At 51.8% G+C, this 66,278-nt stretch overlaps 1 protein-coding gene across 2 annotated transcripts; it reads left to right on the forward strand.

The window, feature by feature from the left end:
- Positions 1–33,715: 33,715 nt before the first annotated feature.
- SMAD7 (SMAD family member 7) lies at positions 33,716–60,368 on the forward strand. 2 transcript variants are annotated; one of them, XM_032205269.1, is made up of 4 exons: positions 33,716–34,642; positions 35,458–35,511; positions 40,686–40,760; positions 59,060–60,368. In XM_032205269.1, the coding sequence occupies exons 1-4, from the start codon at positions 34,150–34,152 to the stop codon at positions 59,596–59,598; spliced, it is 1,161 nt and encodes a 386-aa protein (XP_032061160.1). In that variant the 5' UTR covers positions 33,716–34,149; the 3' UTR covers positions 59,599–60,368. The 2 variants fall into 2 exon arrangements, with proteins under 2 accessions (XP_032061160.1, XP_032061159.1); XM_032205268.1 differs by having other exon boundaries at positions 33,874–34,642; positions 40,689–40,760.
- Positions 60,369–66,278: the final 5,910 nt, after the last annotated feature.

The following is a 66,278-nucleotide window of genomic DNA, read 5'->3' on the forward strand; positions in this document are numbered from 1 at the left end:
CTTGAAAGGGCTTTTTATAAAGCAAAGGGTGCATAAAGCAGCACTCTGCTAGAATAGGTCAAACCAGCTGCTCCATCAATGCAGGAGTCGCACAGTAAATTATTTCTTGCTGTCCTCTTGTTCTGATGGCATTGAACTGAAGTGCAGAAGGAGCAGGTTTGTTCCGATTGCATAATTTCCTTGTGCATTTAATTAATATGCAATGCTCCTAGGGCCCAGCTGGTTTGGAACAGCTGGAGTTACAATCCAAAGTCAAAGCAGCAGAGCCAGACCAAGATTTATGCCCAAATCCATGCTAGTCTGATTGGCTCGTCCAAAAGTATAGCATTATATGGGTCTGGCAGTGTCCCGAAGTCTGCAGTCTGGCATGTTCACAAATACTCTGTTTTCCTTCAGATCTGTAAAGTATCACCTTAGGGATCCTTTTCATTACTTTGTGTGAAAGATTTATTATGCGTAATAAAAAAAAAAAAAAATTAAAGCAGCGAGTGCAGGCTCTGGTTGTGTTTGTTTCACCGAGACGCTGCCGTGCGGCGACGTTCAGCCCACAAGCCTGGTGCTGGCGTGCGTGGGGCCCTGTGGCACACTCAGCAGTGTGCAAGGAAGGGAACACGGCCGTGTTTGTCACCTCCAGTGGGCTGCTGAGGCAGGTGGTGTCTCCCTGTTCTGGTTTTGGGGGGTTACACGCTTGATCTGCCAAATTCTTGCTCCGAGATCACCGGTGGTGCCGCCTGCTGAGGCGCCTTGCCTAGCGTCAGCCGCTTCTGGCGCGGGGAGGAGAAGGGAGGTCTTGCTCAGCATCCCTCCCGCGAGTCTCCTTGGGGTTGGAAGCTCTCAGCAGAGCAGGCAGGACGCCAGCTGAGCGTGTGCTGGTGCAGGGGAGGCCGGGCACGCGAGGAAGGGCTGCAGGTAAGAGAGAGAAACTCCGGGCTCCCTGCGGAAAGGGTGGCGGCGTGCAAGCTGCAACTCCTCCCTGCTGCCCTACAAACGTGACAGGAATCATCAGCTTTGAAAAAATTAGCCCCCAAATCCTCCAGATCTGATGGCAAGAAAAAGTAAGACCGCACTGGCCTAAAACTGAGGAGTATTAGGCAAGTTACGGGAAAGAAACAAGCTGTGTCCAGGATGCCTGCTGGGTTGTTGATCTACCAGCTAAACAGGAAAGGGAGACGCAAACATCCCCCTCGCTGCTTGGGAAACTCCAAAGCCTTTCCTACAACCTCTCTTACCGAGCAGATCAGTTTTATTTTATGTTGTGCTATCTGAAGGTGAAATGCCATCCTGTAGGTAGTCCAACCCATGCTTTTCCCCGATCATTTAGGGTCAGGCTGTGAAAACCCTGCCTTCTGTGCCTGAAGGCCAGGAGCTGTCTATACAATAGTGCTCCTGTCGTTGCCCAACCGCTGCAAATCCTGTCCAGGCCTCCCCGTCAGCGAGGCCTTGGCCATTTCATCTGGCTACCCGTGAAAGGTTGTACCACCGGTGCCTGTAATACGTAAAAATCAGGGTCCCAGCTGCTTTTGTGTTTGGTTTCTTGTTGGTGATTTGTTCTCTGGAGGGCTAATTGCTGGAGTAGGCTCTGCTAACGTTTCCAGCGCAGTGTTTAAGCAACAGCTGTGCGACTGATAGCGACACATAACTGCCTCGGCCGAGTTATCAGATTCAGAGAGAGGAAATGTTTACTCAGTCTGTTCCTTTTCATAGCTGCGGGCTCCCCGCCTCCTCCTAAGCCCAGATCAGGGTGCTCAGATCTGGATCAGGGCATTAATCTTGCTCGAACCGTTCGGTTTGGGGAGCTTTCAGCTTTCCTGAAAGTTGCATCAGGGTTGTTACCTTTGAGGTTTCTCCAGCGTTGTGTTAATTTCTGCATCCAGCATACCCACACCTGAGAGGCTCCAGGAAGGATCTCTTCCCTTGGAGGGAACGGAGGCTAATTTCTGCAGGGGATTACGCAGGAAATTTCTGCAGGGGTGATCCCCTCCGGGGAAGGATCCGGCCAGCAGGACATCCCCACGCTGCCCCGGCATCACCACGACGCAGCCCAAGCACCCCAGGGCGCTGCTCCCAGTGCATGAGACCTGGGCTACATCACCGGGGTTGGTGGATGCACTGATAACGGGTCCGTTATCGGAAAATAATGCCTGTCCCAAGACAAAAGGGCAGCCCTTGTGGTCTTGTTGTGCAGAGCCGTGCTGCCTGCTGTGACCCTGGGTGTAATGATTCGTAGGAGCAGGGCAGGGAGGTGCTGCGGGCTGCGGAGGCAATGCTGGAGGTTAACCAGAGGTAATCACGGGCATGCCTGCATGACCGCATCAGCTGAGGTGTGAAAGGCACCAGCATGCGAGCTACCTCCCTCCTCAGCACCTCACTGGAAATTTTGGCATCTCTTTGCTTGCTCCCTGTGGCTGGGGAGACCTGGGACCTCTCCGGAGTGACGGTGTTACGAATACTTTGCTCCTTGAGAGCAGCTACCCCGAACTGCAGGGCTCCAGCTGAGATTACAGCACAAAAGGCTTGTAAGCATTTAATCATGGATGCTGTGTTATTGCTGGATGGATGCTTTTCATGTGCTAGGCCTGCACTGCCTTCTTGCAAATGAATTGCTTCAAGTAGCCATGTTTAATATTGAAGGCGCTGCTACCACCCACGGACTGTGCCAGCACTCGCATGTACTCAGATAAATGAAAATGTCACTATCAGTGAATCCCTCCAAATCACAACTCACAGATACCACTGAGCTGCCAAACTGGGACAATTTGAATGAGAGATTTAAAAAAGAGAGAGATTTTTATTTTTTTTTTAATGCTGCTGAAGCGCACAGCATAATCCTTCATCATCACTTTAAAAACTGTCTTAAAATTAATCCAAAATGAACATGTCTTGGCAGACGTGATGAAATGTTCAGCTGTACGTAAAGTTTTTGCCAGCTGTCTTGGCAAACGGAATGGCAGACTTTGGTCTTCCTTACAGTCACTTTGTGCTGCTGGAAATGCTAAATTGGGTGGCACAGGGAGAAAACGGGGGGGTCTTCGAGGGTCTGGAGAGCAGCCTCGGTGCTGGTGATGTCCCCGCAGCTCCACCCCGGCCCCTCCTCCTATTTACACCGCACCATGCATGCCAAGGCAAATGCTTTTCAGAGAGCAAAACAGCTTATTAAAACCAGGAGATTTAAACCAGAAACAGCTGCCCTCGCCCTGCTGCTGCTATTTTGGTCCCCAAAGCCGTGGTCAGGGCCTGTCCCCCCTCCTGGCGCAGCTCCTGTGTCCCAGCAGGGCAGGGGGCTCTGGTGGTCCCCACGGATCCTGCCCGGCCTCGGGCTTGGCCAGGGGACCTGGGGCTGCAGGTGAAATATCTGCTGGGTGCTGTGCCGTGGATGTGTCCATCGTGCTGAGCACAGAGAGGAGCAGCAGAGACCTTTTTGCCCTGAAACTGAGCTCCCTGTGATGGCTCCGGAGGAAAACCCCAACCTCCCCTTCAAACAAAGAGCAGCTTTGGCATCTGCAGTCCTGCAAGTTTTTCCCAGCTGAAACGCAAAGTGAAAATTCAACTTAAATTATTTTCTTTCTCCTAAATCAAGCCTTGCAAGCACCCTTTAAAAGGTCAACCTTTTAGCCCACAAAATATGTAATCGGTGCATTATTGACCCAAGCAATACCACAAACTCCAGCCTGCCTTCACCTCCTCTCTGCTTCTTCCCCTTCTTGACGGAGGGCGTTTGGGCTGGGAAAGCAGCAGCTCCGAACAAACCTGGCAGGGAGAGACCCTGTGAAACCCCACGTCCACAGCAGCCCTGGAGGATCACAAGTGCCAGGTGGTGCAGGACCAGCTCTTGTCTCCTCAGCTCTCTGTCTGCCTGGCTTTGGCCTCCTGGGGGACAAATTAGTTTCAGAGGCCACCTTCATGTCTTATTGAGCCTTTATTCCAGGACCAAAGGAATGACGTTTAACAAATGGTGGGAGGCTGGAGCAAGGGAGGGGTGGTGACAGGACAGGGAGAGCTGAGGGAAGAGGATGTGGGATAAATTGGTGTTGTCTTCCCCCGTGCTCCTGAGTGTGGATGTTCTTAACCACCTGGGCAGCCCTTCAGGAGAAACTGGGCGACCACGGAAAATACTCTGAATTCCCACTTTTTGAAAAGAACAGCTCTTTTCAAGGCCATGTTAGGTGTCACAAAATCACAGATACCAGAAAAAAAAAAAACAGATACAGACACCCCATGCTGAACTGCACCACTCCAATTCATCCCAGGGCTGCTGTCACTGATTTTTACAGTTACTAAGAGCTGTGAATGAACCAAAGAAAATGGAACTGAGCCCCTCAGTGCTGGGTTCACCCACTGGTTAAAGCCAGAGGCTTGAGAGACCTGAGCCATCTCCAAGCCTCGTTATGGAGCAATTGCAGCTGTGACTGCAGGGTACTGACCTGCTGCTGGTGCTTCCCCACTATTTGGGTAAGAAACAGCCATTTTCATAAAATACTTCACCACTTGCTGTCCCGGACCCTGTGCAGACAAATGAAAGTCCAGTTAGTACATAGGAGAGCGGTGCTGGAGCATAGATCAGAAACCATGGTCCTGACCCAAGAGCTTATAATCAGTGAGAAAATAAATTGATCTGGAGGGGACTGAGACTAGACAGGTGGCTTGGATATGTATACGTATATATGTAAATATATATGTTTGTGTATAGTACATACATATACATGTTGGTCAAAATGCTATACTAATTACTAATATATTAATCATTCTATAAATACAAATTTATATAATTTAAATAAATATAAATAATAATAATAATTGAATAAATATAATTTTATTTTATAAATATTTTAATTATTCCATACAGTGCCTCTCTTTTGTGGTATGACCCTGTCTGTCGAAGGGCTTTGAGTGGAGGCACACCGCTGGTGGGGTTGGGTTGGGTTGGGTTGGGTTGGGTTGGGTTGGGTTGGGTTGGGTTGGGGACCCTCTCTTACAGGGTCCTTCCCTATAAAGAGGCAATGGGTGAGCACAGACCATCAACAGCACAAGCAGGAGGTTTGGGGCAGGGCTCGGGGGGACACCAGGAGCCGAAGGGGGCTGGATTTGTCCCCCGTGGCTGCGGCGCGTGGCTCGGGGAGGGCAGCAGGAGGGTGCCAGGGAGCGGGCGCCGCGGGCGGCACGGCAGCACCCCGTGTAATGAGGCTGCCGATGACGGATTTACCTCATCCATTACCTTGTGCGGCGCGTATGTTTATGTTGTGGCTACGAGCATTAAACGAGGGCAGATTAGTCGTGTTTGTGCAGCTGCCAAGCTCGCTGTTGTGACATTTCCATCTGCCTCGCTGTTGTATAACCCTCTGCTCCCGCTGAAATTAAGAGCAAGGGAGAAACCCCCTCCCTGCCAGCTCCTCGTGCTGGCGGCACTGCTCATCCCCAGCCCGCAGCATCGGGCCCAACGCCCTCCCTCCAGTCCAGGCCTGAAACCCCGTGTCCTGTCCCATGGCCTTGGGTGCTCTGCAGCCAGAGGAGATCAAACAGCTTGTGCCAATGCTGCGGTATTTCAGCCAAATGATTTCAGCTCAGTGGCCATCTCTGGTGAGCTTTGAGGGCTGATGGTCGTCTCCAGGTCAAAACAATTCAGGAACTGGTCCTGGGAAGCTCCTCCTGTGTGTGCTCATCATCAGACATCACCACAAGAAGCCGTTTGTGCCGTGGTAGGCTCCCACCCTACTTCATCCCCACCAAGAAGGGTCGGGAGTACGATGGAGACCCTCTCTGAAACATCCCAAATCACCTCCCACAGAGCCCTGCTGGCAGGGACTGGTGCACCCCCGGCTTTTTGTTTGGTCTGAGGCCATGAAGTGGGGACCCACGGCCGGGCAGTCCTGTCCCTTCTTCCAGGGAGCACCTCCATCCCTCACTGTGGACCGTAAGGGAGTTTCCCAGAGAACAATCCTGATTTAGCAGGATCAGAGGATGATTTGTCACCCTGCCCTCCCAGTGCAAGGCTAGACGGAGTGCGGAGGCGCCAGGCTCTTCCTCAGTGCCTCCGCAGCTCTGCCCTTACAAGTTTTAAGAGTTCCTTCCCCTACAACCACTCTCCTACCTTGCCGGTAACCTTTAGGACAGCACCTTGGTGGGGTGAGCAGGGGAGATGATGAAAGACGGGGAGGTGAAGAAACCTGTGCTGAGCACATTGTTGGCTCTCGGCCTGGGACGCCGGGCCCGCTCCAGGTCTTGCCAAGGTTGTTTTTGCTGGGAGGATGCACCGACGATGACAGCCAGGTATTTCTTTGATGCAAAGCCGTGTGTTAGTTGGGAAAGTACGTGAAGTCCTGCTGCCCTCAATGCCATAGACCCAATGGGCTGCAGAAGCCTTGAGCCCAAGCCCGAGCCTGCCCCGACCCACTGCGGCGTGCCCAGCACCCCTGGGTGCCGTCCCGCTCCCTCTCCTTACGTCACATTTCCCAAGCTCTGGCACATTTCACTGCCCTGGCATTTTGCTGGCTTTCTCTTTGCTTTCTCATCCCTCAGACGTAAAGCACAATGCACACACATCTTTCCTGCAAGCAGCTGCAGCCCAACCATATCCCAGGGAGCAGGAGCAGCCTCCTGTCCTCACAGAAAGTCCCAGGGAAAAGCTCATTCCCTAGCCCAGTTTTGCCGTGGTGGCTTGTGCCCTGTGTGAGAGCTGGTTTTGTTTTAGCTTCCATCAGACAGGAGTGGAAAACCCTTTTTAGCCCCAAGGGGACGTAGAAAATGGGCCTTGGAGTCAGCTGAGCTCACAGCACTTGTGATGACAGAAAAATCCCATCTCGGGTGGGGAGGAAAACCCCGGGAGATGCTTGCAGACACCAGTCAGTCCCGAGGCTGCAGGGTGCTGGGAGGAGTGGGAGCCCACATGGGCTGTGCCCGGGGCATTTCTGCGTGTGGGTGGATGGAGGATATGGGGACAACAATGCCAGCTTGGAGAAAAGGGGATTGTTCGTGGGGGGAGTGGAGGGTGGGTGTTGATTTGGGGCTCTGTGTCTACAAACCCAGTGTGCAGACATTTCCTTCTGCCCGGTGGGTGCTCCTGAAGCCCCTGCAGGGCAGCACATCCCCAGCAGGCAGCACATCTGGATGCACCACGAACAGCAGCAAAGCACCTGGACGTGATGAACAACCAGCAAGAGGTGGGGAGGTCACACCCCTCCGGATAACCCCCTGCTCCAAGTGAAAGCTGGCCGCAGAAATTTGGAAAAGGGTGTGGAGGGGGGGAGCGGGGAAGGATTCTTATTGAGCTTGGAAACTATTTAAATATGTCAATATTAAGGGAGCATAATTACCACTCAAGCAATTCCAGCAAACAGGTCGGTCGCAGCGCCTGCTTTACGGGAAGTGCATTTCCTCTTGGCAATGCTCTGGCCGGGAGTTATCGAATGTGCTCGCTCCTGCTCCCCTCCTGGTCACCAGCTCCACGGGGACGGGGGGTCCTGCAGCCAAACGGGGCCGTGGGGTGGCCCGTGGTGGGTCTCACATCGCTCTGCCCTGCTCGGAGGTGCTGCTGCAGCCCCCAGGAGAGGAGATCGGGCAGCGTCTGGGCTTTTTGCAGCCCTGATTTTGCCACCCTTTTGGCCAGGTTTTGACTTGCACAGGCTCAGTGTTGCCAGGGATATGCTTACAAGCCCCACGTGAAGCTCGTTATTGTCCATAACAGCAATAGGAAACACATGGACCATGCTATAGGCCCTTTTAAATTCATTAAAATAACTTGAATATTTTTAATTGATTTTTTTTTTTTCAATATCCACCCAATTTTAGCCCTAATCCCACCTAACGGCTGCAGAGGAGCTGTAACAAGAGCTTAGCTCATGCTCAATGTCTGGTTAGTGCCTAAAAGGCATCTTGAACATGTAAAATGCCACAGAAATGCTGAATAATCTTATTTTTGTTGCCAACCCCTTGAGCAATGCCCTGAAGCCTGACAAATGCTCCCTGCGGGCGAGACGAGCGGCTTCTTGCTGCATCTGAACAACCACACCGTGTGCCCTGGTGCACAGAAAGCCCGCTGCGATGGTGCCTGGTGAGCTGGGGGCATCCTTTTTGAGCCCTGAGATGCAACGAGGACTGTCCATTTTCCAGTTGCCCCGAGATCTTTTGGTGTGAAGCTCAGATTTTGCTTGGTTTTGGTGCCCGCAGCTGCTCCAGCCTGCGAATCGCCTGGCAGGTGTTCTGCTAAATCCTACACCTTGCTAAAAGCCACCTCAGGGACAGCAAATATTTTGTTAAAGCAGTTTTTCCCATTATATTTGGCCCATTATGGGGGGACATCCCCCTTCCCTGTGCCTGGCAGACACACCACCCACATTCACTGATTTTCTGTGGCATCCCCAGACAACCCCCGTGGCTCCCATAGCTGTGCCCCTGCTTTTCTCCCGAGTGCCCCCAGGATCCGGGGCTGCCCGTGGCCGCACGGTAATTCCTGCAGCGGCGCAGGGCACGCTGCGCATTAATCTGCTCCTGTTAGCTGTAATTTGATAACATTAATGCTTGGAGCCCAGCCTGCAGGAGCATATGGATGGCTTCCCACCCGCGCCGGGCTCCTGCTCTTTCTCACCGCGCGCTGTGACGCAGGGCGTGCGGTTTGGGAGGGGAAGGCTCCTAGTGTGGGTGATGTGCTCAGGAAATATCCTGTGAAAACAAGAACCCAGCGGCACGGGATGGTCCACCATGGTCCTGTGCAGCCCCTTCCAGCCCCGGGGTCCCAGGGAATTACGCTCGCTGCGTCCAGAGGAGCTGTGGCGATGTGGAGAGGGGCGCAGGGAGATGCATGCCCAGGGGGATTAAGTGAGAGCCCACACTGCACGGTGTGCTGCACCCCACTGTGCCAGCCTGAGAGAGGTTGGTCCGTGGTGGTTGCTCCTCCTGCATCGCTCCTGGTGGCTGCAGGGCACATGGACACGGGACATTTGGGTTGCTCGCTGCTTTGGGTGCATGGCAGCCTCCTGCATCTGCTTCCTGACCCTTTCCTGGTGGGTGCAGTAAGAAGAACTGACTTTCTCGGGGTGAAACAGTGATAGCTGGTGGCTGAAATCAAGTAAGTTCCTTTAAATGTAAGGTCTGTTAAGAACAGCCTGGCCAGAACCTAATGCAGCTGGAAATAGAAGAGCTGGAAGCTTGAATCCTTCAAGATCAGTGATAAAAGTGCTTTTGCCTTCAGTAGGGACAGCGCACAGAGGAAATCCCAGCTGTGTTACAGGAGCAGTCACTCTCCTGAGGCGCTGGGTCACGCCAAGGGGGGATTTCTGGCTGCCATCCCCATGGCATTGTGCGTGGAGACATGGCTGGGGCAGGGATACCAAGGAAGCTTGATGCTCTGGGTCTGTTTTATTTGTTTGATGAAAAATTGCCAAGGAACAAATGGGGACAGTGGTTCTTTCCCTAATATGTAAATGCTTTCCCAGTAAATAATTTCTCTCCCCTGCAGTAAGTCTTGGGGAAGAACTTCTTGGACAGGCATCTCACCCTGGCTGTCAGCTGAGGGACAGGCAAGAGAGATCTACGGGAAGAAGCAGAACCAAAATAAAGAGATTTAAAAATCATCCAGATTCCCCTTCCCCATCAGACGTAACTTTAAGTGATCCTAACCATCCCCGTTTCGCTGCCTGCAGACAAAACAAGGTGTAGCACGTATCCCTCCAGAAGCACTTGAGATGATTGAGAGGAAGGGCTTTCTCGGGCACGTCTTTCTTTGAATAAACACCAGCTCTGCCCGGCGCACAGTGGCTGGTTGGGTGAGGAAAGGCTCCAAGGACCCTGCCCCAGTGCTCAGCACCTCGCAGAGCAAAGCCCACGGATGGAAAAACCTGGCTGGGGCTGCAAAATACCCCACAGGAGCAGGACCCGGGCAGGGCAGCCCTGGGCAAGGCGAGATCTGCAGGAAGAGGCAGCAGGCATGGAAATATTTGTAAAAATAAACCTGCCCATGCCCTTCTGCCTCCACCCTGTGCCACTCGTGCCCGTGGCTGGCATGGTTTTGCAGCAAATATTCAATACCCTGCTGCGAGACAGCCCTGGCCCGGGGAGCCCTGCTGGTGCAGAGCATCGTGCCTGTGCCATGCTTTCATATGGATGCAAGCCTGGGTTTTAACCAGAGCGCTCTAATGGAGATTAAACAACTCCACGAGCAGCTGCTCGACGGTGATATTAAGTGGGGACTGGATAAAGTTATCAATTTAGATTGAACCGGGGAAGTTCTGCTAATGCACTCGGACAACAAAGGTGCACAGATGGTTACTGAAATGCTTAGGGAACTTCTTAAGAAAAACCCAGCTGAGCCTTATAAACAAATGTCCTTTGTAAAACTGGCATCTGAGGAGCGAGTGAGGGAGACTCTGTCTGAACTACTTTAATTAAAAATTTCTTCTGCCATCAGGGACCTGCCTGAAGTGTGAGATGTTTAAATTGGCAACATGGCTGCGGGGAGGAAAAAGCGAAGGCAGGATTTGCACGTGACCCAGCAGTGCTTGTTAAGGAGATGGCAGTTCTGCTTTTTGTCTATTTTTTTCCTAAAAGAGAAAAAATATATACGCTTTTGTACCATTCCTTCTGCTCATTTCTGTAGGGCAGGGGCACGGTGCCTTGAGCCCAGCACCTTGCATCCATCCAGAGGTCTTTGAGGCTGCCAAACAGAAACCACCTGGCGCAGGCTGCCCCGCTTGGCACACCAGCACCAGCAGAGCAGGGCTGTGCAGCTTGGCCGATGGCTTTGAACTCGTGCGTGTGCCTTCCCCCTTATTTAAATGGCCTGGCTAGATAAACATCAGCACCATTAATATGCACAAGAACAAATGTTCCCGATTTCAGCCGTAACTTATTCAGACCGGCTGGTTGCAGCGGGGCTGCTGCTCTGCCATCACCTCCCGGGGCAGGGACGTGTCAGGCCTCAGTAATCTGTTGCTGCACTCGTACAGAAGCACTGATAATCGCTGGGGCTGGGCCATGCCGTGTGTGAGAGGGCTGCAAACCTGCCTGGACGTCAGGGATGCTGCTCCTCTGCCAGGAGTGCTGCCTAGGGCAGGGTTTGGGGGCCAGGGGGTACCCAGGGACAGCTGAGTGCTGATCCAGCGGAGCTCAGCTTCTGGTCCGTGGCTCTCCAAGACTTCCACAGGTGGTCTACTCGGTGGGCTGGATTTGCCCAGATAAAATATGTTATAAAATTAATATAATATATAATATAATTATAAAATACATAATTTGCCCAAATGAAGGTATATTTAATGTGTTTTGTATTTCTGTATGTTCTGTAAGGTCTAAGCTCTGGCTCGCCCTGGGCTTCCTGGGGGGTGACACCCCAGTTTCGTGGAGGCTGATGGAGGGAGGGGAAGGTGAAAGGCAGGTTCTGCGGGCAGCCGAGGGACAGTGTGCTGTTCCAGTTACCCATGCCCAGAGTTAAATTGTTCTTTAGGTACTGTTATTACTTACCTTAGAAATCCAACTGGCTGAGGAAAAAAGAAGAACACTGTGACAGGCTCTTTGCACACTGATTTTGCTATAAATTGAAGAAGTATGAGCCAACCGGGATTTTTGACAGCACAACGCCGTTTTCTCACCTGACAACCAGCCACAGGTATGGGCTCGGAGGCCTTATACCAGCCACAGCTCTGGTACCTTGAAACTTCTCAACAAAAGGACTCCAGCAGCCCCCCAGCTTCCCGGCAGCTGTGGAGGTAATGCACCGGCCATTCCTGTAAGCTGCTGTTTGGATTAGATGCATTTTAAAGCATAGGTGGAGGCTCCTTCTCCAAAAAATGAATTAGGTATTGATGTTCAGCTCGTCTGCTGTTCTGTACGTACACACACATACTAATGCATCAAGTGCAGCATAATGGCTGTGTGCTGTGAGGACTGCACGGAGCTCGGAGCTGCTCGTGCCGGGGAGCATCAGCGGGGGCTCAGGCTCTGCGAGCATCGGTGATTAACTCCAACACAAGTGGCTGAGACCAAAACTTTTCAGAAATCCATTAAAGAAAAGGCCAGTGCCAAATCAATAAAAAGACTGCCTGCAAGACCAATTAGCAATCTATGAAACAGAGCAGAGCAAATTGTGTATTCACCTTTCCTGGACTTGCTTCTAGCGCAGCCCGGCAGTGTGCGCGACTGTGCAGGCACCCTGTTCACACACACATACATGTACCTTGTCATATAATACTGTACAGTACTGAACTTTTTAAAAAAAATATTCTTTATATTAGGAATGGGAAGGCTTTCTTGTTGCATCTTGGTTGTGACACCCCTCTATGCTTCATGTCAGGTATTTTCAGAGCAGGTCAGCGTGATGATGCTGGCTTCCCTCACGTGCATTGTGACTGCTGCAGAGTTAGACCCAACACCACTGATGCATCATCTAGCAAAGCCAGGTTAAAGCAGACCGAGTGCATGAGGTCCAACAGGAAAAGCTCTAGGGTAAGGTCAAAGAGTTTTTGACTAAGCACTGCTCCCCAGGCAGGGAAGGCAGGGATGGTTTAGGAGCTGCAGTAGTCCATCCAGCAGATCCTGATGTCCCATCCATTTTCTGGCTGTCTCCAGACCAGTCTGCAAGCAGAGAGCAGAGGCTGCACGGGTCGCTGTAGGCAAAGAGAGCATGGACATCCAGAGTTCATGGACACTTGGCCTTTGGAACACCTAAATTGCCTCAATCTGCAAAAACATTTGTGGACCTGTCCTTGAAGAGCAAGAGATGGGGATCCTCAGCACCACTCGGGGCTGGAATCCCATCCACCCCCCAGGCTAGCATCCAATGCCAGACACCCACTGAGGTGATAAGGTTGGTGTCTGCAAGTACACAACGTGCCACACCAGGGAACTGGGGTCAATGTTTTCAGCACAGGATTTTTTCACCAATTGCATAAAGTCAGCTATAAATTCTTTCTGCTTCTCTGCACACTGGTCTGACCCAGAAGCTAATTCACAGAGTATTTAATGAAAATCAATGCTGATGACAGTAAGCCATTGTTTTTTTGGTTATCCATAATGAACCAAATAGCAAAATCTCTACTCTTAAGTCACAACAGTTTAACTTGGAAAAGTCTGTGCAGGCTCTAGCAATACACATCGCTTGACCTGATCTTACTTGTAAGCCTTTCTTAGAAAAGAAGTTGTGGCTTCTCATTATCAGGTCCATTTTAGTGCTTCGTCTGCTGTTGCTGTGTATTGACACTCATTTTGCAATCTACGTTGAAAAATGCCAGCTCTTCACAATTTAATAAGTGCTATGTGCTGCTCCAGTTGCCCAGCACCTTCAGGGCACCAGTCCCCATTTTCTCTTTATTTGTGGCCCCGCTCTGCAGAGCAGTGCCCCTGCTCACAATGGAGTTTCCTGAAATGCTGAAAAGCCACCCACTTTTTCTCTCAGAGAAAGGGGAGCTGTGAGCACACGGACATGCCTCATGGTTCCCAGATTTTCAGACACCTCGATGTCACAAATGCTGGCAGCTGCTGCTTTTCTGTATTTTTCTCAGAAAGGTGCAAGAGGAGCAATTCCCAGCTGCGCTTTGCCTGCCATCAGCAAAGGGCACTCGAGAGGCTTTGCACGCCTAGGATGGGTTTTGAGGAAGATGATTAGACCTCTGAGATGCAATGCTGGAAATAACATTCCAGTTCTGGATCTGGCAAGCGGACAGACGTGTGTCCGGAGGCAGGGTGGAGGCACGTCGGGCCGATGCCGCCCCGCAGGGAGCCGGGCTGCCATTTCTCCAAGAGGATGGGGTTTGTTTGCTCTGGTTCCTTTCCAAAGCCATTCTGGAGCCACAGAGGTGAAAGGATTTCAAGGAAACTTTCGGGATGCTCATTTGGTCGCATCCAAACCTTTTTTAAAGCTTGCTTCAGCAGGACGACTCGCTGCTTCACACAGAAAGGCTGCGGGGTGCATCAGCAGAGAAATACCACGGATGGAGCTGAGTCCACGGGGCCTCTGGAGCTGTCAAAGGCCAGCGAGATTATTTCCAATGTCCTCTAGCTGGTCCTAGAAGGAAAAATATGGGAAGTCTTTGGGACGCAATAAGAGCCAATTTGAAAAAAAAAAAACAAAAACAAAAACAAAAACCAAGCACTAATTAAATGGGCTATTAAAGGTCCGTCCACTTTGCTGTAGGAAAGAACAGCATCTTCTGGGATGGATGCTTGCTAGTAAATCAGGAGGGCTTTGTTCGTCTGCCAGCTCCCCCACAGGCTGGCTGGGTGGTCTTGCTGCTAGTCAGATCTCTTTGACCTCAGTTTCTCTATCTGCAAGATGGGGAGGAAAACGATGCATTCCCCTGTCCCCTGTAATGAATGCTGAATTCCAATAAAAGAAAAAAAATATATAAAAATAAAAAGGTACCATAGAAATCTGAAGCGTTTCTTTTATTTGTTACACTGCAAAAGTTCCTGGGTGAGGATTACTTTTCTCCATCGTTATCATGGAGATTTTTTTTAGGTAGAGGGGATCCAAGAGGAGATTTGTCCCTAAGGAAGGAGACAGGAGGCAAAAGCTGCAACATCCTGAAGGAGATGTCTTCTGAGCTGGAGGAGCCGGGCAGAAGCTTTCTGTAACAGACTGATAATCTGCTTTGAACAGTGTCTGGCAGGAACTGCCCCAAAATGCCTGATGCCACCTTGATCAGGCAGGGCTGGCGGAGGGGTGTAGCAGGCGTGTGGGGTGAAAGCAACCCAAGGGGCTCAGCTCCTGGCAGGAGCCCCACACCAGGGTGCTCCTCCAGCCAGATCAGGTTTCCCTGTGCTCCCTGAGCCAGGGCTCAGCTGATCTCTTTATCAGTTCATAGCCTTTCTTCATCCAGTCTGTTTTTTAGTTAATTGCTTTTTACCTCGGATTATCTAGACCCAGCTTTTTACGTAACAGCCTTTGCTGAGATAAAGAGCGTGATAGATGGAGCCCGGGTGCTGCAGTTTGGTATGCAGGCTGTTCTGTCAAGAATGTGGTCACAGACGTTGTAAAAAAAGGTAAATCTGAATATCCACAGTGTCTGCCAAGTCAAAGAGCTCCAACTCAAAGACAGAGGGAGCAGTAAAGAAGGAAATGGATTCAGTTTTCAAGGTAGCCAGCCTAGACATAATTTTACCAACCGACCCCTTTATTTTCCCACTCTCTTCTCACAGGTCTTTGGAGGATATTCTGAGATAGAATTTCATGTTTTTTCTACCACCAGCTCTACAATTTGCTAGAGCAAAAACTGCAAGGTGTTAGCAAACAGTGGGAACGCTAAAAATGCTTACTTAGCTGCTGTTGTGAAAGCGGGGGTATGATGTACCTATTTACTGAATTACAGAAAATTGCTTTCCTCCCGCGGATGAGTGTTGGCAAAATTGGTCATTTAATTCTGCGGGGAAGGCAGCAGCAGTGACTTCAGCGTCATGGCAACAGCGTGCCAGTGCTGTGAGGAGCACTGCATCGCCTCGCTCGGAAAAATCCTCTCCTCGGGGGCAGCTTGGGTTTGGTGGGAGCAGTGCTCCTGGTGCTGCTGGCCCTGATGGCTTTGGGGAGCATCCCCAGCTGGCCCCATCACTTCAGGGACTTCAGACACCCTCCAAATACCCTCCCCAAAGTGTGCACGAGCATGGGACCAATGCTCTGTGCCACCTTGTCCTGCCTTTGCAGCCCTGGCACGTGTCAGGGTGCTCCCAGTGCTGGGCACTGAGGGTGTGGGGGCTCAGGCTGTCGGGAGAGTAAATGTAAGCTCTCCAGCTATCCAAGCTAATTGTACGGGAATGAAATCCTTACGGGCTGTAAATTGCACTGAGTCACCAGCAGCGACACCTCTCCCTCCCCAAAATCAGCTCCCTTGCCTTCAGCCAGGGCCCAGCGGGCCGTGAGGGTGGAGTAAGGGTGGGCTCCCAGTGATATCATGGAAGGATATGGGCTGGCCTGCGAATTCCTGTGTCTTCTCCTGGGCTAATTTCACTCTTTGTTTACTCTTATCAGGACTTCTGCAGCCAAGAATTAATTAGCTGCACTGCGTTAGTACATCGGGGTCCCATCAGTTCAGGGCATTGTATGCGCACAAAGCCAAGAAGGGCTGCACAGCTTAAAACAATTTTTTAAAGGAAACCATTACTAAGCACTATTACTACTAAAATATCAGCTAATCATACCAGCAAAAATAAACACTTCGGTGGGCAATGTCTCTGCAGCTTCACAGTACAAAGCAAGCAGTGGCAGAGGTCAGGAAGAAGCTGTTTCTGTGAAGATTTTTGCTTTTTTTTTTTTTCTTTGTTGCTGAAGATATTTTCTAGTGCCTGCACCGTGCCTGGCAGTGCTGGTACCAGGCAGCACGAGCCAGGCCAGGGCCTCAGCTACTGCATCGCCCAGGGCGGTGGATGCTGGCTTTTGTGTGTGTTTTTTCTTTTTTTCTTTTTGTTTTTAAGAAGGATAAAAAGCATCCTAAACAGCGAGATACTGCATCACACAGCATTAACGCAGTTACTTGAAGCGAGACACGCAGAGGTTATTTGCTTCCTCTGTTTGCTAAAATAAATAAATCGTGTGTAGATTAAGTGCTGTGCAATGAAGACAGCACTGTACGCAATATTCCCCGGCAGAGGCTTACATTTCCTAGATAAGATACATGGCAGTGAAGGCTGATGAACTACAGACTTTCACATGAAACTATTACTAACTACTATTACTACTAAAAATATCGCCTTGCTATACTTGCTAAAATAAACATTTATATGCACAGATAATCCCCAAGCTTCGATGTATAAACCAACTGGTGGTGGATAACTGTTGGAAAAGGCTGTGCCAATAAGCTGCAGTTTGCCTGTTGGAGGCTCTTCTTGCTCCGCATCCAAAGGGTTGGAAGTAGTTGGGACACATTGGCAAGTAGAAGTGAATCCAGGCTGCATGTCCCAAAATGAAAAAGGCTGGAGAGCTTGGAGATGCATTTTTTTTTTTTCTTGGTTTCAATTAGAAAATCATTACCAAATATTTTCACGTTGTAATTTTCATGCTGATGAGTCTCATTTCCTCTTAGGAAACTAAATGAGAAACAAGGCTTGGAAAGAAGCTCCCAAAGCCAGCTAACCCACTGCGCAGCTCCAGGAGAGGGTCGCCCATGGCACAAAGGACATCAGGAACCTGTTTGCTTCACAGAAGGTGTGCTGGGATGCTCTGCATGAGCCAGCCCTGGGAGAAAAGCTCCCACCACAGCGTGCTCCCATCTCCTCGCAGCTCCTCTTGAAAGGATATGGGTCCATATAACCCATGTCTGGCGAGTAGACATCCTTGTCCATAAAAAGCTTCTGGCCTGCAGGAAGCTTGTGTTTGTTTTTCTGTTGTACAGGAAGACTAGACAGCAAGTAGCCATTTGCTAGGCAAAATCAGCTCCAGGATTGCAAACTTTCTACAACAGGAGACCAAAAACCAGATGGGAATCTTATCCAATTGCTCTTGTGTAATGCTTCTGTTAAGTGAGACCATGGCTATGCTGTCTACACTGAGGAAAAGTGCACGTCAAAAAATAATGTTACTAGAGTTACCCTTCATAACACTGATCTTGTTATAGTTATTTTTTTTTTCCAGGATGGACTGAGTTTAGCCATTAACGTAATACCGAGTCCTAGGATCATGAAAGATGATCCAGAACACCTTGAAAGCATCACACTTGGAAGTGTCACATCAAACACTTTGCTGTTGATGCCCAAAGACAACCATTTCAGGCAAGGTGGGGCCAGATACACTGCCATGTTTGTTCTTTTTGAAATACCCCTGTCAACCACAGCCTGTTATTTTAGGCAAATCAGATCAAATGCAGCTATCAGTTCTCTTAGACCACATTTGCTCCTGTGCTTTTGCCTCTTTTTGCATGCCTGTGAAGGTGAACACTGCATGCTAGGCAGCACCATGGCCTCAAAATAAAATGGAGCAGCTCATCAAGCACTAGAGAAATAGCTGTCAGAGATTACACGGCGAGAGTTCATCAGGTAAATCTGCATGCAAAACCAGCAAGATACATGCCAAAATCATGTACTGTAGCTCAGCAGATCCAAATCCCAGAATAAAGCTAAGCCAGCCTAACCATCTGGACACATATGTCATGCAACAATCTATGCAATTTGGTTTTTGCTCTTAAATCCTCCTGTCCTGAAAAAAGGGGGGGAAAAAAGGAAAGAAAAAGGAAGAAAAAAGACAAGTTACCTTTAAACAGTTTGTTTCTACCACAAACATCTAAATTGTGAAATCCTTTAACAAGCTGTTCTTTTTTTCTATTCCAAACCTTAGGGACAAAACAAAATAAATAAATAAAGCAGCATAACAACTAAATTCTGCCACAGAAATCAATGCAGACAGGCCCTCTTTCAGTGCTGGGTGCTTGTTTTCACGTATTAAGTGTTGTGAGCAGATATTAAAAAAAAAAATCCCAGTTTTTGCCTTTGACACTGTGACTCCTAACAAGCATTTTTCCAGTGCCAAGAAAGATCAGTCACATTGCTGGCATTAAGTAACACTCCCACAAGCTGTTAAATTCTTTACCTGCAGACAAGTGGCTCTTGAATAGGTAAAAATCTATTTCCTGCCTTTTGAAGGTACAAAAGAGAACCTAAAGGATTATGAAATCCCTATAACTGATAACCTTTGGACAGCAGCACTATCAAAAGGCGAGGATAAGTGACCAAATTCACCCACCATCTAGCTGTTTAAAGTCAGGGAGTTCAAACCAGAGATGAATTGCCTTCAGCAAAGCCGCAGTCTGTGAGGTGCTGTGTGCTTATGGCCCTTAATGAGCACGGTGAAAGAACAGTGGATATTATGACTGACAGCGTTAATGTATGTAAATGTATATATGTGTGTGTGCATGTGTGTATATATATTTAAAAATCTGGGAGTAGCACGCAACAATTCAGAGGAATGAAACCACAGAACCGGGGTAAAATTAACGAAGGTGCCAGCATGATGCAGAAGCCTATTTCCCAATTTTAAAAGATCCGACAGTCTAGACTGGGAGTCTGGAGCCTGCCGTCGCTTGGTCCAGAAGCGGAGACGAGCTTGCCCACAGCGTGCCAGTGTAAGGGAGCTCAGCAAAGGCTTTTGTTCGCTGTGTGTATCCTACAATCACATACGGCCAGGATATTACCTGAAAGGATTTTTTGTCATACAACTACTTATTAAAGCCTACAAACCTAGCTGTAAGCATGTGGTGAGCTGGGCTGCAGACATGTCTCTTCCTTTTTTCTTCCAAGGTCCTGCCACCCTCCTTACTCACTTCATTTACGTCTGGCCCATGGTTACCTATCAGGTAAGGTCAGCATCAGGCAAATGAAGGCCATGCCACCCCTAACACAAGCTCCTCATGTGGTGTGACACAGACCAAACCCAAGTTTCCAGGCAGCGACAGCTTTATCCTTAAGGCCATTGTCCCTCTGGGGAAAGCTGTAAATGCTTTGAAGCTCTGAAGCTCTCCCTGATATTCAGATCTCAGAAGCTAAATATCCCTGATATTGAGGATGAGCTACCTCTCATGGAAACAAACTTTGTTTCCAGGCAGAATTAAATAATTCAGTCCTCTGCTTCTGTGTTATTTCCTCTACCCTATGACATTTTGAAAATTCACAAGAAATCCAGAACTGTTGTTATTTATTACCTATCTGTGTTAGCACTCACAATCCTGGAGATTTCCTCATGCTCAGGAGGGAGTGGTTCCTGCTCCCATGAACCAACACCATGGAAATGAAGAGAAAGAAAGTGGTCTGTTTATAGGACATGAGCTTTTGCTGTCAAGACTGATGTGTATCAGCAAAAAATATAACCTCCCAGCAGTGTTAACTTTGTTATCAACACAGGCGAGTCCTCCTGCTCTTCTAGCTTGTGCCATTTTGGAGATCAATTTAAGCTACGCGGGAAGCATTTTAAAGTCAGTATGGGGTGTGTTTTGTTGAGCAAGAAGTATCTGGTTGCAGTGGTACAATGCTGCTGCTAAGTCCTCTGAGCACAGACAAGACCAGTTCCTGCCCTACGTGTCCTTGCCTGGTCGTGATCTGCTGAAAAAGTATGAATTCAGAAACACCTGGAGCCACACCTGGCTGGTGTGTGCACCGATGACCAAGCCAGAGAAGCACAAACTGGGCAGGGTGAGAAACAAAGGGATGAGGCACTCCGAGAGTACTCCACAAACAGACTCATGGAGGACAGTGACAGTCAGAGCCTACGTGATGACAACTGGCATGTTCTCCTGTGTCCTCTGACCCCAATCTGGCATTGCTTCCCTCTGCCCTACCCACACCAGCTCATGGACAGCCTCAGCCTGAACCATGGCCCACACTTGGGTTTGATGGGGATGTAACAGCACTAGCTGGTAAGCAAATGTCAGCAATTAGAGATTAACAACCTGGTATCTAATATTTTGTCCATCATAGTATGAATTTATTAACAAATAACAGCTATAAATAGCAGAAGCTGTGTGATTGTAAAAACTGCAGAAGCTGATGGGGACATGGAGGTGGATGTTTCACCTGCAGTGACAAAGGAACTCACTGCATGAAGCTAACAACTTCCCTCAAATTCCTCTGATTCATCTATGACATAGACTGCTGTCACTTTATGGATGTCTTCTTCTGAGCCAGGCTGACCAGGATGACTGGATTGAATATTATATCACAAAATGACAGGAGGAGTTAGTGATATGTCCCCTCTACATGCCATTTCCCACGAGGCCTAAAAAAGATCATCATACTTTATTTTATGATCAGCGGGTCATTCATCTATATCTGCTTTGAAGCCACAGTAGACTTTTTGCCAATCACTAATAGAAACTAAATAAACACAGCCAAACAGTGTCATCTATCTGTGTGGTGAGTAATTATGAGGGATTCCTCTTTAAATAGATGCTTAAGTAAATATAGAAATATCATTTTACAAATGCTGGCTCAAGAAGAGATGCTGGGGAATTACAAAGGAGAGACACCTCACTCACATATGTGCATATCTTAGTGTAACTCTGACCCTACACGGTTACCCAGTACACAGCAAAGGACTTTGTTATTTCAGCTTTTATGGTTGCACGTGAGCTTTCTTCAGCACACCATCAACTGATGCTCAGGACTGAGAAGCACTTTTCCATTTCCAAAGCTTCATTCATAAAAACGACCTTTTCAATGAATGTTTTCATTCTGCTCTGCGCCGGTATTTATTTCCCAAGGAGGCTATTGGGAGACTATTTCACATAACATATCAGGAGTCAGTTCAGTACGGGGTAGGGCTATAACACAGCGAAGTGATCGCTCTCAACCCCTTCGAGCTGTGTTTACTCGTGACCCCGGCACACTGAGCACAAAGCTCTGGGTGTTCTGGTGGAGGCGAGTGGTTTCGCTCTGCCCACTCCAGCTCTGGCTCTGTGTCTGTAGCCTCACTCCTCTCTGCGCTGGGGCTGGGATGCAGTTCGAGGGGTGGCTGGTTTTCAGTTCCACGCAGAGCAGTTTGCAACCTGTAATGAAGTAACAGCACTAAGGCTGGGTTTGTTTGGGAAGCTTGGCCCTGATTAGGACCTCAGTGGGCAAAACTCAATTAACTGGGGGAGGAGAGCAGCAGAAAGCAGGAAGGGGAAGTGGGGGAAGCGATGGGGAAGCACCAAGTGCCATAACCAGGGTTTCAAATACCTCTGCAATTGTCTGCGGATCAGCCAAGTGGCTGGTGACTCCCATTGACGCCTGCCAGCACAACAACGCTATTGCTCACCCGCCCAGCCGAGCTGGATAGCTTGGCTGAAAGATTTATTCCCCGGACAAATAATGAAGATGCTGGTAGCGAGGGAACAGGCGGACATGCATACAGATGGGCAAGGGAGAGTAGGGCCGGGAGAACCACAGCCAGGCAGGAAGCCAGGACACCCAAATCTGGAGAAAGAAGGGAACAGATCCCTGCCGTGGGCAAGGGGACGGAAACACTTAATGTATCTGGGGGCTGAGCACCGACTCTCGTATTTCCATTTGTTCTTCCCCTCCCCTCTGCAGCCCAAGCCCTTCAACCTCGACACATTCCCCCCACTCCTCCTGATAAAACTCTTGAACCAGAAAGGAAGAAAAATGCAGACCTTTTGCAACATTGCTGCCACGGCATGAAAAGAAGTTGGCAGGGAGGCCCAGGAGCCGGGATTCCTGGGACTCGCAGCCACGCGCGGGGAGGCAGCAACGGGGCCCAGGCTTGTGCAAGAGGACGCCCTCCTTCTGCAGCGCTCGGCACGGTTCTGAGCTCGGCGGGCTGAGATGGCGGAACGCCATATCGTTGTTTGCTTTATATCAAACGGGGCCATGCCATCACTTTTTTAGGGAAACGGCTGCTCTCTGGCTGCCTGCAGCCACGCAGCAGGAGCTCCGGCCAGGCGCGCGGGGGAGGCAGAGCCAAACAGCTGCTCCCAGCTGGGCAGCGGCACCGGCTCCCACCGAGCTGCTGCAGACCTCCGGGGCTGCCAGTGCTCACCAGGGTGCAAGGCAGCGGTCCCCAGGCCGACCTGCTGCTCTCCGGGCAGAAATGCTGCCTGGCAGAGCTGCAGCTCATCACCTGCCTGTGCACTGCCTTATCCCGGTGGTCTCATCCCAGTGGTGGCAGGCGGGTCCCTCCAAGGGTGACTTGTCCATGCTGTGTTGGTGCCTCAGAGAAGGGAGAGGAATGGCTCTCTGGAGGCATTTGTCTTGTGTCAGAGTCCCTGGAAAGACCCCACCTGTCATCAGGCCAGAAATCTTTCTTTATTCTGGCCACAGGTGCTTCGCCTTCACACTTCATCCAGGACAGTACCAGTGGTGACATTCTTTCCATCGATGTCAAATGGTCTGTGAGTTAATTGGGCTTTTCCTATCCAGTCTGGAGAACAGAGACGAAGTTCCTTGGAAGATGCTGGAACAGAAATACACACTGCCCTCAGGGGTGCATATAATGGCATGGGATTTCTGTACGTTACAACATTCCTTTAAAACCATGTCATCTAATGACAGACTTTCTTCTCTTTGTTTGGGGGGAGGGAGAGAGGAGTTAGCTTTGTTGTACTATTTCCCCTCTCCATTTCTCATTTTAGTTTTCAGATAGGTACGTGCCTTAGAGTACATTTTAATTGTAAATAAAAGTATGTGCTACTTTGCAGTGCCTTCCTTTTGAGGGCCTTGCAGAGCTCAGCGAGGAACCTGCTGCCCCGACAGGTTACAGACGGGTGCACCGAGGCAGGGGCTGCCCCGTGGCAGGGGGTGTCAGGGGAAAAGCATTAAACCACCCGATCTACAGCAGCTCCAGGACATACACCCGTCTTTGCAAAACCTAAGGAATCGAATAAAGAACTCTGAAGCAGGAATGATTTTTATTATTTTTTTTTATTTGTACTTCATTGCGCTCCCACCACAGCGTGGCGAGTTATTTCCCCCTCAATTCCACCACGCTCCCCCACCGTGGGGAAGGGCAGGGGGGATGGAGGAGGAGAAGGGAAGAGAAGGGAAGGGAAGGAGGGAAGGGAAAGAGGGAAGGCAAGGAGGGGGAAGCCGCCGCCGCCGCCTGAGTCACGGCTGCCGCGGGATGTGGCAATGCGAGGCCGGCGTCGGGTGGGGCTGGGTGCGGGCGGAGGGAGGGCGGCAGCGGCGGCAGGGAATCCCCCCACCCGCGGCGGCGGCCGGGCCAGGCCCAGGCAGGCGGTGGTGGAGAGCCCAGCACCAGGCCCAGGTCCCAAGCCCAGTTCGGGGCCTCAACCCAGGCCCAGGTCCCAGGCCCCGACCCAGGCCCCGTTCCCCGTCACCACGTTCAGTTCTTGAAGGGTGTAATTAACCAGCCTGAAAATGAAAATGCAGGCTGCAAGTATGCAGTAGAAGAATAGGCGAAAGTTTGTCTTCACACGCACATCATTGCTTGCTCAGTTGTATGTGCCCACTGCAAGCTGCACTGCGGCTGGCAGGTATCCTGCACGACACAGCACGGCAAGCTCCACGGGCTGCAATTTTATTATCTATTAAACATATAAATTGCTTCAAAATCTGTGTTTATTTCATTACTTCATTCTTTATATTGCCCAGTATTTCACCTCTGTGTGATTGGAAGCTGCCCCGAAGTTGTGGCACGGCTGACACCTTTATCCCAGCACTGCTGCCGTAACCAAACTACATCCAAACCACTTCTTGGGGGATTATGGTTGGTAAATTTTGTACTCATGGAGCTAGTGCTTAAAATACTATAGAAAACACATCCTTCTTTGTTTCTGAGGCTCTCAAGTAGTCTTGCTTCACAGTAAGTCAAAGCAATTAATAGGCCTTTTGGCTTTACTTAATCTAGTAGGCTACATTTTTTCTTTAATTAATACATTACAAAATGGTTTTGCTATTCCAAACTAAACAAACCATCAAATCAATGCCAATTTACTTTACCTGCTGTCCTGCAACTTTAGAAGCAGAAGTGTTGCTTTCACAGGACCAAGAAGTGCAGGACGTTTGCACCTGTGCCCAGGCAAGATATCCTGTCTTCTGCATCAGCACTACATGCTGCTCAAACCAAGTCACATAATACCTTGCAAATGTCTCAAATTCACGAGTTCAATAGCATGCCATACAATAAAATGAATGTGAATGAATGTGTGTTATGCACAACTCTGCCATCCCTGTTTTTGCAAACGGATTGAGAGCACCTCATAGGCAGTTACCCAAGTTAAAATTTGAGATAGAAGAACACAACACAGAGAGCTGTAAGACTCACCAGAGGTATCAGAACAACATGCCATGTTTCTAGGTATCTTGATGGAAAAGCTGAGATCTGAGATCTTGCTGTCCCTTCTTTCTATCTCTGTACAAGTTTTGTATTGAATTTATGGATTCAGTTGTTGGAACAGAACATAAAAATATGGCATTGGTAAGCAAAAATGGCCAACCATCCATTTGTCTACCGTATACATGTGTCACATCTCTAATCAGGCTCCTTAACTGGTCGTACCAATTAAGCATGTGTTGGACTTTGCATCTTTTCTGCAGCCATATACTCCTGTAATTTTAAAACATGGAACAGAAAGGAGCAGACAGATTGTGTTCCTCAAGGTGAGCTCAAAGCTTAACACTTGTCTTCAGGATTTCAAGCTAAGAAAAAAAAAAAAAATCTCTTTGGCTCTTTGCTTCAGAATATGATTAATATTCTACCAACCTGCCTCCCTAAACAGGACCTTGTGAGGAAGCCCTGAGAGCTCTAACCTCAGCTGGACTCCACTGGGAGGTGAGGTGCTCAGCGCCTTTAGGAGGCTGCGTGCACTTTGCAGAGCAGAGCCAGATGGGCTTGAGAAAGCCGAGCTGCTGACTTCCTAGCACATTACCATAAACAAAGAGAGTAATAGTAATAATAATAATCCTTAGCAAGTAATGACAATGGTGGTTGGGGCTGTGAATGGAGTGGGTCTTTCAAACCTCTGTTTATGGTGCCTGTGATATCACTCAGTCTGGCAGGAGGTCTGCAGCTCGGATTTCTTAAGGCCTTTAGGAGGTGGTAATCGTCTCACTTTTGCTTTAAACACAGTGTTAATTACGTTTCTAAACAATGCCTATAAACTCTTTAATTCTTTGTAAAGTGTTCCCTGTCCCTATGATTTTTATTTTTTTTTTTTGGGGGGGGGGGTGGGCTGTCGGATGCTTTGGGGGAGGTCACAGTTAAATACCATCATGAGGGCTATCAAGTGGAAACATTCATTTTTAATTTTACTCATTGTAGTTGATAGAGCTAAATTGCAAATGGTGTCTTTCTTTGAATTTGGAGGCATAGTCAGTATACAGTCCTTTATAGCGCACATTCCCTCCTTGCTTCAAGTCATTTTTCTTCTCCAGTCTATAGGTAGTGTTGGGTGGCCCAACTTTGTGTCATTAAACTATGGCAGCAACCCTCCCACCAAAAAAGTTTAAAAAAAAAAAAAAAAAAAAAAAAAAAAAAAAAAAAGTATATGTGTTATATCCTTTGGAGTCCAAAGTTCCTGAAATGATGTTTTTGAAAAAATCAAATACTAACACATTTGGGCCATGCTCTAGAAGACCCATCCAGCAGCCCACAACTATCTCAGCCAGTATGGCTGCTCTTACGTTCTCACCAAATATGTAATTTTCCTCTTAAATGAAGAGAACAAGTCTGGGCCTCCTTTGGATTAATCATTGCTATCAGATGGCATGCCTTCTTCCCTCAAGATGAAATGAATGTGGAGGTTTGGGTAATATGCTTTTGAAAATCCAATCTTCAAATTACACTTTACTATTAATACCTTTTTTTTTTTTTTTTGTTCAGTTTATGCAATTTGGGTTGTGAAATCAGGGTAGTCAGTTCCTCTCCAATCCCTGTTTACCCGAAACTCCCTTATTTCAAGTTCAAAGGAGACTTTTCATCCTGCAGGTAGTCCCTATCAGGCAGGGTCCTGACTTTCATTGCAGCACTACTCTTTAGTCCTCAAGTGACTTCTACAACTCGGATATTTTAGAGAAAATTCAATTCCAAGCAGGTTGTTTTCCCTGGAACTGAGCCACGTTGAAGACTGTCATGAAAGCATTTCTGTCGGGTTTAATATTTGTTAAAAGTTATTAAAAATCCCAACCCTACATTTAGATGAATGAGGACTTTTCAATTATCTGTTTTAATGCACTGGCACTACTAATTCATAAATTATCAGGTCTGAAGGGCTATTCCTACTGTCTAGACTACCCACCTGAGTAACGCAGGCCAGAAAAGCTCCCTGCATTCGTACAGGTTTGAACCGGCTGGAGCTCATCTTTTGAATACCACCAAAACCTCACTTCAGAATTGCTATTGACAGAGAATCCGCCACAGCCAGCGGTTAATTACTGTAACTGGATCATTACCTGTGAAAAATAATGCTTTGTTTCTCTCTTGATTTTTCCTAACAGAACTTCCAGCTTTTGGCGTACGCTGCATCTTTGAAGGACTCAAGAAACCATTAACAAAGCTTTTTTTTCCCCATGTGTGATTAAGGTATCGTGGACTTCTGATAAACTAAAGACGTTGTTTGTCTGTAGTTGTGGAGCATCTTTATTTGAATGCATCTTCTCAGCTCTCTCGTAAGCACATCATACAGGTGCAAACACAGCCAAACATGTCTCGTAGAGAGATATAATGCTCGCATGGAGACACGATAGAAACAAGTGCCCAAGAATTTGCTATTTAAAATTAGGACTTGGATTTGAGGACAAGAAATCTAAAACGTGTTCTCTAAAAGTAGACTGTGGCAATACTCTACCCTTATAACATCATTGCTTTATCAAGTGCTCACGTCAGATGTCTGCTCATTGAACTTTCTTTTCATGTAAAAGTGTAGGTCAGTATGAGGAACACTGACCCTGAACATCACAAACATGAATTTTCTTTTTAGAACAGAGTTACCTCAGTCTCTGATGGGACAAATTTCCCATTAGCATCAGTGGGAATTTTCCCTGGAAAAGACTGTGAAAAGGACAGGCCAGCACCTTACCACCAGTGAAGACAGACAGTGTTTGAAGGAGAAAGCAGCTCCATGGTGCATCTGGCTAGGCCACCACAACACAGAAGGTCACATAGATGATATTTAGGTTGTAATGTATCACATTAAAAAGGAAGGAACTGCAGAATTACACACATACCTGACAGCAGGAGGAAATACAGAAGCTGGTGGTTTTCCGTGTGCTTTGCCTGACCCTCTGCCCTCCCCTTTCCATTTCTGCCAAAGAGGTTTTGGTAGGTTTGTTTCTAATGAAGGAATTGCAAGTTCCTCCTGCTTCTAAACTGATGTACGCAGCCGTGGCACCTGGCAGTCCCTTCTCCGGTGTTATCAGCTGGTCCTGAAGAACAGCACATCCCTGCCTTGTGGCTGCCATTTGAGCAGGATCTGATAAATCCCCCTGAAGCCTGATAGTCGTGCCAGAAGTCAGGGATTAGCTTGATAACGTTATGTCTGAAATGCCACTTCTAAGTGAGGGACACCCCACCCTTCCCCAGTCCCCCCGGGCTATCCATAGGTGTCGCAACGTGGTGGTCAGCACCATATGTTGGTGGGATGCCCTGGCTTTACTTGCTTTGCTGCTCTGGGAGGAATCTGAGTGGAGGCGCCCTGAGGACTACAGGCAGATCGGGAACACTGGCTGAAAACAGAAAGCAGCTGTCTCCAGCACTGCTCTGGACTCCAGAGGTTTCAGGTGAAGGAATCTTTCCTCTGACCCATGTCAGCCGCAGCTCTTTATGTACACGCCACTATTGGGTCCAGCGCCTGCCAAATATTAAAGGCAATTACGAGTAAAGCATGGCAGTTCGTGTACTTGGCAGATGTACTTACTTGAAATAAAGAGGATTTTGATTTACTCCACTGAAACAAAGTCTTGAAAGTGGGATACAGCTATGTTGTCTGCATGTGCTTATCTTTCAAATGTTCCAGCAAACCTGCATTGCTTTCTGTTTCCATACAGAAAAATCCCTTCTTGAATGCTTACAGACCTAAACAAGTCTGAAATCATGCATTTGGAAATTTGAAACACATAAGCACAGGTACAACACCAGGAAAGTCAGAGTGACACCTAAGATGGTGCATTATGATTGTGCATTTTATTTTAATATCTGGCAAGATCCTGGAAGCGCTCCACAGAGTACACGCTGATCCCCAAGGCATTCACCTCTTCCTCACCAGAGGAATCATTCCCTTCCACCACAGCACTGTGTGTTGCACGAGGGACCTGCAGGTTCCCTTTATCTGTTACAGCCACGTGTTCCACCTGCCTCTGCCCCAGTCCCCCCTCTGCCACCCACAGCCCTGCTCTCCTCCCTCTCGCCCATGGCTCCCAGGCACTTCCATGTGCCATGTGTGCTGTCCCTGCAGCTCTGCCCCATGAAATATTTGGCTCCCTTGCCCCAGCTGACCTCAGTCCCCTTCCTCTGACCCCCCTCAGTGCCCATGTCGGGAATTCCACCGGCATTCATCAGGAGCTGGGCTGGACGATGGTGCCACCAGCAACATGCACAGAGCTGTAGGTGTGGCGTGGATCTGTTGACACAGGTGAGCACCCAGCAGCGGTGCTGTGAAGGACAGGTGCTGCTCCTCCTGCCCACCTTGGCACGGTGGAATTTTCTTTTCATGTAAAAAATGAAGATGCATGGCATGAAAACTCTTGGCATGGAGATGCCAGCATCATGGCTCTGGGCTGCAAAGCCCGTTTGGCAGCAGCACTTACCCTCTGACACTGGACACACTTGTTCATCGTTTCCCTGCTGCTTCCCTGGGCAGACATCACCCTGAATCTCCTCTGCTCTCCACCCCATTTCTGTTCTTCTTTGGTGGAGATTGTTATACCAGCATGAAGGTTCATATGTTCAAAACAGATTTTTTTTCTATTGCTAGGCTAGAATTAGGGAGCGATCATACCGAGATAGTTCCTTGATGTTGGCATAATGGAGTGCACAGGCAAGGAGACTGCCTTGTGCTTCACCCCCTCTGGATACAAAATCAAAGCAGTACACAAGTTGAGTGAACAAGACCAAAAGCTCACAAAAGTCCAGCACATGCTTCAAGTCAGGCGTGTGTGAGCACGTTGGTGGATGGAGGTACCCCCGAGGCAGGATGAGTCCCTGAAGCCAGAGCCTGTGCCTTGTAGCTCCTTGATCTGGGGGGACAGATTCCCAGGGCTGGGGACACGAGTGCTTTTCCCCATGCCTCACCAGCAGGGGCGAGCATCCAGCTCGCTGATCCTTCTCTGCTTTTCTCACTTACCCACCCAGCACCAGTGGGACCTTTCCAGCCCCAGAGCGGCTGAGAGCAGTGCCAAGGGGAAGCCCAGGCGATGCCCAGCGGTGAGGGCCGTGCCTCCCGTGACCTCCTGCTCAGCAGACACCGAGGTTTCTTGGAGAAGGGTTTTCTTTTCAGACCCGAGGTCTTGGAGATGAATTTGCTGCGTCAATGTGAGCTGCTGGAGCGGAAGGAGACGTCGGGTACAGCCAAAATGGCATCGTAACCCAGACTTTGAGCGTTGCTTGAGCGCTCTGCTCTGAAAGGAGGGCATAAAAATAGAAGCAGGGACAGCAGCTTAGCTATTCCTAATGTGCACAAAAGGATGAGAAGGTGCCAGGAGGCTCCCTGCTCTGCCTCTGCCCTGCCTCCAGCCTGGCTTCTTCTCCCCTGCGGCCTGAGAGCGCTTTGCACTCCTGGTAGCAGAGAGACATACCCCCAAAAGAGCAAGTGTGCGTGTTATTGACCCTAGCCTAGAAAGTGTATGAAGAGGGATCAGCTCTGTTTGTTTGTGCCCGGTAATGATGTCAGGAAGAGGTTTTTTTTTTCCCCGAGTCTGGTTTTTTATCCCTTTGTGTGAGTGCCTTTGGTGCGTCTCACACCCTGGTGCTGTTAGCAAAACAATTAGGTTAACAGTGCCTTGGCTCCAACTGTCTGTCAAAGGCTGAATTGCAATGCAAATTGACTCGGGTTTATCGTGCACCCCTGGCTCTTCAAAGGCAGCCGGGCTCGGGAAGGGTCCCCAGCAGCCTCCGGAGGAATGGGGTCTGGAAATGGGGAGCGCGGGCCGGGTGGGATCACGCACGGAGGCGTTTCGGATGAGGGATGCGGGTTTTATTCCCTCACCTGCCAGTGAGCACTGGTGGACACACAGGTGTGGGCTCACCCACTTTTCACAGGGACTCCCAGCCCAGCTAACGTGCTCATTTTTATCAGCTTCGTTATTCCTATTTCTGTATTTTCCATACAGACACATACACCCGGCCTGTTTAAAGGGGTCTGCAGGGTCAGTTACAAAGCACTTCTTATCGTTTATTTAATATTTATCATTTCCATTGTAATTTTCACCTGCAGAGCTCAAGGTACTTCACACAGACAAGTGCTGCTGGCCCACTGCACGGACCCGAGGGGTGGAAGCCCAGGTCCCCGCTGACGGGAGAGGGATGTGCCCCAGGTCACACAGGGAACCTCTGGCCAGGCCCCAAAATGACTCCTGGATCCCGTTTCTGTCCCCTGTCCCTTCGCTGCATGCGTCATGGTGTGCTCTTTGTCACTCTGCTCATGACCATAAAGTAATCACAGCCATCAAGTCATCAGCAAGGCAAGCGGAACTGCGGAGGGAAAAACAGCCTGAAGAAACCCATCTCATTCATAACAGCCTGGAAAGTTTTAAAAAATTAAAAAGTGTAATGCGCCTATTAATGGGCACGTCCAGTGTGTGTTCCACCGGCAGATACAGGAATGGAAAGGAACCAGTTTTCCCCTATCAAAGCCCTTTAGCATAGGCATTGCAGTGAAAAGGGGGCTGCAGTGCTCTTGGGAAGCGAGGAAATCAGCAGAGGTCACCTCGGAGGCTGATGAACGAGATGTCAAACTGCCGACTGATGTCCATTTCTCGGGACTTTGAAGTGACCATTTTAAAAGGATTTACTTTGCCCATTAAGTACTGGGAGATGAAGTTAGGAGTCCATCCGCTTCCTCACCCCAATTTGTGTTTTAGAGGCCAGCAAATGACGTCCTTCCCCTCCACAATATTTTCTCATTATTTATCATAAAAGTGAGCAGATTTTAGGCCTGGGTAGCTATAATTTTGTTACCATTTAGTAAGGCTGCCCCCCAAATCCAGACCCTTTCTAACTGGCTTAGATCCAGATTCTGCAAATGCCACGAGCGACTGCAGGCCCCCTCGGAGTCTCACTGGCCTTTTGGGGCAGGACCAGGCTCTACAATTATCCCCGTGCTCCTGCGTGCACCAAAGGCAGGCCTCCAGCAGCGGCAGCCCTGGGAATACCCTGCCTGCACGGCGCACGGAGCTCCTTCTGCATCCCCGGTGCTTGATGTCTGTTGTCTTGTTTGGTTGGGCGCAATTGTTTTAGAATTGGATTTGCTTGCAGCAGCCATGATTTAAGAGTCTCGGCTCCTACTTCCAGCGCAGCGACTGACTTACTGCATGACCTGGAGCAACTCATCCACCAGGGTTTATTACCCGAAAAGGGAGCTCCTTGCACGTGGAAGCGTGCGTGGGGCTGGGGGCTCGTGGTGCGGGGCACTGCGAGGCCCGGCTGGGCTCCCCAGCTCCCCGCCACCAGGGCAGGGTGGTGCGAGCCTCGCAGCCTCTTGGTGTCTCAGTTTCCCCATCCTGGGCAGGTTCCTGCAGGCAGAATCAGGATGGGGGCTCTGTGGAGCACCCCTGGCTGCCAGAAACGCCTCCTGCAAGCCATCCCCGTGGCAGGAATCATCAGCGTGCTCCGTGCCACGAATTCCTGCCCCTCATTTTGTGGGAATTGGAACATACCCACTACGAAATACTTTCCCTTCCTCTGGCGGCAGGTGCTGTAAAAGTGCAAAGCATTACGAGCATTATTGCTTTTCGTGCTGTGCCCCCTTCCGATGCCCAGGATCAGGGATGTAAATATATATATATATATATATTATATATAATTTTTATGGCTTGCTTTTCATGCTCCAGCGTTTACAGCGTCTGGGGCACACCCAGCCTGCGGGGGCTCCCTCAGGCTGTGTGCCGAGAGGCGTGGGGGGGTGGGCGACCCCACGGGGCCCCCCAAATTCCCGATGCGCGGAGGGGAGAGGGGGCAGCATCATCCTAAACTCACAGCGGCGGCAGGGGGCGGGGGGGGGGCGCGACACAGCCACAACCTTTCGGCAACCCGAGCCGCCGCCGCTTGCGCAAGGCGGTCGGAGATAAATATATATATATATATATATATAAATATATAATTTTTTTTTTTTTTTTTTTTTTCCTCTCCCGGAGCGACACGGTGTCTAGACGCCCACGTGATGGGGCCGGGGCCGGGCCGTGCCGGGCCGGGGCCGTGCCGCTGCGCACTGAGAAGGCGCCGGAGGAGGGGGGGAACCGGGGGGGCGGGCGCGGCCGAGCGCGCAGGCACCGCCGCTCCCCTCCCGGCTCCTCCGCTCCGCTCCGCTCCGCTTCGCCGCGCCCGGCTCCGCGCCGCCGGGGCTCCCCCGCAGCAAGGGAAGACGGAGGCGCTGGTGCGGGGAGGGCGCCTCCTCTTTGCAGCCAGCGGAGGGAAGAGGAAAAAAAGGAGGAGGAGGAAAAAAAAAAAAAAAAAAAAAAAAAAAAGGAGGAGGAGGAGAAGGAGGAGGAGGAGGAGGAGAAGGAGGAGGGGAAGGAAGGAAGGAAGGAGGAGAGAGGAGGAAAAAAAAAAAAAAAGGATAATAATAATAATAATAAAAAAAAAAGAGAGAGCCAGACGCGCCGGCAGCACGGAGAGGGTCCCCATGTAAGCACGGCGCCGGGGGAGGCGGCGGGTGGCGGCGGCCCCCCCGGTGCCCGCGGAGGGGAGCGGAGCGGAGCGGGGGGCGGGCAGCGCCGCCCGGCTCTCGCCGCCGGCAGCACGCTGCTGGGGAAGGAGGGACACAGCCCCACTTTTTTTTTTTTTTTTTCTTCTTCTTTCTTTCTTTTCGTAGCAGCCGGATCAAGACTCTGTGTGTGCGTGTGGATTAAAACCTTCGGGAAGAAGGAGGAAGACCCCAAAACCCCGCATCAGGACGACCTGGGCTTTCAAAAGGGATACAACACTCTGGATGCGCTTATTCTTCTCTTTTGTGACAGATGCTTAAATCGATTCCGACGGCCGAATCTTAGGGTCGGTGGTTGTTTTGTTTTTTTTTTTTTTAATTTTAATTTTTTCCTTTTTTTATTTTTATTTTTTTTTTTTTGATCTCCACCGTCTGGGCTCGCTGTTTTCTTCCTAATTCCTTCGTTCTGCATCCCCGCCGCCCCCCAACCTTTCCCAAGCTGGCGGCTTGATGGGAGCCGCGGCCCCGGGGAGGCCGAGGATCCCCCGCGGCTCCAGGCTCGCTCCGCAGCCGCGCAGGGCTGCGCGGCGCCGGCCAGCCCAGCCCGCCTCCCCCCGCGCGATGCGCCGCGGCGCCGCGCTCTAAGGCGGCGTTTTCGCCCTCTTTCCTTTTTTTCTCCGGGGGGCGAAGCGAGGCAGAGAGGCGGCTCCCCCCTCCCCCGGCTCCCTCGCTCTTCCTCCGCTTTCTGCCCCCTTTTCCTCGCACCCTTCGCGGCGGGCGGCGGAGGAAGCCAGCGCGGAGCCTGGCGCATGCCACAGCCCTCCTCGGCCCCGCCGCCGCCGCCGCCGCCGCCGCTTTCCCCCCGCCGCGACCCGGCTGCCGGCCCCTTCATGCGCGGCGGCCGACATGCCCGTTTTGTAGCCGGGGGCCCCTCCTCTCGTCCCGCATGTTCAGGACCAAACGCTCGCTGCTCGTCCGGCGGCTCTGGCGGAGCCGTGCCCCCGGCGGCGAGGAGGAGGCGGGCGAGCCCGGCGGGGCGGCCGAGGGCCGGGCGCATGCCGGCGGCGGCGGCGGGGGGCGAGGGTGCTGCCCCGGCAAGGCGGGCAGGGGCGGCCGGGGGGCTGCGGAGGCGGAATTGAAGGCTCTGACCCACGCCGTGCTGAAGCGGCTGAAGGAGCGGCAGCTGGAGGGGCTGCTGCACGCCGTGGAGTCCCGCGGAGGGGCGCGCACCCCCTGCCTGCTGCTGCCCGCCAAGGGCGACTCGCGGCTGGGCCAGCACTGGTACCCGCTGCCCGTGCTGCTCTGCAAGGTGTTCCGCTGGCCCGACCTCCGGCACTGCTCCGAAGTCAAGAGGCTGTGCTGCTGCGAGTCGTACGGCAAGGCGCACCCCGAGCTCGTCTGCTGCAACCCGCACCACCTCAGCCGGCTCTGCGAGCTAGGTGCGGGACGGGATGGGGATGGGGATGGGGATGGATGGGGGTGAGGGTGGGATGGGGATGGGATGGGGATGGGGATGGGATGGGGATGGGATGGGGATGGGGATGGGGATGGGGATGGGATGGGGATGGGATGGGGATGGGGATAGAGACAGGGATGGGGATTGGGATGGGGATGGAGTGGGGGCAACGATGGGGATCAATAGGAGTAGTATGGGGATGGGGGCAGGGTATAGGGATGGGATAGGAATAGGGATGGGGATGGAGTTGGGGACAGGGATGTGGACAACGAAGCAGCCACACACCCTCCCTGCCCACCCCCCCCCCCCAAAAAAAAAACCAAAAACAAACAAAACCAAAAAACACACAACTAACTAACTGGGCAACTCGGCAATTTCTTTTTCTTTCTTTTTCTTCCTTTTTTATTTTTTTTTTTATTTTTCGGATTTGGGGAGGGGGCGGGGACCCCCCCGGCGCTGCGCCCCGCACGGTGCCGGGGGATTAGGGGCCGCCTGGCGCTGCCGGCCGGCCCCGGCGCTGCCGCGGCTCCGGCGAGCCAAGGAGGCCCCGATCAGACAGCCCGAGCGGCAGATAGCAGGGAGACTGGCGCCAGACGGCCCCTTTTGTTTATCTGACAGCTAAATATCAAGGCAATCACCGCCTCGCTGCCCTGCCTCCAACCCCCAGAGCTAAGACAAACAGTTTTGCTAAAAGAATGCCACTGTTATCATAAGTTCCTATCTTTTTTTTTTTTTTTTTTTTTTTTTTTTCTTTCTCATGGCTCTGCCTTTATTTTCTCTGTACTTTTCTAATTCCAGAGTCTCCCCCTCCACCCTACTCCAGATATCCAATGGATTTTCTCAAACCAACGGGTAAGTGGACCTTTTTAAATGCAGGCTGCTGCCTTCAGATAAAAAGGGAGAACAGCCCTTTCTCAGGGAAAAAAAAGGCTTTGTTACACTGATGCATTTTGCTTTTGGGCTGCTTGGGTGCCAGGGGCGCCTTCCGATCCCCCCCTGGAAGAATTGAGGTGTAATTTGTCTAAGAGAGGCGTTGCACAAAGTCTGATTTTACAACTCTGCCAGGAAACTCGAGGAGGGATCCTGGCGCGGCTCAGGCCCTCGGGCTGGCCTCTGGAGCGAGCGTTTTGGGAAGGCTGTGCTGGGAAAAACGCGAGGCTGGGGCTGCTGCTGGCTTCTCCGGGTCAGCAGCCCCACGGGTGTCGTGCCCGGCCACGGGGGGTTCGTGCTGGTAATGGCAGTTGTGCAGCTCGCTCCTGCGCCTGTCCGGATTTTGCAGGAATTTGGGAAGCGGTGCAGCTCGGGCAAGCAGCTCCTTGACGGCTGGGAGCCCAAATGAGACCTGACAACCGGGCTTGGTGGAAATCTCGCTGTGTTTTAAGGGAGCCTAATCCCATGTTGTCAGGCTGGGAAAATGAGGAAGGGGGGTGGGTGTGCGTGTCAAAAAATGAGTAATTTTGTTTTTTAGCCCCGTTCTGCGTGCCTGTTGCTTGTAGCCCAATGTCAGGGTGCCAGGGGAGAAGCCCATTTGAGGCTGGCACCAGCTCTTTTGCGGTTGTCTGCATAAACTCTGGGCTGGCAGCGAGCTCGCCGGTGCTAGATAAATAGGACTGGCACGGGGCAGGAGGAGAGGTGGGGAGAGTCGGAAGTGGGGTAAAGCCGGGCAGGGGCAGCTGCTGTCTCCCCGGGGATTAGCGGATCTGGAGCGCGGTGTCTTTGGGACGGTGCCCCCCTGTCACGCCGGGCAGCCGGGGGATGGCAGGGCAGGCAGTCAAAGATAGATGTGTTTCTGCAGACCGGCTCTGGGTCTTTTTTTTTTTTTTTTTTTTTTTCTTTCTGCCAGAAGAGCAGTTTCCCTAAAATTGCTGCTCTGCAGTTTCTCAGGACTGGCTGCCGCTGGAGTCTGGACGGGTCCCATGGGACCGCCTCGGTGGAGTCAGTCTTTTCAGGCTGCCCTCAGTCAGTTCTTAAAAAAGGAAGGAAAGGAACCCCAAACCTGGGGTGCCTTCAGATGTCTGGAGTACCATGGTGGGGTCCCATCCTGCCCAGTGCTCCCTCGGAGCACGGCGAGGCAGGACGTTGTACCGCTGCGGGCTTTTCCCCTCTGCAAACTCTTAGAAACAACAACAAGCCTCCCCGTGCCATGTGGAAATAAGCAACGCTGCTTAACAAACGATTGGGTTGCAAAGCATGAAATGTTTTGCCTCAGCGTGAAAAAACACGAGATAAAGGCTGATGAATGAACGAGGGTATCAGGAGGAGGCTGCGCATCCCAAGCACGTGCTGCTCGCTGCTGGGTTGCAGAAGGGCTGTGCCGTGACACTCGGTGAGGCCCTGCAGGGGCTCAAAGGTCGGTGGGTTTGGGCAAAATTGTCATTATTTCACCTGCATGGAGGCTGGAGAAGGGGGTGCTCGCCCCAAAGCATGCAGGGTTTAGATTTCTTCTGTTGTTGCCCTTGTTTCCCCCAGCGATGATCCTGGCATGGGATGCGCTGCTCTGCGCAGGGCGCGGGGGACGCCTGCCCTTACGGAGCTGCAGGAGAGAAGGGTTAACGCCTGCCTTCAGCCTCCTGTAAAGATGTTAGGATAAATCTATTAGCGGGGTTTAAACATCCAATCTGCCTTTGCCAGGACCTCATTTTCAGTTAGTCGAGTGATACATTTATTCATTAGCAAGTGTTGACATAAGGTAGCAAAATGTGTGTAAACAGAAAAGCCGCAGAACATGAGTGTGCCATTTCGAAAGGAAAAGTTATTCGGATCAGCCAATAGGAAGTGATTAACGCTGCCAATCGGAAACGCAGAAACAACTGGGTTACTCACCAAAAAGTCCTCCTTTTTCTTCCCTTTTGAAAGACAAATCCATTTGGCAGTTGAACTCTGACTACCAGGGCGCGCGGGGCCGCGGCAGGCACCGCCGGAGCCTCCCGGTCTGTCGGTGCAGGTGGCGTGCACGAGCTCAGGCTTTCCGGGTGCTTCCTCTGCTGCTTGTGCCGAGGGGAGCACGTCCGAGCATCCCTGCAGCAGGGCAGGCAGTGCTATGTGCTTGGTGTTTCTCACCTGTATGTTCAGCACTGCTGGCCAGGGCTGGGAGGGATGGTAGCTGGTGGTGGGACCTGCAGAGCCCTTCTCCTGCTTGATGCATGCGTCTTTGGCTGCTGGTGCACCCCAGGGACCTTGGGTAGGAGCAGTGCCTCTGCTGAACTTGGGCAGTTTATGAAAGAGACAGTGCCAATGGAGCTGGGGACACGTATCCAGTAGGAAACTTGTGTTTTTCCATCAAAGGGGAAAGTGGTAATAAAAATATTTAGGTGCCTAGCACCGTGTCTTGTACGTGCTTCATGTGAACAGCTGTACCTGCACCAGCATGGGCTCTGACGGTGGTTACCAGTGCGTTTGGTGGGATTATGGCAAATGTCTTCTGGTGGCAGGGTGCTGGGGGAGGCTGTGACATTTCCCTTATTAAAGCAGGGCACTGGGGTCTTCTGTGGCCGGGGAAATGCCACCTTGGCTTCTGTGCTGATGTGATGTCGGTACGCTTTTGGGGTCGGACTAGATGGTCCTTCAAGGTCCCTTCCAACCCAAACTATTCTGTGATTCTGATTCTCTCAGAGCACAAAGGTCGGCTCTTGACAGCCGTGTTACCTGCGGGCAGGCTGTAGGTGTGGGCCAGCTCTCTCAGATATGTTCATCAAGGAGAAGCCCTGGGTGAGGACTTCACCTGTTCCTCACCTGGGCTGTCCCCAGGGGCTGGTGACAGCAGCTGGCATGGGGCTGAGCCCATGGGACGAAGCTGAGCCTTCTGGAGGCGCACGGCAGCTCAGCATCCCTCTGCTGCCTGTGGCTGTGTTGGAAGCCAGAGGGACAGTGATGCCCTCAAATAATTCAAGCAGATACCCTGACCCACTATTCAGCAGGACAGGAGCTGTGAGGGACTGTGTTTATAGCCCACTTGTGGCCTGGCAGAGCCTGGCTCAGTGCTGGCACTGCTGTGCAGCCCTCCGTGGCATCCCGGGCGGGTTTGGAGGGGCACGGGCTGGGCTGGTGCTCACGTGCTGTCGTGGTGGTGCTGGAGCATCCGAGGGCAGGAAACCTGCTGAGGTTTTGCGTGCAGAGCCAAATGCCCTCCTGTGGCATTGATTTTCATGGGAGTCAGAGGTTTGGCAACTTCCAGGAAACAGTCGGCACCTTGCAGGGTTGGGCTGGTAGCCACCAGGAGTAATTGGACGTCTCCGCGATGGTTTTATATTGCGGTAAGGGAATTCGGGGAGGAGATTCACCGGCAGTAGGCTTGTGTAAACCTCCAATCCGGCGACCTCTCCGGTGCCGAAAATAACACGAGCTTGAGTACCTCTTACTAGCAAGAGCCCTTGGCTAACGTGTGGGTGATAGGACGAGTGCGAGGCTGGAACCAGCTGCCTTTAGTGCAGAGAGCCCAGCAGGGTCGTGCTTTTGTGCTGTTCCCACAGCTGATCATCCCTCGTGTTGTAGCACGGAGGTGCATCAGCACCGTCCTGTAGGGAGACTTCAGAGGTGTGTGTAGGTGGCTGACCAAGGGAACGGGCAGGGACATGGATGGGAAGGGAGCTGACAGCCGTAAATAAGTCATGGAAAGCATCCCGGGGCTTTCCTTTGACTGTCAGTGTGGATCAGGGAGGGGTGCAGGTGTTTTGGGAGGCTCTTAATCTGTCTCACCAGGGAGGCATTGCTGGGGCCAGAGGACCCACCACATGCCTGTGCCCAGAAAGCATCTGAACCCAGTTGAGGTTCAAGGCACTGGGAGTCCTCTGTCTGGACTGGAAAGGGTTAAACAGAAGAAAAAGCAAATTTCTTTAAAGAATAGAAAGCACCACAAGGCATTTAGAGAGTGTATAGTATACAGTATTTCACAAGTAAGTCCATTTCCTGTCTCCCCTATTGTTTTCAGTTTGATTAAGTATATCCTGTTAAACTGTATATTCCTGTTAGGGCTTATACTTTACTCTGATAAAATAAGGTTATGAACACAGGAGGTTTTTTTTTTTTTTTTTTTTTCATTGGGATTTCAGGGATGAAGTCTGGAAAAATGACTTATCAGTAGGAAGTAAAATCTCGGGGCTCTCCTGGTGGTGGCCCTTGCCTTGAGATACAGCAGCGGGCAGATTGACATCGTCGGGGAGCCCAAGTTGGACGAAGCCAAAATTCTCTTTGACAGCCTGCTGAGGACCTGGGGGTTGTGTGGATTTTAATGGATCTTTCCTCTTGCCTTCATCACAGCGTGCCCCTGAGCTCGTGTTGTGTGCAGTAGTGACCAAAAAGCTGGAGGTGGCCCTGTAGGAGCAGGGGACCGGTGGTGGCTCCTGGCTGTCAGCACCTGGAGCAAGGGCAGCAGATGCTTGGGTGGCTTGGGATGGAGAGGCCCAAATCCTGAACCCAAAAGCTTCCTGTGTGTCATGGGAAGCTGCAGACGGGACAGGTTATCTCACCGTGTCCCTTTGGTCGGTGGTAGGAGGGGTGGGTCCCATGGGTGTGCACTGTGCTCCCAGGGGGTGGCCAGCGGTGGGTGAGGTCTGTGGCAGCTGCTGGTGACAAAAACCGAGCGGGACAGCACAAGCGTGGACCGTTTGTGGCAACAGGGCCGTGTTGAGACCTTGCCGTTTCGGTTCCCGTTCTGGTGAGCACAGGTGTTGGTGGCGTTTGGTGCACAAAGCCGCAATTTCAGCGTTTTGGGAGCCCCGTCAGCTCTGTCATAAGGAGGACAGCCTTGCCTTCATTACCCGGTGACGTGGATGGAGAGGTGGCAGCCAGTCTGTAATTTTTGCCGGTCTATAATCAGCCTGGGCTGGTGATTAAGTGCAGCACGGAGCCTTGATTGAGGCGATGAGTTAGGGTGGATGCATCTTGATGAACTACCGTGTCTGTGCAGACAATTAGTAATCGCTTCCTGTTAAACGCTTTGGAATGTGTGTTCCGCTCGCGGCGGCGCTGGGAGCCTGCGGAGAAGCGCATGTATACTGATGTCTTCTTCTTCTCTCCCTCCTCTGCAGCAGATTGTCCAGACTCTGTGCCTTCCTCCACTGAAACAGGGGGAACTAATTGTCTAGCCCCTGGGGGGCTTTCAGGTAAGACGCCTCTCGTTGACCTTACTCCTGCCTGCGGGTCTCTCCATCGCGTCCCTTTGGGTCCCCTTGGCCGAGGGTCCCACCTGGCTGAGATCGGGCACAGAGGGGTTTGGGGATGCGAGTTGCTGAGAAAGGCATGCTCTAAGGGGGAGCTGGATTTCATTTCAGTAGCAGCTTCTCTTGCAGAGGATGCGTTGAAATCCCAGGCGAAGCTGTCCCTCCCCGAAAGCCTGTGTTTCCTTTGAACTCCAGCCTTACGCTCCATTAATTTTGGAGTGAGGCAGGAAGAGGTGTGTCGGGGAAGGCTCAGTGATGTTGGCTGTCGGTTTGGTTGGATGCGTGGATTATCGGAGCAGGTGTGGGTGTCCCTTGCAGAAGGGGATGATGTGGAGCTGTCCTGGCCTGGTTGGCAGCGGTGGCACCGCTGTCTCGGGCTTTGCTGGTTGGGGTAACTGCCACCCAAACTTCCATGTGTGAGGCTCAGTTTTTGCAGAAAGCACTGAATTTCCCTCATTTTCCCATTTCCCACCTCCTTTAGCCATCATGGGATGGGGGTTTGGAGGGTGGTTTCCAAGTTGCAAAGCCTCCAGCAGCCCTTCTCCCTCCCCATCCCGGCCAGTCCTGGGGCTGGGCTCTACGCGTTGGTGCTGCCAGATGAAAGCAGTTGTGCGTGCTCACTGAGTGTCTGAAACCATGTACCTGCATGTACTCGCTGATGTTGGAAGGTGCTCTCTTTGTCGGCTTGTCTCCCTGATTTATGGTTTGTGGAGCAGTTACGCAGCTCATTGCCCTGAGACTGGAATTTCAGAAATATGTCGGCGGCCGCCGTGCGCGCACGCGGGTCTGCGTGTCTTTCTCTCTTTCCAGGAATTGCATTTGGTGTGGATGTCTTTAAGTGAGCTTTGTTTGTTTTTCTTTTGGTGTAATATATACCTTGTCTGTTATTTGAGAGGGGAGCATACTGTTTGTTCAAAGGCCCTAATGAGAATTAAGCAAATGGAGGGGGAGAGGGAATGGAGCAACTTGTTGCTGCGCTTTTTTTTTTTTTTAGCATGGTGGGATGTTGGGTTTTCCTTTTTTTTTGTCATTGGAGCCTCTAGCTTTAGGGAAGGCAGGGAAGAAAAAGACTGGAAAAAGAAAGGAGACAAGGAGCAAAACAACACAATAAGGATGTTGTTAGATTTTTTTTTTCCTCCTGAAGTATGCCTGTTTCAGAGGGGAGGAGAGAGTTCAGTTCCACAGGATACCACATGAAATAAGCAGAGGAAGTACTCGCTTTTAAAAGGGGGCTTTCTGAAAGGTTCGGGCTATTGATAACATCTCGTCTGTCTGCTCTGCTGTGCTCCTGAAGGGAAGGAGGGAGGTGGGGGCCTGGGCTGCAGGAAATCAGCCGGCTTGCTCCGAAGGGCTGCAGGAGGGGAGCCCCAGCACTGCGCCTTGGGGCTGGGGGCTGCTCCGAGGAGCTGGATGAACAGAGCCCCCTCTGCCCCCCAAAAGAAAGCGCCGTCCCCCCTCTGAGGCCAATTTTTCTTTATTTCACGTGATTGGATTTATTTTTCTTCTCTTGGTTATCAAAGGTTTCTTCCCCCCCCCCCCAAAAGCCTGGAAACAGAACCTTTTACGATCATTAACCACTCTTTTTCCTCCACAAATGTAATTGTAGCCATTTAGTTTAATGAGGAGCTGATAGGAGAGTTGACTCATGGAGGGATACGGTTAGCTACACAAGCCATGAAACAAAGCCGAATGCCTCCACATGAAAGAGCATTTGTTTTGAATTTGGTCTGATTTACTGGCATCTCCGCTCCGCTCACAGAAGTGCAGCGCTGAAAATTCCCAACTGGAGAGACCCAGTCGAGAAAGGAAAATAAACGCAGTTTGCAGCAATTCTCTAAAGCTAACCTTCTCCTTTTTTCTTTTTTTTTTCTTTTTCTTTCTTTCTTTTTTTTTTCTGGCATATTTTAGTTAGCAGAAGAGTGCATGTGAAGAGGGCATTGATGAGTCGGGGTGTGCTTGGAGTGCTTCGCCTCAGGGACAGGCGCTCATCTGGGTGTGGGCGGGCACAGGCCGCAGAGGCCTAGTGCAAATCCCATCCTCTGGTCTGCCTTACAAAGGGCTGGCTTTACAAAAAGCCATGAAACCCCCGTTTCTGTCGATTCAGAGGCTGAGGTGGGCGGGTGTGTGGCATGGCACGGCGTTGTACAGCATGGCACGGCACGGCACGGCCGGGGTGGTGGATGGAGAGCGGCATCCACAAGTGTTTCCCACACACAACCTCCAAGCTGACCCTTCTTATGTGAAAAAAGGAAGGAGGGGAGCTGAATGTGAAAATTCAGTCACCCAGAGTCCCCCACAAAGGGATGGGTGTCCCCAAAATGCTCGGGGTGACATCCCGTGTGGTGGAGTTGTGCTTTGACATCGTCGGTGGCAGTGTGTGGAAGGGGGCAGAGTGCGAGGGTGGGGACCCAGCCGCACGACTCCTCTGTGACCTAGCTGGCTTAGCTATAAATAGGGGGGGAAAAAAAAGATAGAAAAAAAAAAAAAAGGGTGGGGATGAGGTTTGTTCCAGAGGTCAAAATGAGAGCAGAGAAGCCCGTGGAGCCTGTGTGCAGCCTGGCTGGATATTAATGCAGCGTGGGCTCATCCTTGACCCCGTGCTGTTCCCCTCACGTCTTCTCAGGGCACCTCTGCTATCTGTCCCTGTCTGTCCCATCCTCCAGCCCGTGTCCCCCACCTTACTACCACCTATCTCTCTTTATTCTTGGTGGTCACTGTGTGGGTAAGCCGGGGTGTCACCCACCGAGGTGGTTGTGCTCAGGTGCTACCAGCCTGGGTCCTTTATTTCCATGACACACTCAAAGCACAGAGCAAAAATATCCCGTTGGAGATAAAAATAATGTCTCTAAATACGAGACAGAGGGTGGTTTTTCCAGTGTTTTGAGCTGACCTGCTCCCAGCAGAAGTGCTTGGTTATGACTGTGCTTTCAAACAAGCAAAGCTGTGCTTGGAGAGCCCAAGGGTGTCCAGTTGTGCGATGGGTACAATCTGTGGAGCAGCTCTGCTTGAGATGCTACCTGATGGTGCTGGGGTGGTGCTGGGGTGGTGCTGGGTCCCCACGGGACATGGACACGGTGTCTGCATGGACGTGGACATGGACATCTCCCTCTTCCAGCCCTGCTGGTGGCTGCTGGCCAGCTCAGGGTTGTTTATGGTGCCCATGGTGGGCGCGAAGACGTCTCTCCTGCGGGACAGCTGAACGGCGCTGGGTCTGCCAGCAGAAAGAAGCTCTCCAAGAAGCCCAGGCTGTGACGCAGAGAAAGCAAGATGAGCTGGCTTGTATCCTCGCCACCTCCACCACTTTTTTTTGCCTCGCCCGGACCTTGGAGTGGCCCCAGAGCCTCCCGCAGCCAGCGGACGTCGCGTGACGGTGCCGGGTGGGCGCCGACCCAAGCCCGCCGTGGCTTGAGGCTGGGCGAGCGCAGCTTCAGCCTCTCCCACTCACCTCCTCCGCCCAGGGAAAGATGGGGAAAGACCTGGAAAGTTGGCTGGAGGCTGGAGAGGCACCAGCGGCGCTCCCTTTTGGGAACGGACCGTGCCGGCTCGGATGGGCCGCTCTCCTTCAGGTTTGATTCAGCTGTGCTGCCGAGGCGCCGCGTGCGGCTGAGTGACATTTCATTATGGAATAGCGGGCAGGCCTGGAATGTTTCACTATGCCTCTGATCCCCGCTGGTATCTGCTCGCCGGGGAGAAGCACCTTGCCTAAACCCGCAGCTATTCGCGAGTGGGTCCCGCCGCTCCCCCCGCCGCAAGCAGGATCCCGAGCGGCTTCTCCGGCCCAGCCCCCGGGTTGCTTTCCCGTTCCCAACCCCTCTTCCACCTCCCTGTAGTGCAGAGCTTATAACCTCCTGTGAAATGCCTTTATTTACAAATTGGCATCCTATTATAATCTGAAATTGAGACATCTTCCTGTGTAGCTAGGATTGTATATTTGTCCCAGGGATAAACAATTGCTTGGGAATTTTTTTTTTTTCAAGTCACTTATTCTGGGTTTATTTTTGAGCATACGTCCCTTTAATTTTTATTTTTTTTTTTTGGTCGCTTCCAACGCTGCACGCCCTTGCACCCTTTCCTCCCGAGCCTTGCTGCGGAGCACTTCACAAAAGGCCGCGAGCCGCCGTGCCTGGAGCACGTCCCCAAAAAGCACGTCCCCAAAAAGCACGTCCCCAAAAAGCACGTCCCCGTCCTCCGAAGGACAAGGTTATCAGGGGTTAACGCATGGATGACAGCGCTGGAGCCTCTGGAGCGGAGCAGGCTGCCTGCCAGACTAGGAGCCTCGCGGCTGCCTCGCACATCATCTGACCGTGGCCGGGCCAGCGGGGAGGGGGGGGCCCGCACTTGGCACCAGCCCTGCAGCTCTCAACCCCGTGCCCCCCGTGGGTTTTTGAAGCAGGCTCTCACCCCGGGACCTGTTGAGGAGTTGCTTTGAACTGCTCCAGGGCCCAGGGAGGAGATTTTGGTGTTTCCTAGATGTCCTCCCAGGAGGGGTTAAAATAAAAGCCCGGCGATGGCAGGAGCGCTCAGCCCGTGTCACTCCGTCCCCCTTTCCCAGCAGCTCGATCCGTCTGCGTCGGCACCACGGGATTTTTCCAACCAAGCGGTGCCTTGGGAGCAGTCGGCAATAAAATGCAGGAGAAATCCTGCCATGAGCGACATCTGCATGCTGTCCGGGCAGGGTCGCTGCCCCTTGCCTCGCTCGTCCTCACCGCACCAAAGGGGCTCGCGGCTCATTTCGGTTTCAGGCAGGTGGCTTTGGGGCCACTGGCTCTTCTCCCGCAACCCGGGGCTTTTTGGGGCAGGAATGGGAGTAGAAAGGTGAATTTGGAAGCTCGGTGCCAGGGAGGGGTGTGCCTGCGTGTTTGCCGGGGAGCAATCCAAACCGCTATCTGCTTGCAAAATAAAATGTATCACGGAGCGCCGGAAACCCGATCGTTGGGGACATTTAAAACGAGACAGGACAAAAACACTCGTACGGGAGCAGTCCTGAGCTGGCACAGACGGGGCCCGAATCTTTTCCATCTACGCTGTCTGTGATCGGGTATCGGTTACACTATAGGAACAAGTAACATTAACCCCATGCATTTACCCGCTGCGGGGATGGGGGGACACAGCGTCATGCTGCTGCTAAATGCGGAGCCTGCATCGGAGCATCGTGGCTGGGGGAAAACGGGGTGTGTGCCGTCCAGAATGGGGCAAACGCGGGGAATTCGGGATGCACCCACCCCCCCGGGCCGTGCGGGAGGCAGGTGGGCCGGCGGCCGCGCTCGGCGGGTACTGTACGAGGCCAGGCACGGGTCAGTGCCAGCCCCGCCACCGTCCCCGGCAGGATTGAATGACCCACGCCGCAGCCTGGCCGCCTGCCTACTGTCACAAAGTAGCTTCCTTTCCAGTTTATTTTCAGCGCCGAGATATTATTAACCGCTGATGCACGCTCTCCGTTTCAGCGGCGGCGCGCGAAGAAAGGCGAGTTCCAGCTGACCCCTCCCGCCCTCGCTTTTTGCCAAAATCCCTCCGTTTTGCCCACGCCTGGCCGAGGATGGGCTGCGTGCCCCCGGCGCGGCGCTGTGTCCTGCTGCTCTTGAGGAACGGGGTGGCACAGGCAGCACGGCCCCATCCTGCGTGGTGCAGGGGGCCAGCGGGACGGGAAGGTGCTCAGCGTCGCACAGGATGTCCGGCCGAGGGCTTGTGATTAGCCTTTATTTTCTTTTTCTTGTTTTTGTTTTAAACTTTTAATAAAAGAGGCGTGCTGGGCGCGTTGGGAAAGCGGCGCCGCCCGTTGGGCTGGGTGGCGGTGGGGTACCGTGGTACCCTCAGCCAGGCTGCCACTTTCTCCACCAATTGTTTTATTTTGTATTTTTGGTAAAAAAGGAGCGGTGCAGGGTTTGCCCATCCTTGCCTGGGGAAGGCTGGGGCTTTTCTCTGCCCTCCAGTAAAAGCAACTCCATCCCAGGGGACACGCAGGTGGTCCCTGGTAGAGGAACAGAGAAAGGAGGTGACGAGGTGTGCCCCGGGACACGTTGCTCACGGCCAGCCATTCTCATTTATTTTTATTTTTTTTTTAACCTTTTTTTTGGGTAGCCATTTAAATCCGTGATGATAACTTTCACCCTGTTAATTAACAGGAAACATTGGGACAAGACAGGAAATTACATCAGTCTTTTATGAGGAAAGAGCCAAGAAGAAAAAAAAAAAAAAGAAACAAGAAAACATAGTTTAGTGAAGGGGAAGAAAGTGCCGGGGGAGGAGGAGAAAGAGAAGAAAAGGAGAGAAAAGGGGAGCCCCCCCAATCTCGTGGGGCCCACCTTTCAGAGGGAGGCAGTTCGAGTGCTTTATTTTATTTTTATTATGTTGAAAAATATTTTAATAGCAGGGTCACCTTTGCCTGAATGTTACACTCGGCCGCGCTTCTCGACTTACTGAAGAATCTTTTCATGACTTTTCTCAGCTTCCTTCCCCAAACTGTGAGGCCTAGGAAGCTCTTGGCTTGGAGACTAATTTTGGTTTGGCTGCTCAGCCCTCAAAATTGGTCCCCACCCAGTGTCATTATCTTGGTTTTAACTTGCAAAAAAAAAAAAAAAAAAAAAAAAGAGCAGCTCTGTAAGAGCTGGCTCAGCCCTTCTCTACCCTTTTAACCTCTCTGCACAAAAAGTGTCGCAGCTCCAGATCCAGATCCCTGTCCCCTGGCTCCTGATGTGCCCCCGGGCTCTTTCGGGGCCTCCAGGATGCTGGAGATGTCCCTGGGTGGAAGGAGTCTCCTAGGAGATGCCAAATGTGGCTCATTTCTTGCCCATTTTCCCCATTCCTCCTCAATCTCTTCTGGTTTCCACCCGCTGCTGTTGCGGATGGTGTGTGCCACCGTGCCGGGCCCTTTGTCATCCTCGAGGACAGAGCAGGGCATCGGCGCTGGGTTTCGGTGACTGAAGGCTCATCTCATCCCTCTCCCTCACTTTTTGGGGTAAATCACCTGCTCCCAGCACACCCGCACGGCTTTCCAGGGCTCTTCCTTCCCATGGGGCAGGTGGGCAGGCAGGTCTCTGCCTTCAGCTGCTCGCTCAGGAGCGCTCCGGCTGTGGAGCTTTCGGAGTATTGTTGCAAGTATGTACATATATGTGTACATAATAAGCGAGCAGGAGTCTATGAATGGTAATTTTCTTTTTTGAATAGATTTCGTTTGTAGAGCTGCCAGCGCTGATTAAATAAGCGCTGGCTCGCAGCGGCGAGCGTTGCGGCGGCTGCGTTGGAGCTGCCCCGCGCCCCGGCCGTGCCTGTCCCCATCGTCCCCACCGTCCCCTCCCGCCCAGGTGCTCCTTCACCCCCGAAACGGGCTGATTTACGGCCCAGAAACCCGGGTGCTGGGGAGGCGGTGAAAGTTCAAACATCCTCTGCTTTTACAACCGGTGGAGTTGGCTCCCGCCCCGGTGACTGGCGGTGATGAAACCGATGGCGCTGGCTTAGAGATACTAAAAATTCCCGGGCTCTGCCGCCGAGGGGGAGCTCCTGCCCAGGCCGCCCGTGCTTTGATGTCTGCCGTGGGGTTGGCAGAGCGGGGAGGTGCCGCAGATATCTGCGACAGGGCCTGCAGGAGGAAGGCAGAAAGCACGGGGGAATTTGGGGGCCATGCGGGGCGCAGCTGGGTTGGGGCACCCCGCGCCTCCCCGGGTAAATAACCCCAAAACGCCGTGCTGCGGGAATCGAGTAACAGCAGTTTTGTTTGGAAAAGGAGTCGGGAGCCTGAAGTTACATCACCGCGTTTGAACTGATGAATTCATTTTCTTTGGAAGCCGGGCTGAGACTTTTTAGCTCATTAGAAGGAACAAACTCATAAATCTCCGCGCGGAGAGGCCTGCGGTTTTTCTGTTCTCTGTCACAGCCCCGCAGAGCGAGCGTGGAAAATGTGTCGCGGGTGTCACCGGGTGGGTGTCACCTGGGAGGGTGCAGCGAGGTGGTTTTGGGGGCAGAAAGCAAGCGTTTGGGGCTGGGGGAGATGTACCCATGTGTGTCTCCTGAGCTGGCGAGGATGCTGCCTCCAGTGTCCCCCGTGTCATGGTGCTGCTGGACGAAGCCAGCTCCTCCAGGAGCAAGCAGCTTTTGGGGCTTTTCAGCTGGGTGTTGCTTGCTTTATGGCTCGGGGCAACGCGCCGAAACCTCCGATGGTCCCGGCTCTCTGTCTGTGAAACGGGGGTGCCAGCTCCGCCGGAGCGCCGGGAGGGTTAATTACTTAATGAACGTAATATTCGCTATAATTGCTCAGCATTATTAATCCACAGAGCAAAGCGAGAGGCGAGGGGAGGGGTGTGTGCGTGGCGAGGCAGCTCCTCGCTTGTGAACTCCGTCCAAGAGCCCTTCGCCGGCCCTTGGGCTCTTGGCTTGCGCCCTGCCCGGGGGGCACGGGGCTGGCCGGGGGCGGGGGGATGGTCCTGTCCGTCCGTCCGTCCGTCTGTCCGTCCGTGGTGACCCGGCCCCGGTGTGCCTGCGCGCGAGCGGGCCTTGCCGCATGCTCTTAGGAATAGGCGTGATTAGATTATGAAGGCAGACAGAAGTAATGATTAACTTTTTCAGTCTGCATGCTGTCTCCAGTCTGGCGCTGGGTGTTTTTTTTTCCCCCTAAGTAGGCCCTGGCCCCGAGTCGACAGGGTATTAGGTTGTAAAGAAAGACAGGAGGAATGAAGGCAGGGAGGGGAGGGGAGAAGGGGGCGCGTTTTCCATCAGATCCGGGAATGGAATTTATTGGCAGGAATGCAGTAAATGCTCCAAATGCCATCCCAGCTAAACAGTTTTCATAATTGTTACGGAGTGGGGCCGGGGGGGGCACGGCGGGCGTGAAAAGGACTTTTGTTCCAGCCGTGCTTTTCCATGTTTTACGTCCCTGGGAGAAGCCGTTCCCTGCCCTCTAGGAAAGAGCTCTGCGCGGGCTGGGTGGTGGTCTTTTTTTTTTTTTTTTTTTTTTTTTTTTTTTTTTTTTTTTAAGGGAAATGTCTGTTTTCGGTCTTGCAATAACTTTGGGGGAGAATTACAGGTCAGTGTGCTGCAAGGAGAGGATTTTTTTCATTATGGAAATGAGAGCGGCGGCGATGCCCCGCGTGTGTGTGCGTGCGCGGAATGCGCTCAGGAAAAAATCGTAACACACATCTGGGTATTAGGTATCAGCTTGGAAATACTAGCCTAGTATGCATCAGTTTTTATGACGGCCTTTACAAGCCCTTTAACATGTAACCCGCATAGCTACATGTTGTCAGAGGGGAGAATTAAACCTGGAGAGCCTTGGCTTTCCCGGGGGCCACATCCCTGCTCGCCGGGGCATCAGTGCCCGTCTTATCAGAGGAGCTGTGCTTTTATTTTGAGTTGCAAAAGCCTTTCAAGGTCTTCATCTCCCAAAACTTGAGCTCTGGAGGCTGTGCTCGGGAGGGCTGTGACCCTGCAGCTCGTGGGACCTGGTGGCCTCCGATGGCTTGGGTGGTGATTTATCCCTGCGCCGAGAGGGTGCTGGGCAGGCTGCTGTCGCCGGAGAGGGGATTTTGGCAAGCTCAGCCCCAGGTCTGCTTTGCGTGGTTGTAACTCAGGAGCCCTTTGTGCGCTGGTTTCTCCTTCTCAGGAGGTTTCTGGTTCAGCTCTGGGGTGGGTTGAGGTGGAGAAGGGGTGTGCCCTGCTGGAAGCCAGGCAGGGAGGCGTTTGTTCACCAGCAGCCAGCCCCGAGTTGCTTGGCGGGTGCATGGCACCGCTAAGGCTTGCTGGGGTTTCCTGCGTGTGCAGGAGGAGCCTCTGAAATCTCCTGAAACCTCCCCGATCGTCCTTAAAATGGGATGGCACTGGCTTGCATGAGACATGCGGAGATGGGGCACAGGAGCCCGTGGGCATGAGGGCAGGGGCTGTGGGAGCATCCTGGAGCCTTGGGAGCAAGCTGCTCCTCCAGGGATGCATCCCGGCCACCTGGGAGGAGAGGATTTTGGACATGTGTGGCACAAACAGGGTCTGGGGGGGTCGCATTAGGACTTGGGGGTGCTCTGTGTGCACCAGCTGCACCCTTGTGCTGAACCACAGCGCACAGCCCACCCGGCTCCCACATGCCGGGCAGGATTTCTCTTTTCTTTTTGGCCTTAAAATCCCCTGGGGTGTCTCCCCCCGCCCCGGGAGGGGTCTCCCCTGTCCCCCTGGAAGGCCTCCTTCTTCCCACCCCACCGCGGGCAGGGCTTGGCGAGGCGCAGGGGGAGGGATTCCCATCCTGCTGCTTTCTGAAAAAAGAGAAAAGTTTCCCACACCTTTGAGGGGTGCAGGAGGAGAGGCAGATAAAGAAGGTTCTTTAAATTAAAACTTCAAAAATAATTAGACTGACTGTATACTAAACAACAGCAAAGAGGCCCATTTACTGTAAATATTATGAATGGATTTGGCTGGCTTCTTCATCCCCACCCTTCCTCTAAGGCTTTTCTCTGAGCTGAGTCGAAATTCGGCCTTCAGACAGCACGGTACTCTATAATTTGCATGGCTGATGAGGCCCAAAGCCTGGTACAGAGGAAACTGGAGTCAGCTGGCTCCTCTCTAACCACTGGAGACAGGCAGACAGGCATTTTTGGTGTGTGCGTGTGTATTTTTTCCCCCTTGTAGCTGCAGCAGACTCAGACCGGTGGCTGCAGCCTCGCTGGCTTTTAAAGAAAGTGGGTACAAGAAAGGTTCTTCTCTTCTCGGGTAATTTTTAGCCGTGGTAATTGATTAATCACCGTAATTAGGCAGTAGCAGTGACTAATAGGATGTTTGTGAACCAAATTTCTGGTTTGGTGGACTCCATGAACCCGGCAGTTTCACTTTGGCTCTTTCTTTCCTGTCCCCACTCCCCGCTGCCCCGTGCACGTCCCCACCTGGCTGCGAATCACCCTCCACTCCTCGCGCCTTGGCTGCCCTCCTGGCCTTGCCTTCCTTTTTCCTGCTGCCCACCCTCGTGGCTTTGTAGCAGACCCTTCCTCAGTTTGCTCTTGTGCTCCATAACCCCCACATTTTGGGGCTGGATTGGGCACTCCAGCAGAAGGCTGGCCCAAGGTGCCACCAGGCGGGGATGGAAACCATGGGGGGTGTCCTCGGGGACCAGCTGTTTCCTTGTCCCACCATCCAGCCCCTCCTCGTTTTGGTGCTGGTTTCACAAGAGGGTTTTGCAGCCCTGCTGGAGGTGATGGGAATTCCTGCTCCGGTCCCCAGAGGATGCCTGTACCGAGCAGAGCCCGAGAGTCTCATGGGTCACCACTAAATGGGCCCAAACCAAAGCCCTGGTTACAAACATCAAACATCATCACAATCCCGACCCCTTCCCATGGTGGCTTCTGCCAAATTTTATCCCCTGCGTTCCCCATCCGACTCACAAGACTTCAAATCTGTTCGCGGTGCCTTGGCTTCTAGACACCAGCCCTTAGAAAACTGAGCGCAAAGGCCTTGGGTCCTTCCCCAGGCAGTGAAAATGGCTCATGGTGGAACAGAAATTTGAAGTTTCACACAAAAAATTGAGATTTTCTTTTTCCAGGCAGGGAGATTTCGTGTTGCTGTTGGTGCCAAAGCAAAAGTTTTTGGGGAAAACTCAGGATGTGAATTTTTATGCGAGGTTGACTTATTTTGAGGAGTGAGGAACCATTTAAGTGATTGGGTGGGCAACTTGCTAAGGCGCTTTGCCCGGCATGGTTACAGTGTAGGTTGAGTAATAAGAAACTGCCTAATTAGACGTGGACACAAATTTAAGGTCTAGCCTGTCAATCCGCAGATTAAGGACTCTGTAAGTACCCACTGACACGATGGGCTGTAATGGCTCCTAAAGAGATGTTATGGTCTATCGTGTCAATAATCCACAGATTAAGGGCTCCCTAACCAAGCGTTGACGTGACCGACTGTCTTTGGGGGCTCTCGTGCTGGAGGGGGGCATGTCCCCAGGGGCCACCCCGTGGGTGGCTTTGGGTGGATGCGTCCCTGGGGGGGTATTTTGTCTGCAAACAAGAGGAGTTGAGCCCTAAATTAGCCTTTCAGAAATCATCCCAGCCATCAAAAGCAGGGGAGCGAGGAAGCCAGCGCTGTCTCGCCCCTGGTGTGCAGTGAGATATAAAAGGTTTGGGGCAAACATTCCCGTGGGTGGTGTCTGCAGGCTGCCCACAAGCTCCACTAAAGGCACAAAGACCCTTTTCTACAGCAGGGTATGTCCTTTAATTTGGATTTTTCTTTGCTTTTGCAAGGCATACCTGGAAATCTGGCTTTGAAGGGTTTTTCTGGACTTGTTTTTTTTGTTTGTTTGTTCCCCCGCCCAAGGACCCTGTGAATTGCCTGGGAGATTAGAAGGGAGGTGACATTTCCCTGCTTCGTGCCTGTTTGTCTTCGCTTTGATTAGCTCTGTCGTTGCACATCATGCTCAGTGTTCTCCTCACCTTGATGCAATTCCTGGTCCCTTCCCGAATCAGAGTTCAGGCACGTGTTTTTCCTGAGATCCTAAAAAAAAAGGTACTTTTGCAACTGCAGTGACCCTCAAGAAAACACAGAGGGGCATGCAAAAACCTGTGCAGAGCCAACATGAACCACTCCTGGCGTTTTTTGAAGTGTATTTGCTGGTAAGAGGGGAGGCTATAATCAATTAATTGCGGCAAGTACATTTGCATCCGGCTCATGGTGCTGCACGCAGCAAATTTGTATGTGAACCACAAAAGCCTTGCACCTTTTCCGCAGGATTTATTGCCTGCTTTTGGGTGGGTGGGAAGAGATCTTGTGGGCAGCGTCCACCTTTTCTCCGTCTCCATCTCTTCCATCTCAGGGAGCAGCAAGAGGTGGGGGCACAGCTCTGCCCCGCACTCACAAATGCCACTTAAGGTCAGCCAAGAGATTACGGGCGCGGGATGCGCTCAGCTCGGTCTCAGCCTTGGCCCCGACCAGACGACACGTTGTGCTGACACCAGTCCAGCCAATTCTTTTTTTATTTAAGCACAGATGCCCTCCACACGTGCTGACAGATAAAGGAGGAAGGGCCTTTGTTTCATCTGTTCTCCAGCGCTCGGTGCACGTGTACTTTAATTTATCCACTATCGCTGGCCTTTCATGATGGGTTGTTGGTCATGGGTGCAGGGTCACCACCACGAGTGGCTCGGCGAGGGGACCCAAAAAGAGGAGCCCTCCGTGGCCATGCAGGGGGAGGTGATGGCACGGCGAGGTTGGGTGGGAAAACCCAGCCCAGGCCTCCTGGAGGAATGAGGGAGGGAGGGCGTGTGATGGTGGGATGCTGAGGAAGAGCACCAGGAGACCCTTCGGGGCAAAGCTGCTGTTAAAAAGAATCAAGACACGTAAATCTCCGCGGTTAAAACACTTCTGCAGCCGGGTAATTTAATTTACGTGTAGTCCCAATATCACCGAGAAAAGATCCAATTACAGGCATTTAAGAACCTAATCAGGAATGCTGCTGCATTCCCATTTTCAGCTGCGAGCTGTTGCTGTCACAGATGCCAGTGACGGTCCAGATAGCTCCTGACTCGATCAAGTGGGAGTAGTCCGGGCGGGTAGGATAGCGCAGTGTGTGCTCAACTTGCTGTTTTCCTTAGAAGTCGGTTGATTACAGGAAAACCTTTAGCTATGTCAAAACAAAACAAAGCAAAACAAAAGATCCCCTTCCCACCTCCCCCCTGATGTTTGTGAACTTGGCACCGGGACAAGGCCGAGATCTGAAAACCCGCGAGCGGCTCTGCTGGCCGCAGCCTTGCTGCCTCTGGGCAGAGCCTGGAAGAAGTGCACAATTTTGGGGGGAGAAGCAAGGGGGGACCCGCTCCTTCCTCTCCTCCACCGCCAGGCAGAAGCTGTGAGCAGCAGCGAGTGCTTGGTCTCCGTCTTCTGCAGGGCTCGGCTTTTGCAATGGTTTCTGGCACTCCTAATACCAGCCCAGAGGGTATTAAGGGCTGGATAGATGGACTGGAAAACATGAAAACATCTAGGGATGAACAGGAGGGATGGGGAGGGCTGATGCACATTTCTAAACCAAAATTTATGTTCAGCTTGTGTTTTTTTTTTCAATCCAAAATGGCCTTTAAAAAAAAAAAATCAGACAGAAACCTCTCCTGAAATCAGCTGAAACGTCTCAGTTCCTGAATGAAAAAGAACTTTTTCTTCCTGGTCCCCTCATAAAACTGCCAGAACTCTGAAAGAAAAAGTACAGATGCAGATGACACGGTTTCATCATCCCAAAGCTGTTGATGTGTCGAGGAGCAAAGCCGCCCCACGAATTCCTTGCTGCTTCCAGCGCAGCTGCGGCGCGAGGTGCGAGTCTGCTGCGGCTCATGGAAACCAAGCACGGGGCTCGTCCTGGGGCACACGGGTCCTTCTGTGGTGTCAGTCGCCCTCATCCACTTTCCTCCATGGTGCCAAAGCAAGAGAAACCCTGGCTCTGGTCTTTCGTTGAGCAGTTTTGGGCAGGACTTGGCAATTGCGAGGGTCGAGGCAGGCGGTGGGAAACCTCACGGTCTGATGGTCCGGATTTTGTGTTGGAAAGGAGCCGGGGTGATGCCTTCGTGGAGTGATGCTTCCTTCCCCTCCGAGGGATGGGCTGGTAGAAGTCGGGATGGCCCTTCTGGAAAGTTCAGAGGGTGTCATCTGGCGTGGCAGTAGAAAAATGAGAAAAAAATGTAGTTTTCCATTTTCGAGTCAACACAAGCTTCTGCAAAGACGTCGGCACCTCACTGCTGAGAAATGTTGCCCCCAGAAGATTGGGGTGCCACGCTGTTGCCTCGATTTCTCCCCTCTGTGCAGAAATGTGCTCTGCTTCAGCCAGCGGCTCTCTGTAGAGGCAACTATGAGTGATCAATATGACTAATTCTCCTAATTCCTGCGGGCAGAGGCTGGCCTTATTTCCAGTTATTTATTTTTTCTTTACAATAAGTTTGCACAATGCACTGGGGGGCCCTTGATCCTGATGGGGCCCCTAGGCAGGCTGCCTTGCAAACCATAGAAATAATAATAAACCAACGATAGCAGCAAATGGAGGGGTGCTTAATAAGAAAATAATGGTGCGCATGTTTCTAGCATTAAGCATTATCATTGTTTGCTGGGGTATGGGAGCGCTCTCAGCTTGCTGGGACTTTTCCAGGCATTTAGAAAGGGATGTGTTTGCTCTGAGGAGCTCGTAAAAAATGATGCTTTTAACTCAAAACTAGAATCCTGAAGTGTTTCTCAGCCGTTCATGGACTGGCCCACGCAGTGGCCACGGTTCAGCCGGTGCATGGCTTGCTGGCAGTGGCAGCTGGTGGCCCACGCTGTGGGAGACGTGGCTGCAAATTTCCCAGGATTTGGGGCTTTGTGCAAGTTTGCAGCAGGACTCACTGCGGGAGGTGGCACGGGACCACGAGATGACCCTGACAGGGTGTTTTGGGACTTTTGGGAGCATCTTGCTTCATTTCTGTGCCTAGCCCAGCCTGTGGTCATTGCCATAAAGCGGAGCCTTTTGGGGAAAAAAGTTTCCATCCCTGCCGGAAGCGTGCCTGCGTCACTTTTTCCTTCTCTCCTGCAACCTCCTCTCCTGCCTCCACCGCCCAGGCGATGCCACTGGCTTTTCCCACCCATTTTCCCTGCTGATGCCAAAACGGGGGGAGTGGGGGAGCTCCGCCGGGGTCCCAACAATCGTGAAAAGCGGCTTTGGTGGTGGCTGGCTCACCGGGCTGGCAGGGAGGCCTGACCCTGTTTATCCGGGCTCAGCCCGTATATTCTCATGGCTTTTTGACTAGACATCCAGTCAACAGCCGCATCCCGCAAACGGAAGACGCTCTGGCATATTTATACTGTGTGCTGGCACTGGCTCGTTTAAAAAATCCCGGATTACCTAAGACTTGTCCTTGAGGTCTGGTCACCCCATGTCATTGAAAAACCTAGTGGGATTCATTCATGAACTTCCAGCCCTCCATAAAGGTCTGTTCATTCATAGCCAAGGCAGTTTTCTTTTTCTTTTTAGCCCCCTTTTTTTTTTTTTTTTAATGCACTGGCAATTAAATAACTCTTTGTAAGTTGCAATGAGCTGCTTGTTAAGTGGTCTTCACTAATGCAAGCACAAACACAGGGTGAAAAAGGCTTTTTTGCCCCCCCCCCCCTCCTCCTGAAAGGGATGCTTTTATGTTAAAGAAAATAAATAAAAACTTACAGGAATTTCAGCAGGCTTCAATGGCTGTTGCTGCAAAATTCCCTCAACTGCTGTAAAGCAAAAAGACCTGCAGGCTCTAGGCATTGATGGCAGGCTCTGATTAGGTGGGTTGGTTGCTTGGGTTGTGCTTTTTTCTTTTTTTTTTTTTCTTTTTTTACAACCTAGCTTTGCTTTCACGACTCTTTAAACAAACAGCTAGTTAAACCATCTTTAGGAAAAAAAAAAAAAAAAGAAGAAAAAAAATCCACCCCTTCTCTCTCTGCGCATGTACACAAACAGCAGTTTTGCCCCCCCTGCCCGAGCGGCGCGGTGCCTGACGCTTCTCCGGGGGGAGGCTCCTGCGGCCGCCCCCGGCTCGCCGCCGGGACCAGGGCTCAGGGCTCAGGGCCAGCCGCTTTTTTAACAATTAACTTTTTTTCCACCATCAACCCAGCTCGTTTCTTTACTTGGGCAAAACTCCCGCTGGCGGGGAGGGTGCGGCAAGGGGGGGGGCGCAGCCCAGCGGGCACCCAGGCGGCTTGCATCACCCCCAAATTGTGCTTTTTTTTTTTTTTTTTCTGGAGGAAAACACAGTCCTGAGGGTGTTTTTTGATAAACACCCACTTGGGGCATCCTCCGTCGGCGGGGGGAAGAGGGGTGCCGGCACCCCGTTCACTTAGGGCCGAGGTAACCCAAGCTGCGCCGCCCCTTCCCTCGCTCGTCCCCTTTCCCCAGCAGTGCCAGGTTTCAGCAGGATTGAGTTAGAGGAAACAAAAAAGTCCTGGGAGGCACCGGCAAGGGGAGGTGGACGGACAAACAGCGGCACATCTCGACCCTGTGGGGCGATGCTCGGTGGGGCTGTACCCCCCAGGGACCCCCGGCCCCGCTGTCCCCGGGGGCTGGCAGCCCAGCGACCCTCCTGCTGCCGGCCGGGTGCGCTCGGGCCCGGTTTTAGTAGCTGCCTCCAGCAACTGCAGAAATATTTTCCTTGCTGGCATAGAAATGAGGAAATTAAAAGTGTGTGGCTGGAGTTTTTTTTTTTTTTCTTTTTTTTTTTTTTTTTTCTTAAGAGCACAGTGCCGTGCTTTAAACGGGAGGCTGGAGGAAAATGCCTGTGTTGGGGAAGCAGGCTTATTAATAGCAAAAAGTACAGAAAAATACAGAAAATAAGGCGGGGGGGGAGGTCAGGCAGCACTGCGGGGCCTCAGGGTGCTTGGCTGGGGAGGCCTCTGGGTGCTGCCCCCTGCTCACCAACTCACGGCCCCCTCTGGATTTTTGTATTATTATTATTTTTTTAAAATACAATTACAGAGATTAATAGTTCCCAGGTCTTAACATGCCTGTGAAGGCTGGGAGGGATTGCTAGCTGAGCAGCACCGGGCTGGTACAGATCCCCCGTCAGGGAAAAGGGGTTTTCACCTTTCTCAGCCCCCCTGCCCCGTTTCCCTCCTCTCCCTCCCGTGCCGTCCCCTCACGTGGTTAGGTGGAGAAGGAGGAGTTGAAAAAAAACGGGTTAAGGGAACTAAGGAACTAAGTTCGGGGCTGCTCTTGCGGGTTTTTGTGACCGTTTTTGTTAACAAACGCAAGGTTTCCGGTCTCCACCCTGCTGCTGCAAGCCGCCGTCTGCCTGCGCTTCCCGCGGCCTGCCTGCAGCTGAGGGCCCGGCCTGGGCCTCTGTCGCCCCAAAGTTAGCCCCAGCCCCCCTGTTTCACTGGGGTGACCTCCAAAGTGTGCCTTTTGGGTGTAAATAAATGTTTTTAGTGTGTTTGGTCCTGCCAGACACAGCTGGCTGGAGCAGGAAGGGTGCTGGGACGGCAGCGCTGCGGGTGCTGCTGCTGCCTCGAGCTGCTTTTGGGGAGGGGGAGATGGTGCTTTGGGCCCTTGTACCCCACCAGAACTAGGTGCTGGAGCAGCACAGCAAACACCAAAACGTGGGTGAGCGTAAATGGATGTAACTGTGGCTGTCACACATTGCTGTCAGAAGCGGTGCCTCTGCTAGGGGTGCTGGTGCCTGTGTGGAGGCATCATGCAGGTGCGGAAGCGACATCATGGCATTATATTGTTTTTTGGTCACATTTTTAACCCCCGCAGTACTCAATTTCTCCTCTTTTTCCTTTTTTCTCGCCTCCTTTAGATTCCCAAGTTCTTCAGGAGCCGGGGGATCGGTCACACTGGTGCGTGGTGGCATACTGGGAAGAGAAAACGCGCGTGGGTCGGCTGTACTCTGTCCAAGAGCCCTCCCTGGATATCTTCTATGATCTACCTCAGGGGAATGGTTTCTGCCTCGGACAGCTCAACTCGGACAACAAAAGCCAGCTGGTGCAGAAGGTCCGCAGCAAGATCGGGTATGGCATCCAGCTCACCAAGGAAGTGGACGGCGTGTGGGTGTACAACCGCAGCAGTTACCCCATCTTCATCAAGTCGGCCACACTGGACAACCCCGACTCCAGGACGTTGCTGGTGCACAAAGTGTTTCCAGGTTTTTCCATCAAGGCTTTTGACTACGAGAAGGCGTACAGCTTGCAGAGGCCGAATGACCATGAGTTCATGCAGCAACCATGGACCGGATTTACTGTTCAGATCAGCTTTGTGAAAGGCTGGGGCCAGTGCTACACGAGACAGTTTATCAGCAGTTGCCCGTGCTGGTTGGAGGTTATTTTTAATAACCGATGACTCGAGACAGAGTGGACTCATGACATTTATACTACTTTGCTGCTATTATTTCCTTCTGAGTGCTTGCTTTTCATGCAAACTTTTCGTTTTTGTTTTGTTTTGTTTGTTGGTTTTTTTTCCTGTTTTGAGAAATAGCTTATGGAAAGATTTTTGCCTTGGTATTTTGATAAATATATATATTTTTTAAAAGTGTGAATGACCAATAATAACTCAGAAGGGCAAGAGAAGGGTGTGTGGGGGGTGGGGACGGATCGCATATGATAATTGTTTCCCACCTCTGAAAGGATTATTCTATGCGATCGAGGATCGGGGAGCCACTTGCTGTTCGTTACGGCTCCGTCTCTTGGATAACAGGACAGGAGACCCATATTTTTCATGCACCACCTTCCCCTTGCCTCCAGCTGTCCCCAGTGGTGGTGACACCCAGCTGAGGCCCCTTCCCCAGCGGTGCTGACCCTACCCAGCCGCTGCCAAACGATGGTGCAAAACCTTCCCAGGCAGGTCTTTACCCACCCTTGTCGATTTTTTTGTTGTCATTGTTGGGCTTGAGTCTCGTCCCTGTGTTTATCTTGTCCACCGTGGGAGTGTGGGTGTTGGGGGAAGCCTGCCCATCCTTCCACTGCTTTTTTTTATTGTCGTGGATTGATGCAAGGGGAGAAAACAACCATGAAGAAACTGTGCATGGCCCGTGCTTTACAATTTGAGCTGAGATGCGAAGTGACAGAAGCATAAGCTTAAAAAAAAAAGAAGCAAAGCAAACAAACAAACAAACAAAAAAAAAACAAACAACAAAACAAAACAAAGTAAAATGGGGAAAATAAAAAAGTGTTCACGATAGTTGGTCTGTTGTAACCTGCTAATCAGGTTATCCCGGTACCATCGTATCTGGAAACGCAGTTGTGCTTTCATTTCTTCTTGAATTCATACACGAGTATGATACTTTTACACTGTTCTTAGCTCAATGAGCATGTTTAGACCTTAACATAAGCTATTTTTCTAAATATAAAGGTTTAAATGAACAAGAGAGCATTCTCCTTGGAACTTTAGCATTGTAGTGCTTTGGAAATAAAACACACAAAAAAGGACTCCTTAAAAAAACCCTGAGATTTATTAAAGAAAAAAAATGTATTTTATGTTATATATAAATATATTATTACTTGTAAATATAAAGACGTTTTATAAGCATCATTATTTATGTATTGTGCAATGTGTATAAACGAGAAAAATAAGAAAGATGCACTTTGCTTTAATATAAATGCAAATAACAAATGCCAAATTAAAAAAAAAAAAAAGAAAACAAAAAACAAAAACCCCATGAGATTGGTGTTGTTTTTTTTTTTTTTTCTATGGGCGTTATCATCCAGATGAATGTTTTTTCTAAAAGAGTTTATGTTCCATTGAAAAATAAAAACGTACACTTGACTGAGGCTGTGCGGAGTGGCTTTCTTAGCGGTGGGGAGGAGGCAGGCAGGGGGGATGCTGCTCTGCGTGGGTCTCATGCAGGGCACCCACCAGGCCCTTGGTGGACAAAACCTGAGGTGCCTGGTTTTGTTGGTTATTCCTGTTTCACATAATTTTGGCTCAAGCAATCTCCTGTGCCAGCTCCCATCCGACACCGCCACAGTGCATGTGTCCTCAGCCAGGGGGAAGGTCCCTCCAGCTCCTGCCTCTTCTGATAGGAAACCTTTCTGGAGTGGAAATCACCAGTGAGCTTTGCGAGCATCTGGGCCAGGTTCACCCAACACTACGCCTTTCAGTTCAGCAGAGACGTGCCCTGCCCAAAGGGATTTGCTGAGATGCAATATTTGGTCTGCTCTGCATGGACTGTGCCTTCAGCTGGCTTCATTCCCCTGAGCGCACGAACCAGCTCCAAAACCTCTTTTCGTCACGTGCGAGGTTTGTGTGGGAGTTTCAATCTCCAGCCTCTCAGCTTTGAGTGGGAGCCAGCAGAAGAAGCTGAGGGCATGGTGGATGTTTCCACCCTGTGCTGCTTGGTGTGCACTGCAGAGAGCGGGCAGACATCAGTGCAACTTCAGCTGCTCCACGGTTTGGCTCCTTTCCTTCCCCTTCTGCGCCAGCAGCCTTGAAATACTCGATAACCACCTCACATCCCCAAGGGCCAGCGGTCGGACTAGCGTGGATGGTTTATGTCGGAGGATCAAGGAAGAGCAGTCCTGCCCACGGCCTTGACACCCCGAGAACGCAGCAGCAAAGGCCCTGCAGAAGATGGATAAAGCAGACAACTTTATTACAAAACTAACTCAACGCCTCCTTTCGTAGCACATACCAGCAGCAGCAGGGCTGTGCAGGGGCCCTGGAAGGATTCGTCCAAGCTCAGGAGCCATCAGGCTAAGGAATATTGGGCTCATTTTTTTTTTATTTTATTTTTTTCCTCCCTCCAAGTCTCCCTGCTGTGCTGGCAGCTGGACATGGTCTTCACCCAGAGGAGCTGAGAGGGTTTTGTCCCTGGTTTGTGATACCAAGGTAGCACCGAGCCGTGTGGGCACACCGCAGGACTCTGCGTTTAAGGGCTGTTTTGCTGATGTTTTTACTTCTTTGCGTGAGGTTCAGCATATCCTGGAGGTTAGAGCCTAGAAGCCCATGGTGTTCATGCCCTTGCTCATCAGGCAGCGAGATGTGAACACATCATTTAACCACGCTGTTTCTCAGGACTCTCACTTGCGAGAAACAGGGGATACAAACTGTAGCTCCTCCTGGGAGCGGTGTGAAGGAGAACGGGAGGACTGTACCCCAAAATGAGCACAACTCACAGCAGCTTTCCAAAGTATTTAATGCAAAGGGATAAAATGACCCAACAGAGCCCAGAGGCTGCCTGTGGAGGCGCCCCCATGGGTGCAGCACTGGCGGGCTGTGGCACTGCTCTCCAGGAGCAGCAAGGGGCTGCTGGGGCTGGGAAATCCTCTGCACACCCCATGCTACCCCTTGTCCTGTGAGGCTGCCTCTGGCCTTGGCTGCAGACACGTTGCTGAGCTGGCTGGACCTGGGGCTGGATGGATGTGGCTTGAATGCTACGGCGCTGGGCTGGAGAGTGAGCTAAAGCGCCTCACGGAGCACTTTATTTTTTATTGGGGTCTTTGCTTGGGTTTGTCTGTCAAAATAAAAGACCAGGCAGCACTGTTTGCAGTAAGAAGGCTGGGAAAAAGCAAAACTATGGCTTTTCAATACTGCTGCAGCTTTAGCTAAAATGTTCCAGACTTCACCTCCTGCTGAGCTAATTTTAGCCCTCTTTCAATGCAAGAAAAAATGAAGAAGACAGGAAAAAAAAAAAAAAAAGGAAAAAAAGAACATGACAGAAGGATGCTGAGCACCAGCTCATCTGTGTTCCCGTTCACCCAGAGCTTGCTCAGCTCTAGGGCTGGTAGATGCAGGTGGTGCTCGGGTGGGAGGCAGTCTGAAGGGTAAGATAGAGATGGGGGGTTAAGGCAAAGAAGAATTTCCCCTTGGCTGGGGTTTGCCGGTGCTGTAAATCCGTCTGTAGGGCTCAGGAAGGCTGCAGCCACATCAAGCAAGGTCCGATTTGCCTCTGCTGGTGCCATGAGCTGTGGCTGGAGGCTTCTCCTCCTGCTTTGTGCCCGTGCCCCTGCGGCTGGGGCCGTGCCAGGCTGACACACACGCGCTCACAAAGAGCCCGAGTGCTGGAGGCAATTTGTCCGAAATGCAGCGATGTGGCTGCTCTTGATCTGGTCAAATTTGGATGACCCAGTAATGCCCGGATTAAGGAGCAGAACCACAGCCCCGACCTGCCCTTGGACGGAGGAGCTGTGGGCAAGGGCAGAGCCAGCTCCTTCCCAAAAGGAGAGGCAGATGTCCAGCCTCTTGGTAGCTCAGCAATATGATGTCCTTGCTCCGTGCCTGCTCCTTCCCACGGCACATCCCCTGGGTTTGAGCCCCCCCAGCACTGTGGACATCCACGGCCACCTTCCAGCAAAGCAGTGGTGGCCCCGGGACCTCTCGTATCATCGTGCTCTGCACGGCTTAGCTGCCGTTCCCACTCTTGCCTCCTCAGAAATCACCTTACCCAAAGCTCATTCGCCTAAGAGGCTCAGACATGAGCTGGCTGAGACAGTCTCAAGTCCTGATTTCAAGTCCTGGTCTCCCTTCTCCCCTCTCTGCAAAAGGGTTGCTCTGGAAATTCGGGATGTCTGAAATGGGTCTGTTCCAGTTAACTGCAGTCTTGCTTTGTACCACGGCTCCAGCGTAATCAGCACTAAATCTTGTAATGACATACTGCAACACAGTAAATTACAGCACGGTCGGGCCTTTTTTTTTTTTTCCAGCATTGCTGAGCGGTAATTGAAGAGTGCAATAAAGGAGGGTCAAACCGTGTCACTTTTTGGTGATAAATCATACATAAAATATGCTCAAACTCCCTGCTGCTGATAAAAGATAGCGTCTACAATGTCCGATGCACTGCAAGGGGCAGAGGTGAGCCCCCACCAGCTTGTGATCATCGGAGCAAATGGCTTTCCATGGGGCAGAGCCGTGATCCCTGCCTCACTTGGGTGATGCTCAGCATTGATCCCGTTCCCCACCCACCCCCAGGCATCTGCAGGCTTTCATCTTGCAGGCTGCATGCGGGTCCACGAGGTGAGCAGACCTGAGCCTTTTGGGGCCAGGCATTGCAGAGGGAATTACTTTGTCCCAGGTGATGTGGGGATGACAGCAAGGCCAGGATCGGGCCCCAGCCCATGGAGAGGGGTCTGTCCCCTGGTCCTGCAGCAGGGCTCCTGTGCCTTGGTGCAGCAGAGCCTGGGGACATCCCTGGGCACTCCACCGAGTCACAGCGTAACCCTTTGGGCGGCTCACAGACGAAACAAAACAAAAACCAAAACGCTTGGGAGGCTCAGGCAGTTCTTGTGGTTGGCAGGGAAGTCACCACCGTGTCACGTTTACCAGCCGAGGTCCCTGACATCAGCTCTGGGGGAAAACCCCGGGATGTTTTCCTCCTCCTCGTGCTGACTGGACCAGCACCGTGACCTGCCAAAGGGCTGCCAGCAGTGAACCAGACCATCCCCTTTTCCAGATCTGGTTTCGGAGAGGCGAGAGGCTCCATCTCAGACGTCAGCCTGTCTGTCAGCACGCTGAGTAACTCCCCAGCCCTGCCACGGCGTTAATCAGGCCCGAAAGCAAGGTGGGAATCCGAGGGGGAATTCACTTTGTGCTTAGGGAGAAAAGCAGAAAGCTGGGTGGAGGGGGAAGACCCGAACCAGCCCTGAGAACAAAACCTGGCTGGTCTCGTCGGCTTTGGTGGGGGAGAGCTGTTGGCAGTGCTCCCCGGTACCAGACGGGAGCACACCAGTGTAAGACAGACACCGACTGTGCGGGTGCTGCTGGTTACTAGGTTACCGTGCACGGGAGAAAAAGGGGAAAAAATCCCATATACAGCTAAGCGACTAACTATTAATTTGGCTGGAGAGACAATATTTAAGGCTGGCATTACTGTGGGTGTATTTATATGTGCGTGCTCTGTCCTGTAGAAAACACCTACGGTACTCTGATAACTGGAGCTGGGACACCGCAGACCTGGGGGTGCCCCTGCCCTTCCCTGCAGCTTGCCAGCTGAGAGCACCATCTGAACGTGCTCAACATGGGGGAAAAATCCCCTTCCAGCCCCAAAAGCATCTGTTTTGCACAAAGCAGAGGTGGCCGGGGGCTGTGCTCAGCCGGTCGCTGGGCATCACATCTGCAGAATTAAGGGCGCAAAGGTTTGGTGCAGCAAACCCCAGCTTCTGGGGACACCCCGCACTGGATGTGCTGCTTACCCCTTCCCCTACAAGCGTGGGCTCTGTGGTTTGATTTTCCTGCCCGGCACGCCACGGGGAAGCTGAGATGAATGTCACGGTCGGAGAGCTCTCTGCTTTTAATAACCGATGTGGGGGGAAGAGCTGGGCACCCACGGGCTGCTGTGGGGTCCCCGACCTGCTCCTCGTGCCAGGGCCAGGACGAGCAGGGCTGGGGACACTGCCCAGGGACGGCCCCACAGGGTGCTGCGGGGGCCGTGGGGGCTCCGTGCCCCCCACCCAGGCAGGGCGGGCTGCTTTCATCTTCCCGGCTGGAACATCTGGAGCCTGGACTCGTAAAACTCTCCTTGTTACTTTAACCCTTCAGGCCCTTTCTGGGAGATGGGGCTGAGCACAGGCTGGTGGGAGGCACCGTTTTTTGGGGCATCCCACGAGCTCAGTGCTTCTTGGGGCTGCCGAGGTGTTTGCAAGGAGGCGTCGCGATGCCCGGCAGCGTGGCTCCAGGCGTGGATGGGTGCTCTGCACAGTCAGCCCCGGTGCTCCCCATCCGAAGCCTTCAGTTCTGGGAGGTCAGGCTGAGTTCAGGAGGCAAATTTCTCACCTGGGGCATATTCTTTTTGCAGATCTCCAGATAGGGACCTGCTTTGTTACAGGAAACCGATCTCCAGATACAGACCTGCTCACGGCTTGGGGAACGCCAGGAGGACAGGGACAGGGCAATTTTGGTGTTCAGAGGGGTTAAAGCACACCCTCCTCCTTCCGATAGGGATGGACAGTCTGGTAAAATAACCTCAGCTGAAGCAATCGGGGGCACAGCACTGTGGTAAGGCAGAATTCAAGGAATGTCTAAAATGGGACCGAGAGTGGAGATGGTCAGCAGCAAGAGCAGCAAACCACAGGGAACAGCAAATCTCTCTC

Source organism: Aythya fuligula, chromosome Z (genome assembly GCF_009819795.1).
Source record: "Aythya fuligula isolate bAytFul2 chromosome Z, bAytFul2.pri, whole genome shotgun sequence".
NCBI classification, from domain to species: Eukaryota; Metazoa; Chordata; class Aves; order Anseriformes; family Anatidae; genus Aythya; species Aythya fuligula.

What these genes read in the sequence shown, in the direction of transcription:
- SMAD7 (XM_032205269.1), top strand. Translation starts at nt 34,150, where the DNA reads ATGTTCAGGACCAAACGCTCGCTGCTCGTCCGGCGGCTCTGGCGGAGC. An exon ending in GGATTTTCTCAAACCAACGG is followed by an intron (nt 35,512 to 40,685) that starts GTAAGTGGACCT and finishes CCTCCTCTGCAG; the next exon opens with CAGATTGTCCAGACTCTGTG. An exon ending in AGCCCCTGGGGGGCTTTCAG is followed by an intron (nt 40,761 to 59,059) that starts GTAAGACGCCTC and finishes CGCCTCCTTTAG; the next exon opens with ATTCCCAAGTTCTTCAGGAG.